The sequence below is a fragment of the Perca fluviatilis genome, chromosome 9, assembly GCF_010015445.1.
Source record: "Perca fluviatilis chromosome 9, GENO_Pfluv_1.0, whole genome shotgun sequence".
NCBI lineage: Eukaryota > Metazoa > Chordata > Actinopteri > Perciformes > Percidae > Perca > Perca fluviatilis.
In genome coordinates this window covers 9,045,182-9,116,044 of record NC_053120.1, presented here as the reverse complement: position 1 = coordinate 9,116,044, position 70,863 = coordinate 9,045,182, and the positions used below count along the sequence as shown (strand labels likewise).

The 70,863-nt window shown below is 40.0% G+C and overlaps 5 protein-coding genes across 9 annotated transcripts; 2 read left to right on the top strand and 3 right to left on the bottom strand.

Moving 5' to 3' along the window:
* Nucleotides 1–11,733: 11,733 nt before the first annotated feature.
* Nucleotides 11,734–18,459, top strand: glrx2 (glutaredoxin 2). 3 transcript variants are annotated; one of them, XM_039811747.1, is made up of 4 exons: nt 11,734–11,813; nt 13,014–13,074; nt 13,913–14,089; nt 17,525–18,459. In XM_039811747.1, exons 1-4 carry the CDS (start codon nt 11,749–11,751, stop codon nt 17,684–17,686), a joined length of 465 nt encoding a protein of 154 aa, XP_039667681.1. In that variant the 5' UTR covers nt 11,734–11,748; the 3' UTR covers nt 17,687–18,459. The 3 variants fall into 3 exon arrangements, with proteins under 3 accessions (XP_039667681.1, XP_039667679.1, XP_039667680.1); XM_039811745.1 differs by lacking the exon at nt 11,734–11,813 and adding an exon at nt 11,820–12,005; XM_039811746.1 differs by lacking the exon at nt 11,734–11,813 and adding an exon at nt 12,017–12,900.
* Nucleotides 18,460–18,738: 279 nt separating this feature from the next.
* On the top strand, nt 18,739–26,233 carry uchl5 (ubiquitin carboxyl-terminal hydrolase L5). Of its 2 annotated transcripts, XM_039811743.1 has the most exons (11): nt 18,740–18,947; nt 19,398–19,461; nt 19,555–19,660; nt 20,392–20,517; nt 21,634–21,695; nt 21,977–22,107; nt 22,343–22,406; nt 23,391–23,493; nt 24,969–25,082; nt 25,358–25,456; nt 25,859–26,233. In XM_039811743.1, exons 1-11 carry the CDS (start codon nt 18,872–18,874, stop codon nt 25,901–25,903), a joined length of 990 nt encoding a protein of 329 aa, XP_039667677.1. In that variant the 5' UTR covers nt 18,740–18,871; the 3' UTR covers nt 25,904–26,233. The 2 variants fall into 2 exon arrangements, with proteins under 2 accessions (XP_039667678.1, XP_039667677.1); XM_039811744.1 differs by lacking the exon at nt 20,392–20,517 and having other exon boundaries at nt 18,739–18,947.
* A 5,954-nt stretch (nt 26,234–32,187) lies between these two features.
* LOC120564889 (regulator of G-protein signaling 21-like) lies at nt 32,188–35,186 on the bottom strand. Its single transcript, XM_039810147.1, has 5 exons — nt 35,043–35,186; nt 34,849–34,938; nt 34,232–34,293; nt 33,860–34,026; nt 32,188–33,136 (listed from the first exon to the last, which is right to left on the bottom strand). Exons 1-5 carry the CDS (start codon nt 35,135–35,137, stop codon nt 32,948–32,950), a joined length of 603 nt encoding a protein of 200 aa, XP_039666081.1. The 5' UTR covers nt 35,138–35,186; the 3' UTR covers nt 32,188–32,947.
* Nucleotides 35,187–45,368: 10,182 nt separating this feature from the next.
* On the bottom strand, nt 45,369–48,867 carry LOC120566074 (regulator of G-protein signaling 21-like). Of its 2 annotated transcripts, none has more exons than XM_039812316.1 (5): nt 48,269–48,867; nt 47,874–47,933; nt 47,490–47,551; nt 47,170–47,336; nt 45,369–46,976 (listed from the first exon to the last, which is right to left on the bottom strand). In XM_039812316.1, exons 1-5 carry the CDS (start codon nt 48,346–48,348, stop codon nt 46,788–46,790), a joined length of 558 nt encoding a protein of 185 aa, XP_039668250.1. In that variant the 5' UTR covers nt 48,349–48,867; the 3' UTR covers nt 45,369–46,787. The 2 variants fall into 2 exon arrangements, with proteins under 2 accessions (XP_039668250.1, XP_039668249.1); XM_039812315.1 differs by having other exon boundaries at nt 47,490–47,554; nt 48,269–48,863.
* A 5,141-nt stretch (nt 48,868–54,008) lies between these two features.
* LOC120564878 (regulator of G-protein signaling 21-like) lies at nt 54,009–58,704 on the bottom strand. The gene is made up of 5 exons (XM_039810130.1): nt 58,064–58,704; nt 57,844–57,939; nt 57,698–57,753; nt 57,397–57,563; nt 54,009–55,372 (listed from the first exon to the last, which is right to left on the bottom strand). Exons 1-5 carry the CDS (start codon nt 58,138–58,140, stop codon nt 55,187–55,189), a joined length of 582 nt encoding a protein of 193 aa, XP_039666064.1. The 5' UTR covers nt 58,141–58,704; the 3' UTR covers nt 54,009–55,186.
* Nucleotides 58,705–70,863: the final 12,159 nt, after the last annotated feature.

The window sequence follows — 70,863 nt, the reverse complement described above, 5'->3', positions numbered from 1 at the left end:
AACCAGAACTACACAAAACATTGACTCAGATTTGACAGGGTACAGGTAGAAGGTAGAAAATGGTCCGCCCCGGGTGAAATGAAAGCCAGTTCTCACATTTTCCAATGTTGAATTCAAGTGTGTGTGACATTTCAAAAGAATGAATTAATTTGGCAAACAGTTATCCAGTCCATTTGCATTTGTATAATACATTCCTACCTTGTTCTGTACATTTTAAAATCAAGTGTTAGAAAGATGAAAAAAATGAAGTGCTCGGATACATTTCAATGGCTCGACTCACCTTAAAACTATTGTATGTATTTCAGACTTTGAAATGAAAATAATGAATGTAGTGTTTTTGATACCCAGCGCTGCCTCTGATTTAAATGTCAATCAAATTCAAACGCAACAAAGTGGGAGATTTTGCACAAGATGTGCAGCACATTAAGCCCCTTTTGAACATTTAAAGCGCTCATATTATGCTCATTTTCCGGGTTCATAATTGTATTTTGAGGTTGTACCAGAATGGTGGTACATGGTTTAATTTTCAAAAAACACCATATTTTTGTTGTACTGCACATTGCTGCAGCTCCTCTTTTCACCCTGTGTGTTCAGGTCTCTGTTTTAGCTACAGAGTGAGACATCTCACTGTCTTACCATCTTTGTTGGCATGCGCAGTAGCTAGGTAAGGATCATATCAGCTAGCTAGCTTTTTAAACAACTTCGGTCAGTTACAAGGCAGGATTAGCAGGGAGACTTCTTCTAAATGAGGGCACACTTCCAACTTTGTGTGGAATACCTGCAGAACAGGGACATGTAAGTAGTTCTTTTGTAGATTATGGTGAACTAGTATGTGTTGTAGCAGTGTTTTGCCATTGAGAACGAGCTAGCATGCTACAGTTAGCCCCTGCGTTTCGGCTAGTGACGTAGAAAGCCCTGCAGATTTTGAACAGCTCACAAAGAGGCTGAAGGCAGGATGCATTCAGAAACCCGTATCTCACTCAAAACATCATGGATGTTTTTTCTTCCAAGTTTGTATGCGTGTGGAAGCACCAGAGACACAAATTAACTGAGAAAAAAGTGTTTTTTTCATAATATGGGCACTTTAATTAACATATGAATGAATAAACATTTCAATGTGCAGCTTGAATGAGTGTGTGATCAACCAAATTAGTACATGTAATCACTTCAGAGGAAATAACACCATACAGCAAGGTGTTGTTGACCTTATTTGGAGGGGACAGGAGCCCTTCACATTGTGGAGAGATACAGATCAGTGGAAGTGGGGTTCAGTAAGTGATTCAGCATCGTCCAGGGGGCCGTTTTATTTGCCATCTTGTTTCAAGAGCTCCAGGATTACTGTGCTCAAGGAGCTGTGAAATCTCTTCTGACACCTCGAGCCACTGAAACAACTGGTGTTCTCTCCTATCACTGAAACACACACTGGCCGGCGTCCATCCAGAATAACAAGGAGAGAACACACACACACACACACAATCTCTCTCTCACACACACACACTGCCAAAAGAATTGTGAACGTGTCCTTTTTAGACTTCTAAACACTAACCTGACATGCCACCAATCCAATTTGTGTCAACAGCAGTCCCTCCACCTGTCCCCTCGACAACAGCAACAAAAACAGCAATGCGTGTTGACAGCAGTCAAGAGAATACTTACTGGACACGTTGTCGTAACCTTCCCTGAGACAAATGTCTCCGTCAATGCACGGCCCATCTTAGCTGACACAAGCCATGTCCAATCTTTCAACAGAACATTTAAAAACCAAAGATGACACATGAGCAGGAGAGGGAGCACAGAATTCATTTAAACCCTACAAATAGAATAGCGGATGCATGTTTCTCATTTTCTTCTCTGTAACTCTTCATCTAGATTCTAGATGACAACTTGGTGGCTTTTTTTTTTGTTCTTGTTGAACTTTGTGCTGTTATCTTGCAGTGTTGTAGTCAAGATAGTCTATATCCGCGACGTTCCACCTCCGGGATTGGTCCGTTGCTGACAGAAATTGATGTCACTCTTTACGGCTGGATGTCCGTTGCATTACGCTTTCTTTGTGTTGGCGTTAACCTCTGGTGGATTTCTGAGGACTATGGTGAACTGCTCCTCAGATCTCTGCAGGGTAAATCCAGACAGCTAGCTAGACTATCTGTCCAATCTGAGTTTTCTGTTGCACGACTAAAACAACTTTTGAACGTACACGTGTTCCACCAAAACAAGTTCCTTCCCGGGGCTATATTGCAGAGGCACCGGGGCTCCGTCCGGCGTTTTGTGCCGCCCAAGACGATTGCGATTGGTTTAAAGAAATGCCAATAAACCAGAGCACGTTTTTCTCCCATCCTGGAGTGCTGTGTGGACTAGCCAGACCCTCCTCCGCAGCGCCGTGGAGGAAGGTCTGGCAATGTAAGACTTACAGTCAAGAGACCAAGTCATCACCAAGATAGAGAGTATATCGAGGCCAGGACAAGACCAAGACTTTGAGGGGTTGAGACCAAGTCAAGACCAAGACCAAGACCAAGAGAGGGGGTTAACACTTACACGTTCCAAATTAGAAATGAGTCAAGTTATTGGTGGGCATTTGAAGCAGGGAGTTTTACATCCAATCACAGTAATGATGTTTGCACATGAATCAGACAATGACCTCTTATTATTAGAGTAAAAATGCGGCCGACTCGAGACGAGACCGAGACCTTCAAAAAGTGGTCTTGAGACCAAGACCTATCTTGAGTACTACAACACTGCAAATTTGACATTAAAATGTTAGTTACTGCATGGCCTTAATGTAACATTCCCACTAAACAGACTGTCGGCAGGTGTTATGTTTTGCTTTAGGGAGTAACACAGCTTGTGTGACTGGCTGAAGATACAGTCGGTAATCCCTAAAGCCTTTACACACCCTTCGTCCACCCACACAGGTGTTTTCACTTACTGTGCCTGATTGCACCTCTCCTCAGATTGATACCTCCCCCACTCTCCTGTAATTCCCAGCGTATCTCCACCCGACGTCAAGCAGACGTCTCATCAGGCACACTGATCGAAAACACCTGCGCAGGATTTTTGTTGTTTTATTTTTTTATTTTTTTCAATTCTTAATTGTACAAAAGTTAAAATACAAAGGTACACACAGATACATGGAATAGACATTACAAAGCACAAAAGAAAAGACAATACAAAAGAAAAATACCAGAGCATGTGTCATATCATTTTGATATTACATTCATCTAATGACTTAAAGGTCTTAATGGCTGTTTGGTTTTTAATATTAAATAAAAGGGTGCTATATTGCTGACATTCATTAATAAAGTGCAGGAAACATGGCTTGGTTCCTGACAATGTTTTCTTATGGACATGGAATTTTCCAAAAAAGAATTAGTTGTATAATATACATCATGTTATTTTCAATCTTATTTTTGACAAAAAATATGGCATCACATCAAACTTTTCGTTTCTTTTTTAGAAATGTGTACCTCCATCCAGAACATATATATATATATATTATATATATATATATATATATATATATACACAGTGAACCTCTATGCAGGATTTTTACCATGGTTAAAGTGCTCATATTATGCTTTTTGGCTTTTTCCCTTTCCTTTATTGTGTTATATATCTTTCTTGTGCATGTTATAGGTTTACAAACAGCTCTGTTGTAGTCGAGGCTTTACTTCAGAGACGAATGTGCGTCACTTTGTAACACACGTTATAATGCTCGCCTAGCTGCTAGCGTGGCACGCCCTCATACTCGTACGCTTCTTAATGGCTAGCAGTCCTTACCTAGCTACTGCGCGTGCGCCTCCCAACAAAGATGGAACAGAAGTGAGATGCCTCACTCTGTAGCTAATACAGAGAGCTCAACACACAGGGTGAAAAGAGGAGCTGCAGCAATGTGCAGTACAACACAAATATGGTGTTGTTTGAAAATTAAACCATGTAAACATATTCTGGTACAGCCCCTAAATACAATTATGAACCTAAAAATGAGCATAATATGAGCACTTTAAGGTTGCCACAAGTTTGTCACAGGCGCTGTCCATGGTGCTGATCCCATGGTAGTCTCGCAGGTATTCCCACATGCAGGTAAACCAGGTATTACTACCACCAATCATTCACTAGATTAAAACCATCAGCTTCGTGGCTGGGATAGCTCAGTCGGTAGAGCAGGCGCACATATAAAGGTTTACTCCTCAACGCAGTGACTGCGGGTTCGACTCCGACCCTCGGGCCCTTTGCTGCATGTCATTCCCCCTTTCTCTCCCCTTTCATGTCTTATCTGTCCTGTGAAAATAAAGGCTGAAAAATGCCCCCCAATAAAAGCTCTCTCCCTACAGGCTGCTAAGTCTGGAGATACTCTGTTCAGAGATTCTAATAATTTTTTTAATCTTTTTTCATTTAAGGCCAAAAAAAACCGTTAATTTTCATCATCAATTAATATGGCAAAAATAATTAACTTTCTCAAGTACCGTAAACTTTTTTGGCAATAAATGTCTGAAGATTTAGAAAAATGTCCATCACAATGTTCCAGAGCTCAAGATGACATCTTCATGTGTTGTCTGACCAAAGTTGACTCAAACTAATCAGTTATCAAAATAGCTGCCAATTAGTTTTCTCTCAATGGATTTATCAACTAATCATTTGAGCTCCAGTTCTTTTTCTGACTCTGGGCTCTGTGTTGAAGCCTACATGCACGCTATTTAAAGACATCAAGCCACTCTGAGTGCCTGTGACTCTCTCCTCATCTTTAATAGTTCAGTTTTGAAACTACTCCCTTTATCCAATGGTTTGTCCTCCTTCTTAATATGTTTCTACATGGAATAATGAAAGAAGAATTCAGTATTTTTCCTCTTTATGTGCATGGAACATGTATTTTGCATTTCAAAACATCACCCTTAATCATTTTGACAAAATTTACGAAGACAATTCTCCTCCGAAGAAAACCATGAAGACCAAAGAAAAGAAAGAAAACAAAATGTTTATGCGTGATTGCACCCTGACAGCCGATCGGCAACCTGAGTCATGAGTGTAATCAGGAATGGCTGCTGGATCTGCCATGTCCTGCTGGTGAGCTGGTGATTGTCCACTGGAGGAGGAGGAGAGGGGGGTTAACAGTACAGCCGACGAGATTCATGACAGCCTCTCGCCGAACCTTGTGGACTGATTACATGTCCAAGAAAATGCATGCGGCAAACGGATATTAAATCAACAGCTTATTGCCATGCCAGTGTAGGACAGAGCCCGAGCGTGGGAAAACTGCATCTGCAGCTCAGCCCTATAAGCACTTTAGGCAGTCGGAGAATTACATTTCTATGGGGGCTCCGGATGAGTTAGGCAATCTTCCCTTTCCGTGGCAATGATTAATAGTGATAGTCCCATAAATTGTTCTGTCTGAGAAATATATTGCTGCCATAGTATCTGTTGTTTTGCACTGGGAGGCCACTCTGCCTTTGAGGGCAGTGGCTGGATAAGCAGTCAACAAGAGAGAAAAAGCACTCGTCCTACAGCAAAGCAAGGCATGATGCATCAAAAGTGACACTGTCACTTACCATGCATTGTTTTTTTTTAATGACGTCCTTTGATGCATAATTAATCCCAGGGACCAAACTAATCAGAATGAATCTGGCAGCATTATCTCATTTTATCTGGCTGACCGCGTGTGCTCGCTGTCATCTGAACAAAGGAGTCTTTATTTTTTAGCTGACTGGAGGGCTAAACTTGTACTCAAGTCTGGTCCCCCTCAGACCATTTTCTAACATCTTTCACTTTGTCACACACTTGTCTGAAGCATGATTCAAAGTTTAGTCGAATAGCCCAGGGGTCTTCAACGTTTTTTAAACCAAGGACCCCTTAACTGAAAGAGAGACCGAGCAGGGACCCCCTATATATATTGTATAAAATGAAGTTGCATATTAAACTGGGCCTACAATAAAGTGGAGGGTGGCCTTTATACATACCATTTTTAGTGCATAGCATACTAAGCTATTAAAATAATAACTGTGGGCATGAGTTTATGAATCATCTTTAAATGTTAAACATACATGTGGCACAGTGAATCTTAGGATGAACTGTATCTGTGGGTGGCTACTTTAGTGACTACCTTACCTATAGGCCAGCAAGCTTATCATCAGTGGGGATTTATATTAGCTAATAATATGTTGGATTCATGTTAAGACATTTTAATTTGAAAAAAACGTTCAAAAATTAACTATAATTTGGTGGCCCCCCTGCAGTAACTCTGAGGACCCCCTAAGGGTCCCCGACCAACTGTTGAAGACCTCTGGAATAGCCTATATGTTTTTCTTGACCTGGGCTTTTCTTGCAGTACACCCTAACATCTACTTTATTTGCTAATCAAGGGGTTTTCAAATTAAGGTATTTTTAAGGGGTTTAGATTTTGCCTTTTAAGAACCCCTTTGTATACCTTAAATGAATAATTAAAGATAAACAAACATTTCAAATGAATATGTAACCTCTTCATTAAAGCTATAGTGCGTAGTATCTGTCTCACCCATGAGGAATTCTAAGTAATGACAATTCTGTCGGTGCATCTACACGATACAAGCCTTCCGTGATCGCGCACCACCCCCAACCCTCCTCCACTAGTAGCCAAGGAGGACACGGAGGATTAAAAAAACATGACGAACTCTTCAGAAGAGGTTTCAGTTTCTGCGCGCGAAAGTCGCCGGACGACACCCATTTCTAAACATAGCCATACCGAGAAAGAGAGTTTTGTGGAGCTGATTAGCTTTGTATCAACTCATTTGGCAATGTAAAAAAAATTATGCACTAAAGCTTCAAATAAAGTTCCTTTTTTTAAATCAACGGACAAACTACGCAATCTTTGAATTACTCCTCAAATGAACCTCTGGTATGTTCTCAGGGGTCGATTATGGACTAGTTTGTGATATTTGAAGGGATCGCTCTATCTGATTATAGTACATGTAAAAAGGTCTTCAAATTTCTGCAGCATCATCTTAACTTCTGATGAATCGATTTTTTGGCCACTAGTGGGGCAGAAAAACCGCCAGCTGACAAACAAACAACCTGCAACATTTGTTATTGCTACAGTTGCCTACTTCCATATCTAGGAAGCATTGCAATAATTAACTTATGTTCAAGTTGAAAAAGCTCTGTGGAGTTATTAGATTGAAGGCATTTTTTTTTAAATGAAAAATGAAGGCAGAGCTGAATAGTATTCTTACTTTTGGACAGACCCTACAGTACAGCTTTATTACCAATCTTGGCCTTAAATACATCCTGATTTTCTCTGGCCAGGGTGTTAGCTCAGTCTTCACCCCTTTGGACCTGGTCTTAAGCAGACTTGGAATCAGCCCAGGCCGTCCTGACTGCAGCCAGCCCTGACCGTTTTCCCAACACATAAAAAATGTCGAGTCTAACTGTAGCTCAGCTCCATTCCTGACTGAAACTCACATGGATAAAAACACACTTTTACTTATCCGCATGATAAGAGCTATAGATTTTAGTGTTAGCTTATTGATGAACTGACTAAAAATGATTTATTACGCACTTTGCCAATTGCCTGTTAAGCAGAAACTCTACAGCACTCAATCAAGCTATATGGCCGAAAGCTATGATTTGATCAATGGAGACTGCAATTGAGATTTTTCTTTTGTATCAGGCTGCTTGGCCTAAAGAAAGTGTTAACTGTGGAGAAAATGTCATACACAGAAGAAACTGAGAAAGCAAAGACTTAAGACTCACCATTTTCTGTCTCAAATGTTGATATGACAGAAAAAGAAATGATTCGGGAGTTAAAAATATAACTGAGGACTGTTTATTTTCACTCCATTTTTCAAAGCATGCAAAAAATCAAACAAAACATTACTGTATTTCATTAGGCCTAATCGCCGGTTTAATTATATATCAAAATGCTTAACATATACACATTATATTCACTTAGAAAAAGGCCTTCTTATTTTAATACAAAAGTTGCCACACCGATTTAAAATAGGTTACTTTCCACAAAAGTAAATCCTAATCGGCCAGTCAATCAAAGGCAAATCTGTAAATGCTTATAAGACCTTCAAGTGATTTTAGAACAAACCAGAACCAAACATGTATCATTAGATTTGTTCCTGTGGCTTTTGATTTATTACTAATTATCATTTTTTCTCCACAGGAATGAAGAGGAGGAGCAGACTGTGTCAGACAGTGAGGGAAAGTCTGACTCATCATTCTCACTTTTCACACATAAAAAAAGGTGTGATTGCAAATTCCTTAAAGCTGCCAGTATGCTGCTTCAGAGGTGCTCGTCAAATGGTCGATTCTGAACCCCCCTCACCCTAACCTTACTGACGTCAGACTGAGGGGGAGCTCATATATATCTGTGATTTGGCGGAGGTCGTATATCATTTTTGTTTCTAGTGCCCTCTTGCGAAGACAGAAATGGGATCACGGGGGTGGGGGTGTGGACGCCGCCTTTCGTGACCAATCCCCGAGTTGACGCACTCCCTGCGGCTTTTTCCGAGGGCTGACGGTGATGCTGTGTGGGTGCCGCCGCGGTGTGGATGATAGGGTACGAGCCTCTGGTAGCCTCTACCAGGCCTGGCCCAAAAAGATACCAAACCCCGACCCAAGTGCGGAGCGGAAGCCTTGCCCTGACCGTCGTCTGCACGCCTCCGGGTATCCAACTCTCGGGGTACAGTTATGTCAGTAAATTTGAGTAAAAGCGGGCTTTGCTTATCCCGTGCGAATGCCCCACATGAAACTCAGATGTGTGTTGGGGGGGGGGGGAATTTCTAAATCGCACAAGGTCCCCAGATGATACTCATCCCGTGCGAATAGGGCTTAAAACAACCTTTGAACGTACACATGTTCCACCAAAACAAGTTCCTTCCAGAGGCGATTTTGCAGCGGCACCCTGGCTCCGTCCGGGGCTTAGCACCGCCCAATACGATTGTGATTGGTTTAAAGAAATGCCAATAAACCAGAGCATATGTTTTTCTCCCATCCCGGAATGCTGTGTGGACTAGCCAGACCCTCCTTTGCAGTGATGTGGAGGAAGGTCTGGCAATGCGAGACTACTTTTCATGTGAACAACCTAGTACCAATGCCTTCCAGGAGAGACTGTCTGAAGATGTGCACTGTTACCCCCATATTTAAAGCCAAATCATCCACAGCAAACAACACTGAGTCCATTTTCTGAGTCCTGACTTTATCTTCTAATCTATATTGTTAATGTATGGCTATCTATTATAGAAAATTGTGTTGTCTAACCAATAACACATTATGATATTTTGCATATACAGTAGGTAGGCAGCCTACCTACTGTTTATGTAAAATATTATGATGTAGGCATATTAAATGTGTTTTGGTCATTTTGAATATGTGGGTGCACAAATCTATATCAGGAGATGTTTTATATGCTATAGTGGCATCACAAATCAGATGGCTCTGTGGCACCCAGTAGTGCGAATACGTCTACCAACAATTTGTCAACAAAATATCAGTTCCATATGTCAGAATTTCAATGCAGCTTGAAATGTTTTTCCATGCCTCATTACCAACGTGTTTTACATGAGGGAAAGCGAACATTTCCCTGACTGTGCCTGAAATGGTACATGAAATATGCTTTATTAAAATTCTTGTCACTTTTAAGAGTTTTAGCCTGTTATCATACTGTATTATCTGGCCAGTCGAGACTATTCGGTATTTGTGCCTTAGGTTAATACCGTACTACTATAGGAGAAAACTACTACAGGGCAGTTATGTATAAACCAGAATGAGCTAAATGTGCCTCCACAATGACCATTAATGGAGTAGGCGTATTTGTCTCATTTTCTATTAAGGAAATTTAAGTTTGACATGACTCCATTTAGTGGTTACCTGTCAGTGAGGTGTGATCATTGCCATGGCAACCCTCTGGCCAGCCAGTGGGAATCAGTTTTTCCCTCGCCCCATGACCCAGCTTTGGTGAAGGTATGATAACCCCAGTACAGATTATGTTGGTTTGATCTACTTAGCAGAGATGATTCTAAGATGTTACATGGGAAGAAGTGTAATCCAAACACACACACAAACACACACACACACACACACACACACACACACACAAAGCACTTTCCTTTTACGTGGAGGAAAAAGTTTTACACGTATACATAAACTGGATAGAAGGGACATTGAGCTGTTTGCCGTGGTCATTTCATTAGCACAAATATTTGCTTTATTTCTATGGTTTTACATCTTGAAATCTAGCCAGGGAGGTGAAGACTCCAGCTTGATGATGAAGATCCATCCAGCCTGACCAAAATAACTGATCAGTTGAACCAACCCTCCCTGTCTTTTATCACGTGTATCGATGCTGTGAGCAGGTATTTGAACCCTAACGCTATATATTCGCTACTGCCTTTCATAACATCAGGACATCAACGTCAGGATTTGTGTCAGGTATTACAGTACCCACTCCGGGGCAAGACTGTGTATCTCTTTGATGGTGTGAATCCATTCTGAAATCATACAATTCTCGCATGGCTTTGAAAAAAAAAAAAGGTATTTGAAGTAAAGCACTTCTGTGCTGCCTCATCAGATATCTTTTGTGATTCATTCATCATTTGTGATTGATCCCCTAGCCTGTGAGCCTATTCTGGGTTAACATGGTAAATGGGAAACAGTTAATTCTGAGCTAGTGCATTTTCTCCTGCATTTGAAGAGGGAGGGGAAACGAAACACCTTTGAGGATAAAAGAAGACATTTTCTGCATTTGTAACAGCTTTGATGCCTGTGCTGTAGCCTACAGACAGACATGACAGAGTGTGTTATGCTAGTTCCACTCTTCCGCTTGAATTCCACTGGTCTCTTTGACCTCATCACACTCAGCACAGGGGATGTTTTACTTGAGGTGTCCCTGGCATTGGAATGCCACCTACAAATAGGCTACTATTATTAATAATGTTACTATAACCTATTACTTAATCCTGTCACAATCTGGTAGTAATCCTGACTGAATACATATACACAAATTTGTTTTGGTGCACTCTCTTCCTCCAGCCACATGGAGGCTACTTTGGCAGTTTGACCTAATAATATACAGTCTATGGCAGGGGTCACCAACACGGTGCCCGCGGGCACAAGGTAGCCCCCAAGGACCACATGAGTAGCCCTCAGGCCTGTTCTAAAAATGAAAATTGAATATTGATATTGTCTGTTTCCCACCTTGTTAAGTCATTGTTGATAATTATTGTGAGAAATCATTAACATGATCAGTGTCTTCACATAGATAAGTATCATTAATCATTAATAATCATATATAACTAAAGGCAAACTGAGCACATTTGTTATTTCAGAAGAGTGTATCAAACTGGTAGCCCTTCGTATGACTCAATACCCATGAAGTAGCTCTCAGTTTCAAAAAGGTTGGTGACCCCTGGTCTATGGTTTGACCGCCCTAAAAGGACATACATGGACCACCCAAATACAGAAGCCAGTCTCTACTGCCAGTTGGAGGAGAAAGAGGATTCCGAATGAGACAAAATAGAAAAATAAATAAAAGAAATTCATTAGGTGAGTCATGGCTGTTTTTACATGTTTCACTTGGTCAATATGGCTAGGCCTATCTATATACTCAAAAGTTCAAATGAAATAAATTAATCGAATATGCAGAGTCCCATAAAAATCTTGCACACGTAGATCTGATAACCCAATAAAATGACCGCCTATACCTTTAACATACCATGCATGATACCACTCTGTGTAATCACATGAGTCTCCGTCTCCTCCACATTTGGCGTTGACGTTATGGACGTTACGTTCAAACTGCGGCTTGCGTCTGCGTCAGAAACTACTTCCGGTGGTCACGTAAGGTAGGTAAATAGGGGCAAAAGCAAGCGTACGGTTACCGCCAGATGTGGTGTGTGATTTCAGAAGTGTTTGCACACTTACCGCATGTTTAATCCAGGCCAACAGCGCGATTATTTTTTGGCCGTATTTTCTTTTTTATCCATGTTTGCTCGAGCAGGATGTCTTCCCAGGGTGGCATGGACCGGCTGCCGAAGGTCATTCTTGCTATCTTGACTAAAATAATAGCTGGCTAGTTTAATAAACCAAACACAGACTGTTGTTTAAAAAAGTACTTACACCCAAGAACTAACGTTAACGTTAGCTAGTAAATAGCGCAACAGGTACACCATTTTCGGCCACATGATTAGCTACGTTACGTACCTTTACCATGCCGAACAGATGTTTCGTAATAACTTAACAATATTCTAAATGTAGCTAATCAATTTGAAAGTGCCACACACATTTTTTTTGTAATTTATACGATTCAATATTCCTCTGACAAATTCGGCATGCATATGATCCATTAACAATCCATATTTTCATGAAAAAGTCAACCTTTATCATTTGCATGACTGCGTTGGCGTTAGCTAACGTTATGCCGCCGTCTTCTGTTCTTCCACCTGAGGTCGGCGGTAGTTCAGCAATTACAAACATTTAGATTTAACTGAATTAAGTACTCAGAGGCGAATCAAATTAATACCGAATTTACAATTAGGTGGTCACGTTTCATGACACATTTACAGCAACGTTCTAGGAAGTGTTTTTCTTTTTTACTGTAGCTTGCCGTCTTGATATGGCTAGATTTGTAATGGACTTTGGCATGGCTCATGCCCACATCAAATCTGACCTGATTTCGAGTGTCTGAAGAGCGTGTGTACTCCTAATCCTCCTGGATTAACTAGTAGGCTACATAAAACCTTACTGCAGGCGTTCAACGGAGTTAGACACTGATATTTAAGACGTGGTAAAATCAGTAATTTCCTGCTTTACAACTTTAACAATGTTCAAGTGTATTTTCAGACCAGCAGTGATTCTCCAGTTAGCTATTATTTTAATGCTAATTATGAACGTTCAGATCGTCTCTTCCTGTGATATCTTCACGTTCCTGAGGTTATTGCACGAACCTATTTATAATCCTTGTAACGTTAGTGTGTGTCAGTAAGATAACAGAAGACCCATGCCTTAAAATACTGTATGCTCTTTGATTTGTTTGTTTTTTTCAGAATGGGGAATTTTACATCCTCCACAGCTCTGTCCAGCACATCCTGTGTACAGTATGTTCGGGTAAGTAAATGCTTACAGATCTGTTACCTGCAGTCAACTTGTTAAACCTTTTGGGACAGTAGTACGCTGTGGATCTCACTACAACCTATTTTGAATGATCTGTCTGTGATAATTTTGCATTAAAGCAATACGTTTCAGTTATTTCTACAGACATGTCGCAACAGTTTATTTTCTGGAGATTCCTTCAGTCCACCAGCATTACTTAGCTTCATACTCCGTTTTGTTTCTTGGCCTCTTTTGTCAGTTTATCAGAGTAAAAAAAAAAAGAAAACGTTATGAAATGGACCCACAGTTAACTCACTGACTAAATATTAGCCATGGGAATACTTCGCCTAATGGAAATGCAGAGTAATGGTTGCTTCACCTTGGGCCAGCAATTCAACTTGAGGCCTGGTATGTGCAGTCTATATCTGTGTTCAACTGATATTTACTTAAATCTAGGGCTGGGCAATATATCAATATCAATATTATATCGATATCGTGATATGAGACTAGATATCGTCTTAGATTTTGGATATCGTAATATTGTGATATGACATAAGTGTTGTCTTTTCCTGTTTTTAAAGGCTGCATTACAGCAAAGTGATTTTCTGAACTTACCAGACTGTTCTAGCTGTTCTATTATCTGCCTTTACCCACTTAGACATTATGTCCACATTACTGATGATTATTTATCTAAAATCTAAGTGTGGAGATATTTTGTCAAAGCATCAATTGTCAACCCTAGAATATCGCCGCAATATCGATATCGAGGTATTTGGTCAAGAATATCGTGATATCTGATTTTCTCCATATCGCCCAGCCCTACTTAAATCCTTTTTTTTGCATGACCTTTCAGGAGATGGTGTCCCAGAACTGTGTTGTGATATTTTCCAAGACCACCTGTCCTTATTGCAAAATGGCCAAGAATGTGTTCAATGAAATTGGTGCGACCTACAAAGTGATTGAACTGGACGAGCACAATGACGGGAGGAGACTGCAAGAGGCCTTAGCTCAGATGACCGGCGCCAGAACGGTAAGAGCCTCCATGCTGTATTTTGGGATAGGAATCTTTAGTAATTTTGCAGACTGTTATTTCAGCAAAGAGTCAAAACATGCATATTTGACAGCTTGTTTGTTCTGGCAGTTCTGCATTTAAATTAAATTTAGGTTGCCTTGACTAGTGTTGTTTGGGCTGCAGCCAAGACTCAGGACTTCATCTTGACTCAAAACAGCTGAAACCGAGTCAAGATAAAGACCATGGGCCTCGTGTATAAAAAACTGCGCAGCTTTCATACCAGAAGATGGCGTACGGCCAAAACTTGAAAAGTACCTACGCACAGAAATATTCACATGTATAAAACTGGGCGTACGCCAGGTCCTGCGCACCTTTCATTGAACCCACTAACTGTGTTTCCCACAGATTAGAAAGCAATTTGTTATTTCGCCAGCCGTCTTTCTCTCGTTTTGATGGAGACAGACTGTGTGTGTGTGTGTGTGTGTGTGTGTGTGTGTGTGTGTGTGTGTGTGTGTGTGTGATGTGTGAGAGAGAGACACGGAGGAGAGCAGGCAAAGGAAATGCAGCTGAACGAATACGCTGTGTGTTTTAAATAGCGTTTAAAAAAAAAATATATAACAAAACGCAATATGTGGCGGCCGTTGTTGATTGTATGGCGCACCACCACAAATTAGTCTATATGTGGGAAACACTGCCACTGATGTAATGCCATTTAGTAGTAAGTGTTAGTATGCTCAGTGAAACTGAGTCCAGCGCGAGGGAGACCCGACTCAGTGAGGCCAGCGTCTCCGCGGCAGGTGACCGTACGCACGGATCCGCTGCGCCACGCATGGATAAAATAATGAAATAATAAATAGGACTACAGTACCGGAAATATGTGCAGAATCAAGACTGTCAAGACGGCCCAGTGTTTGGTGGGCCGGGTTCATTTCCTACACCTTGTTCACTTACATAGCCTACAAATCCATTCATCCACGGGATCAATTATGCATCCCATGAGTTCGCCCACCCGACCCAGCGTTTGTTCCTGGGGAGATGGATCCGTGCGTCCCACCTTCTGTACGCCATGGGTGTCTGAGCCTCAGCAACTACAGACTCACAGACACTATTGCATTTTTCCGTGCCAATGTTTTTGTTGCACAGTGAGTAGATATGTCGTCTATGGGAAATGCAGAGGATGACTGAAAGTATTTTCTAAGTGGATTTCTCATTCATTTCCCGTCCTCCTGTTTAACGGAGGTTAAGTAGCCTGTAGAATGAAACGGTTAATAGTGTGAAAGATGTGAAACATTATCCACATAAATGACCAAACCAAACCTCTATGGAGTGCCAGCGGATATAATAATGTCTTTTCATAGACAACGTCACAGACGTATGCCAGTAAGTGAAGTGGAAACTTTATTTTGTAATGTTTGGTGAGTTTCGGCACTTAGAATTCGCCACGTTACAGAGCCAGAAAACACGTTGCGAACGGCCCGCACTTTCTCACGTCTGCTCAATAGTTGGCGTGACGGCCCGCACTTTCTCACGTCAAGTACATTTTTATAAATCACACTGTGAGCGGGAAAACCAGCGAACGCAAGCTTTTCGTGCATACGCAACGTTTATACACGAGGCCCCAGAGCAAGTTGCATCCTTGTCAGGCTATAGTCTTTGATGATAGCAAATATAAACAGTTTAGAGAAAGGTCACCTTCTACAGTGGTGTCACAAGTCAGATCGGAGGTTCTTCACTCACAAATGATCTTTGGCCGGGTACAGACATTGGCTGGCAGAGAGCATTTTAACTAGACAAGTTTAATTTTGGCCTGCCATCAAGTTATTTATGGAATTAACATTGCTTAGCATCATGTGATATGACCCACCTAGCTGGATGCCTTGTACACGGCTTTTTGCTAATAAGACAAAAAGACTAGAGTTGGTGTGTACTAGGGCTGCAGCTATCGATTTATTTTAGTAATCGAGTATTCTACCGATTATTCCATCAATTAATCGGATAAGAAATACTTGGTAAGAAATATATATACAAAAAGCAACATTTTTTATTGCCAAATTCCAAGACCCTTAAAAAAAAAAAAAAAAGGCCCAAATGTTAATATTTTTCACCCCCTTCCCCTTCTTGCCTCTGGCTCTTTGCACTGGATATGCAAAAGAGCTGTTCACTAACCAGAGGGTAAATGTGACGGTACAAAGCTTACAGCAGGGCTATTCCACTACACTGTTCTGGGGGACACATTTTCAGAAGCCTAATACACAGTGAGGAGCATAGATATATCTACGGTGAGGAGAAAGAATAAAGAATGCAGACATCACCGGAATGATGACGTCATTCACGTGCATATTAAGTGGCCATGCTGGGGGGAGGAGCCGGTTTGTCTCCGGCAGCTAAGTTTCCAAAGATTTAGTAGCAAACTAATAAACAGTTAGACTACAAACCGACAGCTTTCGTTTTAGCTTGTTGGTAAAACATGGCTATTAGCAGAGTAGCAGGCTGTAGACTAGTTGTGTAAAACAGCGCGGTGGACGAGAGCAGCAGACGTTAGCTACCTTGTGTCGGGTTGGCTCCGTGGAATGGATGAGTACACTGGAGGTTTGTTACAGAGATGATGTAGCAGCATGTTTGCAGCTTAAAATGATCCCAAACTTTCTGCCATTTCCTCTCGCCTGTTTCTTCTCTTAGACCCTCGCTATTTTCGTCTTCCTCCATTTGTAATCTGGGCCGTCAGTCTTGTCCAAAGAAGCGCCAACCTCTTGTGCGCTAGTAATAATCCTCCATACGGAAACACAGTGAGCCGTACATCCTTAATTACATTGATTTAACGACGCTTCGAGGCAAAGAATTTTGCTTCGAGGATTTTTTTGTAATCAAATTATTCGAGTTATTCGACGAATCGTTTCAGCGCTAGTGTGTACTGAATCTGGGAAACATCACTTTGTAGATCCCCGTTGTCAGAATTCAGAGTCCCTAACATTCACACGCTCTAATTTTCACTGGAGCAAAATGCTGCACTGTAGAGCCTGGCACAGTAGAGCCTGGCTTTCATTAAGCAGACACTGGCAGGCCGCGGTTTACAAAACACAGGGTTCGGTAAAGAAAATGATCCGATTTTAATCGGCTTTATTTTAGTTGTTACTGATCCGTTAAAATATGCCCAAATCGGCCCCGATACAGATCCTTAGGATCAGCTTGGGACATCTCTATTGGAAACGCGTTGATGAAAGTTAATACGAGTCACACAAAAACAAAAAACAAAGTAATTTCCCAAAACTCTTACCTTTTTTTAAAAGGAAGGTTTTAAATGCTAAGCTCCTGAGACAGGCTGTAGTGTTGTGGCTTGATGTAGTGGGAGATAAAGGGCTGCTGCTTGAGGATGTCAGGTGCCTCATGAAGCTTGACCTGTGTTTTTGTTTGTTTTTTAAAGAGCTAATGTCATGGCATGATTTGTGTGTTCAGGTCCCGAGAGTCTTCATTAATGGAAACTGCATCGGAGGTGGCTCTGATACCAAACAACTCCATCAACAGGGGAGGTTGCTGCCCCTGATCCAACAGTGTGCTCCCTGCTGCGCGACCAGCTCCGACGGCTCGGGCAGCGGACAGTTCGAGTCCGCTAAATGACTAACCGTTCTTGTAGTTTTTGTCAATCCTGTATTCATCAAGTGTTTGCTTGATCTCGTGCTACAAGTTGAACATTGCTTGAGCGTGTCTATGTTATTTATTTATCAAAGTGCATTGGATACTTGATGTTGGGCTACGTACATTTCCATCCAAGGATGTAAAGTATTATTATTATTGTTATTATTATTAAAGCTGCCACCTTTTTAAACAAAACCTGTGAATAGTGGAACTACTGTTCATCTGCACGGTTGTATTATTGAACAATATTACAGTCATAAAAAGCATGATCTCTCTCGGAATCAAGCATCATCAAACTGTGAATGACATAGGATTGTGATGTATTGACAGTTTAATTGTATATCTTCTCTGAGTGTATCTCAGGTCATTGTTTATATGATTTAGGATTAAAAGAACTACAGCTGTTTGTATGATCGGCACATTTTATTATGCACATTTATTTAAACATTACACATTGTTTAGAAATGTTTATTTGCATAGGATGATGTGAAAAATAGAATCATTTTGTATTTTCTTTTTTACTTTGTCGTCCAAGCATTTTCTATGTCAATGTATCTGATATCTTGGCAGAAGCTGTGTTTGTCTGAATTTTTTTGATATTAGGTAAATGGTTGGTTTTATCAATGTATGAATAGCATAATGAATCATGATACTGGTCAGTGCCATAATTATAAGATTAATGAGCGTAGGTATGTTTTCTTAATGCCTATGCCTAGAATGTGTTTTTATGATTATTAAATATGAATGAAACTCCACCATCAGCCTCCCATGTCTGGCTTTGCGTTTTTAGGTTTTTACCGAAGAGTGCTTCATTTGTTACCCACGTCGTTGTAAGCGGGCGGGGATTGAACGTAGTTCACAAGGGGGACATTTTTGGGTCATCGTTTTTAGTTTTCTCTTTGCAAATGTTGATTACATGTATATTCATAAAACGATGCTTGTCGCCAATATTTTGAAATAATTTTTGTATCAAATATGTGTTCATATCCGACGGAATACGCTGTGAAGTTAAACGCACGCACCCAGATTGCCCACATTGCACCGCATCACGGTGAGGTCACTGCAGTGCTTCAGTGAAATTAGCTCGACTAGCGGGTGTATTGCTAAGCTAGGATATTAGCATCTTGTATATGTGCACAGTAGGTTGAATAAGCAGCATCGCAAAGAATGGCTGGAAGCGCAGGAGAGTGGTGTCTGATGGAGAGTGACCCTGGCGTGTTCACAGAACTGATAAAAGGATTCGGTGAGTGACTAGTTAAACGCGAGCTGCTCATTCAGTGCAACGTTAACGTGGCTATCCGACAGCGCTAGCTAGCTAGCTAAGGGTAACTTCTTAATTAGCTACTATTGGTTTCCTGTGCAAAAATAATGCCACGAGGATGAAACCAAACATGTTATAGACTATGTATTTTAAACAGCCACCCAAACGCTGCATTCATTAACAAGTTGCATATTGCATTGGGCAGCCGTAGCCGTTACTTAATTAGGCAAGCTAACTGGCTAGCATTACTCAGCGTTCAAAACAACGGCGCGTGAAACAAGCCCTCGCTCCTGAATGCCATTTGTTGTGCCTTGCTCTGCTGTCAGCCCGTCGCTTGGAAAAGCTCCTCACTTAGTACACGTTTGTCAACAACACTTACTACTACAAGTGTACATCACATTAATATGTGATGCTTTTACTTGTCCTTGCCAGGTTGCAAAGGCGCCCAGGTTGAAGAGATATGGAGTATGGAGCCAGAGAACTTTGACAACTTGAAGTATGTTCATATCTGCAGCTTCATTATATTGCATGCTCCCTCCTTAATAATTTTTTTTTTAATTGACGTTATGTGTCATGTGTTCTGTTCCAGACCAGTTCACGGGTTGATTTTCCTGTTCAAGTGGCAGCCAGGCGAGGAGCCAGCAGGATCTATCGTTCAGGATTCAAGGCTTGACCACATCTTCTTTGCAAAACAGGTATATTTAGCTTAGTCATTAATCTCTTTTTTTTTTTTTTTTTTTTTATAAACACATCAGTCTTTTTTAATATTAGGTAAATAATAATAAGACATTGTTACTTTGCCGCTGTAGTATAAATACCAACAAATATGTTCATAGCCAAGAAAAGGTCAGCCTCTATCTGCATTTGTACAACCTTATTTTAAACTAATCAGTTCATGCAATGGTGTCCTTCCAGATGCATTTGACTCAATAGCTAACTAATATATCTCCAACAAAGGATCATAATAAAGAATAAAAACGTATGCTCCATATTTGCTACCTATTTACTAAGGGTGCATCAGATGGTAACTGCACTGACCAGTACAAAAGACAAGTGTCATTGTAAGAAATGATTAGCCTAACTATATAACTAAGTCGTGAGCCTGTTATATTAGGCACACAACCTAAAACAAAATATTAGGGAACTTCTCCTTACTTTATTCTCCCTTGCACGATATAGGAAGCTCTCGCTTTATATGGATCTAAGTTTTAACATACCATTCTCAGATTTGAAACTTTTTTCCTTTGGTAACACAGATATGCAGAAAATTAACAATTCATAAAATTGGTATCTATTGCACTTTTTTAAGGTTTGATGATTTAAATTGCAGTGGGTGTAATGTGGTCGTTTTTAAATACATATGCATCAATAAGGGGTTCTTTCATCTGTCCAATTTAATGATTGTGAATTTTATCTGTGTTTTCAGGTCATTAACAACGCCTGTGCCACGCAGGCAATAGTCAGCGTTCTGCTCAACTGCTCCCATTCTGACATGTTGCTTGGGGACACACTGACAGAGTTCAGAGAGTTTTCACAGAGTTTTGATGCTGCTGTACGTTAATGGAATTTTTCTCTTGAATCTAAAAAAACTTTTTTTTAATTCTATTTTAAATTGCATGCATTAGTTTAGGAATGTACTTGTCTACAAAATATAGTTTTTTGTTGGATTATGTTTTTTAAATGATGAACCTTCCCTTTTAACTTAGTGACACAAAGCATTTGGCCTGTAATGCAAATAATAAGCAATACATTAGAGCTGGGCAATATATCGATATCATGATATGAGACTAGATATCATCTTAGATTTTGGATATCGTAATATGACAGAAGTGGTGTCTTTTACTGGTTTTAAAGGCTGCATTACAGTAGAGTCATTTTCTGAACTTACCAGACTGTTCTAGCTGCTCTATTATTTGCCTTTTTTCCTACTTAGACATTATGTCCACATTACTGATGATGATTTATCTAAAATCTAAGTGTGAAGATATTTTGTTAAAGCACCAATTGTCAACCCTAGAATATCGTCGCAATATCGTTATCGAGGTATTTGGTCAAGAATATCGTGATATCTTATTTTCTCCCTATCGCCCAGCCCTACAATACATTATTTCAATCATTTAAAACAAATGTTGAAACGGTTTTCCTTCTGGGAGCAATCATTTATTGCACAACTTGCTATTGCTATAGTAACTTGCCCTTTCATCTCTTAACACTGACAGTTTTATCCTCTTACCTTCAAAACCATGCTGACTCAGTGGTCTGTCCCACAAATGTTCAGAAGAACCCGGCTGCACTCACTTTTGATGCTCAACTTCCCCGTTTTATTTGGAAAAGCTCAAAGTAGAGACTTCTTATGCCTACACAAAGATACTTTGTGTTGTTTTTTATTTATTATGAGGGAAAACAAGCAGGTCTGGAATCGCTACATAAAATAATCTTTTCTAGGCATGATATAGAAGCAACAAATAAGTCATTTATTTGAATTAGTACCTTTTTTTTATTTTTTAATTTTACTTGCATTGAAAAAACTAATTGGATGCATGACTTGATACTAGAAAAAAGGAATGTATAATGTGTCCCATACAGCCTTTCACAATGCTGCTGTATCTTTAAGGCAAGGGTTATAAAGTCCGTATTCTAATCCTGCACCTCCTCCCGCTCCCCTCAGATGAAAGGTTTGGCTCTTAGCAACTCTGAAGTGATCCGACAAGTTCACAACAGCTTTGCCAGGTAAGCTCCTGCTCCTATCATAGCCAGCTGCTGGAGAAAGTCTGTTTGATTGGCTTCATGTTATTTTTAGCTCCTCATTCCAACTCTGTGAAAAGTCATTGGCCCATTTGTTTCTAATTCACCTGTCTGCTTTTGTGAAACGGGCAGATGTGAGGCCGGGTGATTTGTAGGTCACCCCAAAACTTTCTCAGCATCTACATTTGTTTGTGCAATGCATGATAATTATCTTCTGCTTTGATTGATTTTATAATTGTGTTTTTTTGTTGTTGTTGTATTTGCAGACAGCAAATGTTTGAATTTGATGCAAAGTCCACAGCAAAGGACGAGGACGCCTTTCACTTTGTGAGCTATGTTCCTGTAAACGGCAGACTATACGAGCTGGATGGACTTCGAGAGGGACCAATTGACCTGGGTAAGCAGAAAAAGTCATTTGTCATTATTCTTATTTCTTTATGGTTTCAGCGCCAAAATTGGCAGTTTAATGTTTAAAGTCCCTCGGAGTGAGGTCCTGCTGTGCACAGCTGAATTTAATCTTGTAGGCCGTGGCCCATTTCCTCTAAAAGTGTCTGTTTTATGATGATGTACAGGGCCGTTACTGTATATACGGAGACCTGCAGTATTATGTGTTCCTGTCTGTTTTTCACCAGGTGCATGCAACCAGGATGACTGGATCAGCGCAGTTCGCCCAGTGATCGAGAAAAGAATACAGAAGTGAATATCTTTGTCCATTTATTTTAGATGGCTCTTAAGTTAAAGGACAATTCCGGCGCAAATTGGACCTAGGGGTTAATAACGCATGTTTACCGAGTCGAACGTTCTCTGGGATATGTTTTCATGCTACCGAATACTGATACTGAAGCATTGAGAACTTTGTAAGTGTACAGGCAGTTTATTAGAAAGATTATAAAGAAAGTAGCGTTTACATGCGGCCGCCATCTTGAATAACAGTCATGACCAGTCGAAAGGCGAACGCCGTGCAACCAGTAACATGGCTCAAACACAGCGTTCGTGATTCGACTGCTCATGACTGTTATCCAAGATGGCGGCCGCATGTAAACATTAACGCTACTGTCTTCATAATCTATCTTTCTAATAAACTGTCTGTACACTTACAAAGTTCTCAATGCTTCAGCTTGCATGTAAGGACCCTCATTATGCTACTGTTTAAGTGTGGTGCTATTTCGAGCCTTGTTAGTGGTGTCAAATAGTGATTTACCATCTGCCCCGAAAGCTAGCATTAGCAGCTAACCCCCGGTTTGCGGTAGCTTGTTTCAAGCTAGAGACACATTCGATTAGCATGAAAACAGATCCCAGAGAACGTTCGACTTGGTACACATGTGTTATTAACCCCTAGGTCCAATTTGCGCCGGAATTGTCCTTTAACCAAATGCTTTCTATCACAGTTAAAGTGGAATTTTAATGCTTTTAGTGATTCTCTTTCACTTTTTTTTTCTTTTTTAAGACGAGTAGTGAGACACCAACAGAGAATAAATGTAAAGCAGTACAGAGATGATTTAGCAGACAACCTTTTTTATCAATCTCATTTAGCATTTTTCATAGTTTATAATCTTATAAAGCAAAGATAGTATTCTCTCTGTGTATGCAAACCTGTTCTGCCAAATACTGTGCTACCTTACATTTGTTGACAATGTATCATTCTATACTTTGTAAAATTGTATTGTTTATCCCGTTCAGGTATAGTGAAGGAGAGATCCGATTCAACCTAATGGCCATTGTGTCAGACAGGAAGATGATATACGAGAGAAAAATCGCAGAGCTCCAGACCCAGCTTACTGAGGTGAGTGGCAGAAAAAGAGCTGAACCCAAGTGCACACATGACAACTTTCTCCCTGCTTCGGGGAAAAGTGAAATGCATCAGATTTCAAAAGATAACCTTGTTGTGCTCAAGTAAAAAAAAAAAAAGAAATGCCGTTTCTTTGTTTTCTTTGGGACTTCATCCAGAAGTCTGATTGTCATGTTCGTCACATCATATTTGTCAAGCACACATAACGTGAGCCACAACTGCTCCAGGTTTGATGAAAAATCTACCACTGAGTTGCAACATTTAGTCCTACTATGGATCATGGAGATCTTAGAATATTATGAAAAGAAGAGACTTAAGGAAGTCAGGAATATGGTGGATCTCAAATAAGCAGTCATGGAATATTGGTAGTTTTCAGCCCATGTTTGGTGGACATCGCAACTGTTTATCCCTTAAGAGAGGGGCCTTTGGCGTGTGTTTTTTAGAAGGAACATTCACACAAACTAGGCCGACGGTCGGTCACCGTTGGCCCAACTAGGACTGACGGTCAGCTTGGTGTGTCGGGGCCTTTAGAGTAACTTCACCCCAAGCTATAAATCCTTGTTCTGCTGACCTGCTTTTGGTTGAAAGGCGTAGGCTGTGTCACCTGATGCCACGCCCAGCATCATTATTGGGTGTTGTTGGACATGTGCTCTGTTGCACCTGTGACCAACCACACCTAACGGTGACGTCGAGGTACACTGATCACACCCCGATTACACATCCGCATCACTGCAGCGAGGTGATGCATTCAACCACTGGAGGTCAGCAAACACAAGGTTTAAGGTCTAACTTCAACAGTGAAAACAAACCTATTTAAGGAGTGGGAGTTTTCTGCTGCATTAGATTCACGATTGCCTTATTTAGTTATTACCAATGAAACTACACATATACTACATTTTACATTTTTTTTATTTAACCTTTATTTATACAGGTAATCTCATTGAGACACAGGGTCTCATTCTCAAGAGAGACCTGTTTGGGACAATTAAGCCGGCCAAAGAGTAGTAGGCTAACGTTACGTTTTGAGTGGATGGCGAGCGCCAGACGCTGAAATGGATGCCAATAAGATTCTGAATGGAAAGTTTACTTTGACAAAGTTGCCAAATGGTTCCATTGACAAGACCAAAGTGATCTGTGTGTTTTGTCGTTGTGAACTGAGCTATCATCGCAGCACGTCCAGTCTGAAATACCACTTGATGGCCAAGCACACAGCTGATGCCAATTCTCCGCCCCCCCTCGTCAAAGCCAGGCGACAAAAGCACAAAGCAAGCCGATCCACTTTTCCATGTTGAAAAGAGCATTAAAATGAGAAAAAATAATGGGACAAAAAGAAATCAAGGGACATTTAGAATAGATAAAAATGTGCGATTAATTGCGAGTTAGCTATGACTTTAATCACGATTTTAAATAATGAAATCGTTTGACAGCACTAATAGATAGAAACGTTGCTTTCTCCCTTCTGTTCTCAGGATGAACCAATGGACACAGACCAGAGCAGCACGTTTCTTAGCTCCATCCAGTCAGAGATTGCCAAGTACCAGCTCCTTATTGAAGAGGAAAATCAGAAACTTAAAAGATATAAGGTGGGTTTCTCCTCGACACTACATTCCCTCCTATTACGTGCTGTAGTTCACGTGACGCTGACTCTGATAGGAATGCAAGGAAATGGTCCGTATGGCTACAGTGTATTTTTCATGTGGAAAAATGCCTTTTGAATAACCATGAGCACATTTTAAATGTAAAGGCTGTGTTTACTGCCGCCACCTCCAGAATGCAAGAGGTCCTTTTTAATTTCCTCCGTAGACATCGGTCATGCCCAGTTTTCCCTCACTTGTTGGATTTATGCGTTTTCTCACAGATTGAAAACATTCGGCGAAAGCACAACTACCTTCCTTTCATCATGGAGCTACTGAAGACACTGGCAGAGTACCAACAGTTAATACCTTTGGTGGAAAAGGTATTTTCTTTACTTTCTGTGGCTTTCTTCAACACTACATGCTTTATATGTACACTGTACGTTCCTTGGAAGACTAAAGTACCTTGAGATTTTAAAGCATTTTTTTAGGGACTCTTACTAATAAATAATACAAGACTTTTGTCAACGTTAAGAGCCTCGGGAAGTAAAAATAATCAACAAACGAATTGCCAAGGCATTTCATCTTCACTGTTTGTTCTGTCCAATAGAGGGCAGACCTAATGTCTAGTTCATGAATAAGACTTTGAAGAACTACAGTAATTCAAATTAAATATCTGCAGGGGGTGTGCCCAGAATTGGCGATTAGTCATAAATACACTATTCTTTACTAATTCCTGTTTAAATTCTGGACTTTAATGAAAATTTTTTTTTTTTTCTCGCCAGGCGAAGGAGAAACAAAGCGCCAAAAAAGCCCAGGAGGCCAAGTAAACAACAAACGCTTCAACAGAGAAGCTTCTAATCACACACATGCATCCAGAACCCTACAGTCACCCTTTATTCACTGAGCCACATACAGATACTGTTCATAATCTGTCATATTCATATTAATGACCAAGGGTGGTCTGCAGCACTTCCTCACTGTGGCATCCTGTGAACCATCCAGACATTAAGAACTGCACTGCAGGTGTAGCAGAGAGACTGTCCGGCAAAATGCTCTCTCCATGTGTGTACATCAGCTCTACTGCATGATAGAAGGAAAGATGTGCTCAAATTTTGTTCTGTCTTATTTTCATAATAAAATGTCTAGATGTTTGTGAATTGGTGTTTTCATGGATAGATTTCCAAAATGTATTATTTTTAAACATATCAGTCAATGATAGACTTGTCTGCTGATATCTTTTATCTAAATGCTCCTCACAGACTTAGTAATAGATCTTTGCCACCACCTACTGGTAAAGGAGAGGAAAACAAGGGTTGTATTTGTATTTATATTACATTACAGAAAGCCATCTGCTAAACCCTCTTTTTTTTTTTTTTTTTTTTTGTCCAGTGTAAATTAATGTATTTATATTTAAGATGTATGTCAAACCTTTTAAAAACAATATGGCATTCAAATCTGCGTTGTTCAACCATTTGACCTGATGAGAGCACACTGAACGAGCTGCCAAGTCCTTATAAGTGCATCATTAAGAAACGACCGCTACAAGTTCAGCGGTGTGTTTTTTGGATGGCTTTGCGTAGCAGCGTGTTGATGTTTTCAACATGGGAGTAGCGGCCTCTGTGACTTGTCCTGTAAATCAGCCGTACTACACAAAGAAAACCATACTTAGCTGACTTACGGGTCGTGCTTGAACACAGCGTTATGTCTAAAGGCTTGCGTAGTCTGACGTATCTACAGTCTGATGACCGAAGTAGAACACAGCCCTTATTCTATTTTCGGCTTCAGTGTTTACATACACACCTTAAGTACTCCTTGGATCTGATCCAAGTAGTCTGTTGCCAAGATCCTCCATGGGAACAAATGGAAACCTGCAGGTTTTATTACCAGTTCAGAGACAGAGAACAGTGTTTGATTAGCCTATCTGAGGTCAGGCCACATGGATGAGCAAACAAAAGTTTTTTTTTTATGGTCACATGGATGAGCAAACAAAAGTTTTTTTTGTTTTTTTTTATGGTCACATGGATGAGCAAACAAAAGTTTTTTTTTTATGGTCACATGGATGAGCAAACGAAAGTTTTTTTCATGGTTCCAGTGTTCCAGTTCATGAATAGCTTCAGTATTACTTCCTCATTAAGCCTTCCTCACACTATCTTTTCATCACTGTTTTATCCTTTATATCTGGCTGAGGTCACACGTGTGCGTACGGTGAGGCACGCAGACATAGATGCAAATGCTATACAAGTCTTAAAAATAGCCGTTTGCCAAAGACGATGCGTAACGGAACGTTTGCTGTGTAGGCCTACTTTGATGATCAAGGGAAGTTTATTTGTACAGCTCATTATCACATACAGTGTCTCAAATGGCAAAAGGCCCATCAACGCAGCGGTTCCATAACGGACTTGGAAAAATAACATGAATGCTGCAAATAATTGTTTTCGCTGTTTTCTGATAACTCCTTTAGTCTGTCAAAATGTCAAGAGAATAACCAAAGATGGAAGTGCTTGGTTTTTGTTTGACCAACAGCCCAATCCCAAAAGAATTCAATTTTACGATGATATAAAACAGAAAAACAAGCAGAGTTGAAAAGCTGGAGCCAGTGAATGTTTGGCATTTTTCTGTTGATAAAAATGATTAATAGGTTTTCATAATTAACATTTATAGAAAAAAAGGAAGAAGAAAGAAAACCGGTTATATAAAATTAGCCCATGAGAGGATTATAATACAAACAAAACCCAGCGTCTATAGCCGTGCTAACAGCTCGGCGAGGCTGTACTGAAGCACAGCGGTGCTTTAAACTAAATGCTAATGTCATCATGCTAACATGCTCACTGAAGGCATTAGTTTTGCAGGTATTTGGGCATAAACTAATGTATTGTACAAAGTGACATGCTGATGTGATAATGGAACTATATGAAAAGTTAAAGGGTCACAAACGTTATTACAGTTCATCCTGAAGCAACCCGTTCTCACCCCGAACTCGTAAAATACAGACGCTTGGGCAGTGGCTGTCGGCGTCAGATACGACGCGAAAAGCACCCTTCATCGTGTGTGTAGAACGCACCGGGCAGAGCAGCAGCTACGCGCTGCTTGAAGATGACGTAGCATTAGGAGCCATAACGGTAGCGAGTAGCATGAAAGCCCAAAATTCCGCGATGTTGGGGGGGTGGATGGGTCAAACAACACAGGACTTTCACCCCGGAGACGGCGGTTCGTGTCTTGCGTGTCACTTTTCTTAATCCCAACTGTCGCTTTCATCTTTTCCTATGCCCAACTGTCCCGTTCTTCTTTTCCTAAATCCAACTGTCCCGTTCTTGTCCCGCGTTTCACGGAAATGTACCTATTATAAGCCCACCCACAACCTTTTCCTTAACCTAACCGCGTCAAAAGTGACACAATAGTCCCTCCCAAGCGCGTTTAGATAAAGCGTGTTTAGATATGACGCTAAAGGAGACTTGTAGCGTCAATAACAACGCCAAAGGCATCTTCCCAAGCGTCGGTATTTTACGCGATGGGAGTGAGAATGTGTTGCCTGAAGAGAACGTGGATGCGTGTAATACATTATATGGCAATCCATCCAATCGCTGTCCAGACATTTCACTTAAAAGCCCAAATGTCAACCTCATGGCGGTGCTAGAAGAAATGGCAACGGATCACCACGCTCAGTAGTTTCAGTTCTTTTGGAGATGATGACTCATCTCGTCTCTACAACATTTAAGGGCAGTTCATTTAATAGTTATGTCAGCCTGGACCAATAAGGATAGAGCCATGCCGCTGCCGTTTCTTAAAGCTATAGTGCGTAGTTTCTGTCGCCACCATGAGGAATTCTAAGCAATCGCCTTCGGTGATCGCGCACTATCCCCACCCCTCCTCCACGCAGTTGCTAGTAGCCAAGGAGGACACGGAGGATTCAAAATAATGATGGACTTCACTTGAACTTCTACTTTACACCATTTTGTAGACATACCCATACAGCATTTACATCAGATCCGTTTTCGAATCAGCAGATTCGCGCAGCGGTCACACTCGGTATGCAGATCTGCACCAACTTTGCGCCAGACTTGTCTGTAGCTTCTGAGTATGACAGTCCGTCCGGCGGGTGCGGCGCAGATTAGGGGGCAGCTGCGCAGACCAGACGCGCCACAACTGAATTGAGTCCGCTGGGCGGGTCTGGACCGTCTGCACCGTCTTTGTGATTATTGGTAAGTGTATTATACAAGTTACAAATTGTAAAAGTAAACTGCTGTTGATCTCATGTTAATCTGTTATATAGCTTATGTATAGGTTAAACATAAAAATTTACAAACTTAGTTTACACTGACATTCTGACAAACTTGAGACGTGTCAGACAAGCTGGGTAGGCTAGTAGACCTATAGCCTAGGCTATGCTTGTAGTATAGGTTCTTTTAAACATCCACAACTAATGTGAACATAGGCTTTAAGGCTGAATCGGTGATCTTTGCTTATTATTCACCAAAATTACTTAATATCGTGTCCATTGTGTGTTAGCTGCAAAATCGTTAGTTAGCGCTACCCACTAGGCTAACCAGTCTTTTGTCTGTAGCTACCCTAACAATAAAAACTAATTCAGTGAGATGGCAACCAAGGCCATTATGGCTCGTAAGTATAGCCTATAAAGATGTCTATCACTCAGTCTTTACTTAATCACCACTCTCTCACTCATTCACTCACTACACACCACTTAAGTCACATTTAGCCTATTAATATTTATTTGTGCAAGCATTTTACTATAATGTCTTGTAATAAATAATCTTTGAATATTTAATCTAATATTTACTGTTTGTTTCTTTGCTTTGTGTGCTTTTTGTAGGCTACGTCTTACAGGAGCAGTGAGGAAGAATCGCAAGTCTGACAAAGCCACGGACACGGAGATAAATCAGTAGCCATCAGATGGTTTAATCTGACTTGCGACTGCGGGGGTGGCCGCCGTGCCCGGTCTCACCCAACTAATGAGCAGTAAATATACAGTAGGCGCAGTGTTCACATTAGGTTTTACTTGGTTTTGTATTTTTTTTTGTAATTTGAATAATTAACATTGATCTTTAATCATATGATTTTTGTCCTTTTTCTTGTCTTTGATTTTTGATTGTATTGGTTTGTATTGTCTTTTTGTGCATCTGGATTCACGTCAGATGGTTGTTCATGCTGTAGTTTTCTCTTTTGCCTTTTTAAAATAAAAAAAATAAAACTATTTTGAAAATTACCAATTGTGTGGGTATTTGTTTTGGCCTTAATTGTCTGATAGCCTAAATATGAATCACAGATCTGGGCCAGATGAGCCCCAGATGTAAAATATGAGTCTGGACCAGATCCGCACCACATGTCATGGCATTAATAACTGTACTGTACCAGAACTGTCTCTGATCCATAATTCCAACCTGTTCCGGTATTGGGCCGTTGGAAAGGATGAGCCCGGCCCAGGTCCGTTTAGCGGATCTGCGCCAAATGCGAAGACCTGGTCCAAATCTGGCCCAAATACATTTTGCTGTCTGGGTAGGCATACTGACAAATACAGAGCCAGTTCTCAGGAGCTGATATGCTTAATTAGCTTTGTATAGACTCATTTGGCAATGGCTTGAATGTAACAGACGTCCATTAAAATAAAATAGCTGCGCTTTAAAGTGGAATTATTATCATTCCAATACTAAAGAAAATAACCCCTTTGTTACAGTTACACACACACACATACTTTTCTAGCCAGTCGGGGTTTCAGATAACAAATGTACTCCTCTAACCTGAAGGGCAGCAGAGCATACGGTTCTGCAGAGCTGCCGGTGTAAAAGATGACCTCATTACACCACGACAGCAGGCCACAGGTCTGAGGACAGAGCAGGAGCTGTCAGCCTGTCAGGACCAACGTCTGGGTGTCTGGCCACTGACAGCATCTGTTACGAGTTCACGGCTCTCTGTATCAGAGAGCACACACACACACACACACACACACAGCAGGCAGGGGAGGACGCTCTCTGCTGTCAGTCAAGGTGTTCTTTACCAGTGGTGGAGGAAGAATTCAGATCCTTTACCTAAAGATACAATATGTAACATTTCTGCATTAAAATGTCTAAAAACGACCATACCTATGTTATATATTTTTATGAGTTGTGTTCTTACACTGTGCCAAATGTTTCCACCAAATGTCAAACTCAGAGAAAACTGTTATTTTATTTTCAGACACGGAGCGTTTCCTTTAGTCGCCCGTCAGTGGCGTCATATAACCTCTCACCCTCTAGTTACTCGTAACTTCCATCAAAACACGGCACCCAGATGATACGTTCAGGAGTAATTGTAAATCATACAATGTCACAGAAAAAAACAAACATAACTCATAACCGTAATACTGCTTTTTTTTTTGCCATGCAGCATCATTTTGTGATTGATTACATGCCACTTAGCAACACAGTAATACAACAGAGATGTTATTTATTGATACATATCAATATCGATCCACCTTAACGTTACTACAATTTGCTGGTTGACAAGTAGCTAACGTTAATGCTAAAGCTTGGTGGATAACAGTATAGGGTTACAACATAGTTCAACAAGTTATTTTTAGTATGATTGTTTTTACCATGGTTAACAGCACTGGTCTAACCCACGAATGAGTTCACCAGTAACGTTAACGTTAGCTGTATAGATAGACGATTAATCTAATGCTAATTTAGCCAGCTAGCTAGCACACCCTGGTCTGTCTGCCTCACTCCCCCGGCGCAGAGAGACTCAGTCGGGATGAGAGCTGACAACTGTCCCGGGACATATAACTAGCTAATTACCGTTAGCCCCCAGTCAGCTCTCCAGGATGGGAGAAAAACGTGCTCTGGTTTATTGGCATTTCTTTAAACCAATCACAATTGTCTTGGACGGTGCTAAGTGCCGAGTGGAGCCACGGTGCCGCTGCAAAATAGCCTCGGGAAGGAACTTGTTTTGGTGGAACGTGGATGTTCAAAAATTGGCACATGGATATAGACTAATACATAGGTATATAGACTAAACTCACTATGAATCTTTACATAGGAAAAAGTAATAGGCTCTTCCGGTATAAGTGCTGTAAATTGTCATTTTTGCATTGAATTAAGAAATAAATGCATCAGAGACATTTCAGAATTGAAAAAACACGTTTTATTTCTTGAGCAGTCCAGCTGCCTGCAAACTTAAATTCACCGTCAACAAATGCAATAATTACAATAAATAACATTGTCAATAATTTCAATCCAAAACAGTCTTGGATGGAAATTGTGAATAGTAACACAAAAAGTTAAAATTGCGCTTTTTGTGTAAACAGATCCAAGCACATCCGTGAAAATGAAAACCCGAGAAACAGAGAGAGAAAGTCATCATGTGTATATGACAACTGTGCAAAGTCTTCAAGTGGATATCAGCACAGAAACGCATTCTAACAGGATTGTCGGTAAGAGATGGGAGTTAAGTGTAAAGTGTTTTGACAGTCATCTCAGCTTTGAATGCAGTTGCACTTAAACAGCATTTTCTTGAAACCGCATCATTGCCCAAAATACCAAGTTCTAATAGCGTAGTGAAGAAAAAGCAGGTAATGGCCCAGTGAAGTAAATGTAACCCTAATCCCATCCGGTAGAAGTGCTCTGTGCTCTGCCTCCTGCAGCATATAACATCCTGCCTAATCATCTTGACGTCATTGTTGCGAGCTCTCAGCAGGACGAGCTAAAAATGGCTTCGCTTTTGCATTTTCTGCACTCGCCGTTATTGTTTATGCTCAGGATTTGCATTCAAGGTCTGTTATCCCGAGGCAGTGCACGGAATGAAGGCCATCAACGGTCTATTCACACAGTTACAACGGTAAACAAATGACTTCAGAAGTGAGAGTCTGGTTTGACTAGGACTTAATGTGCTTGCCCTCTCCCCCTGGCAGCTGCACACAGTTCTTTGTAGAGGTCGGAGTAGATAAATCTGGGGTAGGAGTTGTTCTCCATCAGGCTGTAGACTTTCCTCTGAGCTACCAGGAAGCTATCCGTAGTGGGCTCATGGAGGCTCTGGGCGATGGCATTCTTTGTAGGGAAATCCAGGTTTATCTGTGACCAAAGAAACAGCAGTTATGAGCCTTTGACATCCATTTTTTTTTTAACAAAGAATATATTGTGTATTTATAAAACTTGAAGGCAGAGCCAGATTAAATGGAAAGATTACTCTAGGCATACTGCATTTTTTGGCCCCTCTCCAAATGGATACTTTATTTGATGAATAAACAAAATTACTTTTTACTGCCACATGATTATTATGCTAATTTAATTAATGCATCTAATTTAGGCTTATTTGAAGGGCCTGAGAGAAACTTGTGTAAAGCATCTCTCTTTGTATTTTTTTTTTTTTTGCGCTTTGCTGCACCTAAATCATCCCAGAAAAGTCGTAGCGTAACCTTTATGGCTAGCTAACTTACGGAACCGAAAACATTTACCCACAATTGGAGTGAACATTTTTTACTTTACTGTACTTTCTTTTAAAAACAATATAGTAATTTATAAACATATACAAGTTTAGATGAAGTGTTAGATTTGAAATTTACAATTTAAAATTATTTTTCAAAATAATACTGTAAAATATATTCTATTTTTTGTGGCTTTTCCCTCTTACTGGGCCCCCTAGTGGCAAATAGGCCCTATTGTGCCTAGAATGTCATGCTTAGATCCGGGCCTGCTTGAAGGTACATACATTCTGATTAAAATCAGTTAAGTGAAACTTATCAAATACCTCAATGATTTGCAATTAACAGCAAATGCTATAATGTCAGCTGTTACCTCTTTGGGTGCTTCATTTTTAATGAACTCCTCGTAAATACTGGTGGCCTTGGACGCCAGCTCTTTGTGCGAAGTGAGGGTCCTGAAATCCTCACAGGCTGTCCAAAACTCAATGTTCTCTTCACAGAACTCAGACTTCAGGAAGATACAAAACGCAGCTTTCCCATCTGTGGAGGGGGAAGAGAGTGAAGAACTGTGAAAAACAAGGCCAGAGACATAAGCCGAGGGACACATCCACTCGCTGTTTGCCCATTCATGTGAGATACAGGGAATAAAGAAGCCATGCAGCCTTTGTTTTACTGAGGCCAATAAAGTGACCTTTGAGACTCTTTTATGCGACCATGCACCAATAGTGCTGTGAGTGATACTTACATTTATGACTCAGTAGTTTGTCAAGTGACTGCGCCCACTGGTGCGTGTCATCAGCAGTCGGCCTGAAGGGAAAGGACATGGATCGTGTTATAATTACAGAAAAGTACTACTTTTTACAACTACTACTTTTAAATGCAACACTGCAAAATCCCTAAATTGATTAAAACAATGCTATATTGCAAACACTCCTAAAGTAGCTAACTATCATTGAATCAATTGCATCACTTATTAGTCTTAATTGTGTTACTTCTTCTTCACTATACGGCATGTCCAGGCTGCTATGGGCATTTCATTTTAGAATCAAACACTTGATTTGAGACATAAAGTCATAGTGATCTGGCTCGGTTTCATTTAGTCATAAAACAATAAATACATAACATATGTGCAAAAATACAAAACGTACTAAATAGATAAATAAATTCAATAGAGTGTGGATCATGGGTATGCAAAGACACACAATAGGTAAAGTGGAATTAAATAAGTTAAATTAGAATAAGTGTAAACCTAATTTAAAAAGTAAAAGACAATGTAATTCAATATTTAAAACTAAATAACCTATAACTAGCATGAAGCACATTATGCATAATTATGACATCCTCAACATTGAAAGGTCTCACCTGTAAGATCTGATTTTCATCCCATGTACTATCGACTGGGAGGAGTTTGACTTCAAGAGAAATCCTATTTTGTTCCTCCAGTTTTTCCTCCTGGAAACAAAAGAGAAAATTCACTCAGTGTTTTATAGCTGTGCAATACTTTTACAAGGTCATCATTACTCTAATCATTCCTATTAAACACCACATCCACTTACTTTATCCCCTTCTTGTCTGTGGAGAGCTCAGTGGGTTTCATACAGTCAGTGAACGCCATGTTTTGGGATGACACAAAAGCAAGGTTCTCTCTCATGGCTCAATCTCTTCTCCTTCTCCCTCTTGACTTGTCAGGAAACTTTATAGTTTCTCTGTCCATCCACGATCCAGAGTGTCATGGGCAGGAGGCGGGCCTGACATTGTCTTTAATGTGATTGGCTCTTGTTGTGTAAACAGTGACTTGGCCCTGTATGACTCTCAGGCACTAAGGCAATGATAGGCTGTCACTGGATAAGCTTCTGTGTATCCTGTGCACTTCCATTTTTAAGTAATAAGGTCAAGATTTGACGTACATGGCAGACTCACTGCCTTTATTCCCAAAATAAAGTTATGCTGGAGAGGGGGGGTAATGGAACTTTTCACTCCTTTCTGCTGTGTTTTTCGTTTTTTTTCCCCATTTTGCAAAATTGCTGCTGCTTTGATTCGTACATTCACAAAGCATCCTAGGCACTGATACTTTTACTTACCTTACTTACTACCTATTTAGCTAATTGAATATTCTTAAATGAAGGACTACAAAAACACAGCACCCCACCACACACACAGGGTTCGGCCATAAAAGTACCTTTCCGGTTTCCAGGAGCGGTTGTCCTTCACGTGTCACTGTCTCAGATGTACAATTGCTTCATTGTTTTGCAACACTACCTGCAGTGTTCACATTGAACGAATTACTCACACAGGGTGTGGGTCAGTGAAGCATGACTTCTGTCATGTTGGCATGTCGAAATATGACAGGTTGGTACAAAGATGAAGCAATATCCTCTTACGGTTTATGGGTGTTCATAAAAAGGAAATGTTGGCAATGCTGAACGCATAGTTCACGCATATTCACATTCCTCTCATATCAACTTCAGTTTATAAATAAACGTTGATAGAATAATTGGTTGTCATTAAGTCCACTGATGATTGTTAGCACAAAAGATGTCTACGTTCTTGGGTAAAACTGGATCAAGTTGTTTGAAAGGTTAAAGTCGTCTTTTTAGACAGCACCTCCATGACTATATTTTGAGTGTAGCTAAAACCGGAATCCTTGAAATATAGTCCAGTCAGTCAGCAACGCCTCAGCCAAGGAATTGACCATTTATAGCAAAGAGTTATACCGTTAGATTTGGTGGAAAATGCTTTGGTGTTTGAGGAAGCTCAAGTAATCCGTTGCTGCTAGGACAACTGATCCCAAATCAACAAACACATGCATGAACATGAGCTCTTATTAGAGTCAACACTACAGAAACCTTCAGCACCATAGGAGGAGGTTAGAGGTAGCTGCGTTGGCATCAGGGTATCAGCAGTCATCGTGAGAAGTGTCAGGTTGTGAAGGTGCACCTGTATCAATATGACTGAGATCGTAAGCATGAATGACGCTAGAATTCCTCAGGCTGCTGGGGGAGTAGTTTAATGTAACCTGTCAAGTTCTGACTCAGTCTCAACCTTGACACGTAAAACTCGTCTGTGGGCTGTATAGTTGAAGCACCATGTTTTCTGCCACTTGCAGGCTGAAGAACGCCAATAGCAAGCTGAAGCATTAAAGCCCTTTCAGCTAACAAAGACACAAAGCAATACTAGCATTTTTAGCATTAAAGCTATAGAGAATCATGGGTAAAAATGTTCTTTCTTGTGGATTCTCTTTAATGCCATCAGGGCGGCTCTATCATTCCTTCTGCCATTAGGGTCTTAAATGCTGCTCATGGCAGCAACCTGTACCATCCAGAGCTTATAATCCCATAAAAAGCATAATGCTTTGATTTATGTATCTATTTACTTTATACTTTGGCTTTATTGTTGTATATTTATTTTTAACTGGCTTATTTTCGGCAACCTGTAGGCTATGTGCTTCACTGCTATTGCCTGATTTACCCATTTGTTGATCTGCTGCTACTGACATGCTGGTTGACTGAATGACCGTGATGGTGTTATTCTTGTCTGCTTTAATGTAGTCTATATCGACGTTCAACGTTTCATTTCCGGGTGCCTCCGGATTTTCCGCTGGATGTCCATCACCTTCCACCTTTCTTTGTGTTGGCATTGTTTTTGTTTTACAACAAAACAGTCTACATCCGCGTCATTCCACTTCTAGGATTGCTCCGATGGCGCAGGAAATTCCGCAGGATGTCACTCTTTTCGGCCGGATTTCCGATACCTTTCGCTTTCTTTGTGTTTTAAACTCCGGTGGATTCATGAGGACTATAGTTAACTGCTCCTCAGATCTCTGCAGGGTAAATCCAGACAGCTAGCTAGACTATCTGTCCAATCTGAGTTTTCTGTTGCACGACTAAAACAACTTTTGAACGTACACATGTTCCATCAAAACAAGTTCCTTCCCGAGGCTATTTTGCAGAGGCACCGTGGCTCTGTCTGGCACTTAGCACCGCCCAAGATGACTGTGATTGGTTTGAAGAAATGCCAATGTTTTTCTCCCATCCCGGAATGCTGTGTGGACTAGCCAGACCCTCCTCTGTGGCGCTGTGGAGAAAGGTCTGGCAATGCGGGACTAGCTTTTATGTGACTGGTTGACGGCAAAATTTAATTGCCCATTTGGGATAAATAAAGTTATTTGAATTGAATTAGTTTAAATTCATTTGAGTTTGCTTTTTTTGTCCAAGTGTCCACTTGGTTTATCCGAGCTCCTTTTCTTTTGTTGCTAAAACCAGCTGCCCAATGCTGCTGGAAATTGAATTAATGAGAACTCAATTTGCGAGCCAGAAAACTCAAACATTGAATCAGAAGATGCTCACAAGCTTCATAGAGCTGCAGAATTGGGTGATTCTCTATGGGTTCATGTGATTCCTCTCACTTTACATGGGATCTATTTCTAGTATAAGAATACTGATGAATGGACTTTAGCTTCACCTTTTAGCTAATATCACAAAAATAAAATCAATCTTTGGCTGCAAACGTCAGCTGTCTAGTATATATTGTCATGATCATTGACCAGTTCGCATTGATTAACGCCCAGGTGATCAGTTTATTTACCTAAACATGCCAGATGTTATGTACAGTCCTGCACATCCTTGTATACACAATACGTAACTTTTGCTTTCCATTTGTTACACATGTAGCAGGATGTCAAATTAATCAGATGTGTAATGGTTGTTAAGTTTAGACCCTGCAGGTCCAGTTTTTGTGCCCAGTAGATAAGTTATCCACACCATCTTCACATTGCACAATCCCTGCCATGATTCCCTTCAGTCATTGTTTGCGACAAACAAAGCTGTGTACATGCTGGTAAAGGTAAAGGTATTTGTCTGTGGAAAAGTAAACACAAATCTAAAAAAAAAACCCTAATGATTAAAACTACATAACTATGTTATCTATGTTGTGATGTGTAATTTAGCAGCAATTTAGTAACATAAGTTTTGCAATTGCAACACATGATGAATGAATGCTCTGGTTAGTTCAACGATCTGCACATCATCTGAAAACTGTAAACATTGAAACGGTTTTTGAAAGTAATTTCCTTTCAGTCTTTGCTTGGGGAAACTTACCATTTAAGCACTGTGAACTTCTTGTTCCAGTAACAATGTAGTTTGACACCGATATCATATCCCAGAAACAATGTAAGAAAGGCACTTCTGCTGAGGAACAGGACAAACATATGTACAGAATAATCACAACTTGTTCTTGATTATCTGTGCCATAATGCATATGCGTCACCTGCTGTGTTGTGGTTATCGATGGCTCAGAGCTTTGCAGGGTGAAAACGCGGTGTTCACCTCGTGTGTTTATTATGATGTGCAGACTGTGTGTAAGCAGCCGTCTGTTTAGAAGTGGATGAAGAGCAGAGCCAAGTTTCCACTAAAGCACGAGGTCTGTCCAGAGGGCCTTACGCAGAAGGTGATTCCCAGCACTGGCTTGCAAAATTTGTCCTCTTTATGGGAGTTATGGTATTCAGAAAGCCCGGCTGCACTCTTAACCTGTTTTTAGGCTTTTGATTTTTGCTTAGCGGCTATAAGCACCAAACCCACGTGCCTAAACCTAGCATGGTGCTTCAAGTGCTTAAAGAAAGATATGCACAACAACATCATGGGTCAAAACAAACAAAACTGGTGTGTGTGTGTGTGTGTGTGTGTGTGTGTGTGTTGTGTGTGTTGTGTGTGTGCGTGTGTGTGTGTGTGCTAACTGTAGAAAATACCTATATGAACCACTCTGGAGCTGCTGCACATGCACTCAGCCCTAAACAATTAGGAGGTGAGAAGAAATGAAAGAAAAGCAATGGATGGTAAGTACTCTGAAATTGACTCTCCGATTGGCTGCAAAGTCTATAACTCATGAATAAAGTTCAACTAATAACGAGATTAGTGGGATTAAACCCCATCAGGACAGCTGCGCCTGATCTCTGCACCTTGTTAAACGTCACTGATTTATTAGGATTGACTGAAAGGACAGTTGAAATTTTAACTGAATTGTTATGAAATGTTTTTCACAAATAAGCCTGATATTGGATTATTGATAATAAATAAATACAGTATATATTTTTTTAGCAAATATGTTTTTTTTTACTAGAAAAAGATAGTGAATGAAAGAGTGGTAGAAGAAGTATTTTTGTTTTTACTTTTTAAGGCTTAATGCGCTTACAGGTACGCACACAGTCTTGTTGACACCTATGCTCCTTGAACTTCCCATGTCCCTCATTTACATACAGAGATCACTGTATTAGAGAAGGAACTGAGTGACCGTACCATGGGTGCCCCAATTCTATAGTACAATTCTATCAGGTTTTAAGTATGTAGCGACAAATTTAACAACTGCTTAAAAGGTCATATGTCATTATGCGCACAAAATCAGCTTGAGTTTGTTTTGGATTGACCCTGTTGTCCCATGCTGCAAGGCAAAAAGACATACAATGAAAACTAATTACAACTAATTATAGAGGGTGGAGAGACAGTTCCAGGAAGAGCACATAAAATAAACAAGGGAACTATTCTAATATCTGCTGTCAAAAGTTTTGCACCATTTCCTGTAAGCACAAAATGTTAGCATTATTAGTAGCCTCTATCAAAACTAGTATGGATACATTCTGCAAACTGTAATTGGGACACAGCAACTATCTTTTATTTTAAAGATTGTTTTCTGGGGCTTTTCCCTTTATTACATAGAGACAGTGAATAGGCATGAAAGGGGGAGATAGATGGGGGATGACACACAGCAAAGGGCAGCGGGTTGGACTCAAACCTGCGCCACTGCAGGACTCAGCCAACATGGGGCGAACGCTCTTACTGGGTGAGCTAGAGGCCGCCCCACACAGCAACTATCTTGCATCCTTCAGCTACACTAAAGGGTTAGGTTGGCGTTAAAACGGTTAGGGTTAGTGTTGATTGAAAGATCAATAGAGCATTCGGCCAGCACCTGCGACCAGGTTAGCATGACAGGTGGAGTTTGTTACCTACTGAGCAGTCTGTGATGACCTATTCCATGCCTCCTCCTGTTTACATAGTGTATATACTGAGACCAGCAGTGGGGAAAGGTTGTGTGTTGGAACTTGACTGTGACCTCCCTTTCCTGGATTTTACAATGTCGGGCAGGTTAAGACAGGAGCAGTAGATAATATCGCCCAACCCTATGCTAGGTGCTGGGATGGCAAGACATCTCCATAGTGACTGGTACGTGTTCTGTTATGTTGGGTTGTTTTGGTGTTGCAGCAGAAAGTAGGCCTACACCATAATGGCTGACTTTGTGGATGCAGAATCAGGTCATGGCATGTCTTACATGAAAGTTTCACTGCAGGGATAATTTTTTCTGGCTGGCTGAGAATATATGCAAGCTTTCTCTCTGGAAGGTTATCCTGTGGACACAGTACATAAACTCTGTACACATCAGTATTTATTGATTTATTAAATAATATTTTATCGTCTTACAATGCTAAAAATCTTAGTGCTACTGACAGTGGTAAAACATAAACTTCATTGATCCACAGGGGGACATTTGGTCAGTCAACGGCACATAAAGGACAGATCCCGTATGTCCATAAAAAACATACAGGAAAAGAAATATAAGAGGATATTGTATTGCTCTGAGGCCAGCCAAAGCCAGTAAAAATCACTATGTGACAAAAATGAAACATAATACCAATAAACACAGAAACATTACCCAAGTTAATACAACACAAGCCAGTACAAAGCCACTCCAGAATTATAAAAAACACCCAACCACTCCTAAATACAAACACAAGGCATACAGTACAGTAAATATCCACACACACACACACACACACACACACACACACACACACACACACACACACACACACACACACACACACACACACACACACACACACACACACACACACACACACACACACACACACACACACACACACATGGTGAAGTCAGCTAATGGCAAAACAAGACTTACTGTTCTGAGATGCATCTTTAATTGTGCAATCAATTTATCATTACTTGTAACATAGTCTATATCCACGACGTTCCACTTCCGGGATTGCTCTGGTGCCGCCAGAAATTCTGCCGGATGTCCCTCTTTTCGGCCGGATGTCCGTTACCTTCCGCTTTCTTTGTGTTGGAATTTTAAATCCGGTGGGTTTCTGAGGACTATGGTTAACTGCTCCTCAGATCTCTGCAGGGTAAATCCAGACAGCTAGCTAGACTATCTGTCCGTGAGTTTTCAGTTGCACGACTAAAACAACTTTTGAAGGTACCCATGTTCCACCAAAACAAGTTCCTTCCCGAGGCTATTTTGCAGAGCCACCGCGGCTCCGCTCGGCACTTAGCACCGCCTGAAACTATTGAGATTGGTTTAAAGAAATGCCAATGAACGAGAGCACTGTATTTCTCCCATTGCTGTGGACTAGCCAGACCTTCCTGAGCAGCACTGTGGAGGAAGGGGTGGCAATGCGAAACTACTAGTTACATGGTTAAAGGGATAGCTCAACATTTTGGGAAATCCACTTATTCAGAGCTAGAGCCAGAAGATGTTGTTAAGATTATCTGAGCATTAAGTCCCAAAACAGAAACAGCTGACAGTTGTCATTACCATGACTTATCATTTTTACATTTCAGTTTGTGTGGGAATTAGGCAAGCTATAATGTGTTCATTTGTGAGCTTTAGGAGTGCTTGAAGGTGGATTCTTTTTAAACTCACACGGATATGCAAATGTTGCTTGCCAAGATTCTTTTTTTTTTTTTTTAAGAAAAAAGAGAACAAAAGAGGGCACAGAAAGTACCCAAACCACTGAGCAACCAGCCTTTTATCAGAAGCTGACATTAAAGAATCCACAACGCCCGTAAAAGATAGAACTTACAGTACTTGGACCGGTTTATCTGTTATGGAGATGCAGGCTACACCCCCGCAGTAGTGTAAATTACAGCAATTATAAGAATACATTGCATAGCAAAGATGAACGGTTGCCAACAGTGCCCGGTAAACTGAATACTTATGAAAACAGCACATAATTAAGCTGACACCATGCTAATCAATCAAATTAAATGACATACCACTCTCTGTACTCGTGCTGAGTATACCTGCATGTTTACCTGCTGTTGAAAAGTCTCCCAAACATTTGCAGTCAGTAAGACTTTATGGGTTATTTGCAAAAGAAATGACCTCAATTCATGAGGGGCGCATTACAAGTACAAAGTTGCACAAGCCTTTTACACATGCGTGGAGACTGGCTCCCACCGAAAATAGCCCCCAAAGTCGTTTGTTCAAGCAGAAATTGCGACTCATATTTATGTTCATAGTGGTGGCGCCCTGTAGTGGCTGTAGTAACTATGACGGTAGCAAAGCAGGAAGTAAGGTGACAAGTATAAGAGCGCCAAATTATGCGTAAGGAGGCAAGTTGGATGGGTCAAACAAACACAGGGCTTTCACACAGTAAGCCCGTTTGAAAATAACAGTAAACGGAGCATAACCAGAAGTGAAGTAGCAGATTTTGATGATTTCAACCCAAACCCCAAACTTTTTTTTAAACTTGACTAAGTAGTTTCTAAACATAACCAAACTTTGACTATTTCATCCTAACGCTGGTTTAAAACCACGAGCTCTGGCTTAGAAATGAGGACGGGAAACGCTCCTGTGGGTCGTATTAGAGGGTAGGAATGAACAACCTATATTGTCGTATGGTTTTGAGGACATATTGTCGCTCCTATCTAGTAACAATATTTGAACAATTAAAGGTGGAGGTTATATGCAGATTTTGAAAATACTGAAAATATTTTTCCACTTGTAGTGCTTTTTGATTGATTCAACTGACTGTTGGCGAGTGAACTGAAAGTGAGAATGTCCAGGCTTTATTATTATTCAATTCTTATTATTATTCATGATTTTACCATAACAACACATTGAAAGAATAGAAGACAGAGGAGCAACCTTCTGAAGTGTCCTTTAGCGTTTCATTACTTCTTCATGCATAATTTTGACATGGGGAGAGAGCATGAGGCAATATTAGTTAAATGAAGAAAGAAAGGGGGAGAGAAGAGAGAAAAAATATATAGCTGCACAGCTTTTGGAGGGTATCTCTGGTTGGGCCTCAAAGACAGATGATAGAGAAGAATTGGGGTGGGAGATTTCGGGACAGCTTGGTCATACATATACGTATATATATATATATATATATATATACATTCCTACTCTTAATTTTTAATTTTTCCCTCTTTATCCTTGATCCTTTAGGTCAACAGCAGACCCAGGAGGTCCGATCCCTTTACTTCACCATCACTCTCACTAAACACCTTAATATATCGGAGCCATCGTTAGTGTTATAAGAAATGTGCTTTTCCTACTATCAAAATTTAAAATGTCTGCCGTTAGAAAGGCCTATTGGCTGACATGGGAGAGTCATCAGCTGATTAAGCTCACCTGGGCCCTTGTGCTATAAAAGCTGCCACGTGTATTCATTCCCTTCGTACAGTTGGCATCTAGCCTGCAATACATTCTTTTGGTTTGCACCTTCAACACCTCCATAGCCAATACACCCACACACCCATGATGTCATTGCTGACATGACTTTTAAAAATAGGCCTTACCCTGCGTTGACTTCTTCCTTGTCACATTCCCTGAGCCAGCTTGTGACAAAAAAATTGTAACTTCTCTCCACCATACCCGAGTTTCTACTTAGTGGTATGGATAAGTAAAATATAGAAACTGTGCAACCTGTAGTTACCAGGTGGTACACTTTAAATTTGTAAAAAAAAAAAAAAACTTTCTTATAGAAGATATGTTGAGGGTTCTATATTTTACCTTTACTTACTCACCTTACTGAGCCCCTGAAAGTTACATGGCATTCAAATGAAAGTCAGACACAATTTGTATACAATTTCAATGTCTTTGAGTGTTTTGGCCCAAAGACAGACTTACTCACACTTTGAAGGCTTTGAAGGCAACGATTAATGTGAATATCTGCCCTAAACTAATGAATAACATTTTTTTTTCTTAACATTTGAATGACTGTAAGCGAAATAAACAAACAGATAAAAAAAAATCTTAACTTCTGTTGAATAGTAGTGTTTCACATGTGGCTACATTTCAGAAAAATCTCATTTCTCACAATGACTGATTTTATAAGAAACTGCAAGTGCAAGCCTTCCTGTTTCTATAACAGCGCATATCACATATGCACTTCATTTTCAAGTCAACAGATGCTTTTCAGTGATAATAAAAAGGTTAACAGGACATTGCAAGCACTCATTTCCTTTGCGCAATATCATAAGGAGCATTTTTACGTAGATGTAATTTCTCATAAAGTTGGAAAACAGAAGTTGAAATGCAAAGCAAGTTCATGTTGGATTATCTTTTGAATAATATGATCTTCTTAATTACTGTATATCTGTTCTCACTTTTTCATTTTTTTTTTACTTTTTACCTTCTTCTAAATTTAAATGCTGAAAATGTTTAAATATGAAGGAACAGGTGCATTTTTTTTATAAAACGATACAGTGTGTATATATTTTGTCACTCAGTAGAATGGAGTGTTAAGACAACTGCACTGTAGTTGCTTCTCCACAAAAGTGAAGTGTTCGGCCCACCAGATCTTGGCACAGCCTTTATGTTTCCATGCTTATGCGGTGGAGTATTGCTTTAAACATATAACAGACAATCATTATGCAAACATCCCATTAATTTTCTAATGCACTGTTTTAAGATCCATTTCACTGGAAGTGTGTTGCTGTCTCCTTTAAACAGACCACGAGACTAAATTTCAGAGGACAAAGCATTAAAAGCTGTAATGTGAAAAATGTGGGAGTAGAAACTAAACACCCCATTTTGTGTGTGTGTGGTGTGTGTGTTACTAAAAAATGTCACATTGTTCCAAGAAGGCAATTATTAATACAATAATTTAATGTCATTCAAATCACTAACATTTTAACAAGCACTTCAACACTGCAACAAATGTTGTACTCAAATGGTGACAAATAACAATAAATAATACACTGTCTAACTTTTAAGTTAACTTAACTATAAACCCCAAAGAATACATTCAAACAACATTTCTTTGGAAAGCAGTAATAAGGCATATTCTCAAGCTATACAAGGAGTTTTACCATCCTATCATGCAACGTGAAACATCCTATCTCTATAATAATTCCACTCATATAGTTAAATACATTAAATCACAACTCTTGACACTTCAGTGCTGTAAGAATTTGGTTTTGACTAAGTTAACGGCCAGTAGTCTTGTGCTGAGGAATTCAATTAGAATCCACTGGCCGTAAACAGGGAACTTCTGGTTCAGATTCCACGCAAAAAAATGTGCAAGATTATGTTTTTAGTTAAAAAAAAAGAAAGAAATGTAATCCATATTTCTATTGAAATAAAATAAACTGCTACTATTTTTTTCTTTGAGAAGGATAAAGATATTGAATAGTGGCACAAAATGTCACCCATAGAAGTTTAAATCTACATCAGTTTAAAACCAAAAAAAACAAAAGAAAAAAACAACAACGGTCCAATCATAAAAAAGGAGAAAAATCTCCTTTTAAAGTGTCCCAGAATGCCTCTTGCAGAACCAAGCGGCCTTCTGCAACCCTTTACTAAGGATGACATATCGCTATTAAGTCCTCTGTCCACTATGGATTTGTTGTCTGCCTTAGTGCTGTCATTAGATAATTGTCCAACTCTTTTTGGGACAGCCTACCCTGTCTCAATGGCAGTTAAAAGCTACAACTAAATACTCACTTGCACTCTCTCAGACACACACACACACACATGCGCGAACCCAGACACACGCAACTAATCGAGTGTGACCGTTGTATCTTACATCCTCTATCTCAATCTGCACAGGAAACAGGAAACACTTCTGCAAAGAAGGCCAAAGGAGGTCTGCTGCATAGTTTGCTTACGCAGCTCCACAGTCAGAGCGGGCGTCAGTCACCTCACTGATTCATTCATTGTCAAAAAGTGGCTCATTCTCCCGCGTATATAGACTTATCCAGTGCAAACACACACTAAAGGGTCGTGTTTATTTTGTCTTCTTCTCACACAGTCCTTAAGGTGTGACATGCTCAGTGTTGGGATCCTCCCATGACGGGACTAAGGCACAATTAGCTTCTGGAGTGACAACGGCGGAGGTGCGAGGCCTCTGTATGTGTCCGTGTAGCGCGCTGGGTCGACCCTCCTTCCTTCTTTGTTGTCGGTCCTTCCTCCTGAAGGAGCTCAAACATTCCAGTTAAGGGTTTTATGTTCTTTTTCTCTCTCTCTCTCTCTCTCTCTCTCTCTCTCTCTCCCTGAGCGTGCTTTCATCCCTTCGTGGCTTCGGCGGCAAGGTTTTCCAGGAGAGTTCTATAAATGTCCGAGCGGAGGAACCGCGGGTACGAGTCTCTTTCCATCAGCCCGTAAACTATCTTCTGAGCGTCGTCAAAGCAGTGTATGGTGGGAGTCTTGACGTTCCTTTTGATCTGCTCTCGGGTGTGATAGTCGATGTTGATCTGGAGTGAGGAAGATAGATAGGAATGAGGGGGATTTGAGCCAAGAGAGAGAGATTTCAGACTCAACGTGTGAGCAGGCACTTCTCATATTTAATACTCTTGTCAGTGCTCTATATTATCTTCATTTTCCAGGCTGATATACTTACATCTTTATATACTGTTATATGTAGGAGAGCCAGAGTGCTGGATTTACCTCTTTAGGAGATTCTGCTTTGATGAACTGCTCATAAATCTTCTTGGCTCTTGAAGACATTCTGAATGAAGACTTGATCTTCTTGTAGTCCTCACAGGTGAGCCAGAACTCAATATTCTCATCGCTGTATTCGGATTTGAGAAAGTTGCGAAAAGTGGCCATTCCATCTGTGGGAAAGCACAGAAAACCCAGCAGGCATGAAGCACAAATAAAACATCCTTCCAGCTAAAACACCAAAATATTCTCTTCAAACTCCCATTCTCACAAATACCATTTACTGTTCTAGCAGTATTCTCGTCCTCAGGGGAAAAGCAACCTACATTTAGACTCGAGAAGCCTTTCCAGTGACTGTGACCATTGTTGGGTATCTTCTAAACTTAGCCTGCTGGGAGAGAATGCAAGTTAGATTACTCAACCAGAATCAAATTTGGGTAAAATAGGCATATTAAATATTGAAGCCTGGGTGAAGTACAAGGGCTGCAAGGACACAGAAGCAGTGTAATCAAGAAAGCATAGCAGATGTGCTTATCAAATTCATACAAAAATGTCAAACCATGGGATATGTTGGTGTGTGCTGTGCCAAAGCAAACATGGTGTCTCTAGTTCATTTGAATCCTTTCATGATGCCATAGATGGAAATGATAGGAGCAGGCTGGCTATTTTAAAACCGAAATGTATGCAAAACACTCCATAAGTCTCCTTACCTCTCAGAGCTCGACGAGTGTGAGAACATGCACTGGAGACGGCACATGAAGTTCTTTCCACTGTGTAGAGATAAGAAATACATGAAAATATCCCTGTTGGATTTACTGCTGTTAAATTAGCTTTCAGCGAATCTGTCAAAGCATGTTGGGCATGTTAGTAATTCGAAAAGAGAGCATGTGGTGTGCTAAAGTTGGATGAGATTCCAGGAGATACCATGAAACATCCCTAATATTCCTGAGCGTGCTATTGTGTCTGAAAGGTTTGTCGTGCAGAACTGAAGAAGCAAAACATCACTTTGCAAATACATCCAGTATTAAATAAATGACATAAATCATTTTTTTAGAAGTCAGAACGTTTACTGGAAACCCCAGCTCAGCGATAAAGTTTCACTCACATGTTCTTGTTTCTCTTCCTGTCATCTTGGTCCATGATGAAGTGCTGTGTGTTGAGTGGTTCGACGATTAGGCTGGGCATTGTCTTATTAAGTCCACACTCTCAGGCTCTCGGTCCTGGTCATGCTGCGGCTGAGAGATACTTAGGAGGGTTCCCCCCACGACGCGGAGTTTTATACTAAGGTTTCCTGTTGCTATTGACCAGGGCTGCTGGGATACATCAGCAGCTCAGCTCAGCCTGAAGAGGAAGCACCCCTTCCTCCTCCTTCTCCTGTTCCTCCTCTCCACCTACCTCGCTGTTAGAAACAACACATACTCACACTGTACTGCATGTATGCCTCCCCCCTTTTGATGCCTTACTCCCTATTATGTCTCTCTGCTTTTTTTTCCCCCTTCTGCTATTGCAGATCCTTGCCTCCTCCTGACTGGATAAGCCAAACAGACAGGCTGAAAGCATGCTGTGTTCACATTATTTTTAGTGTGGCAGCACAGATGCAAATGACAGTAACAGTTTACTGTGATAGGCAAATTGTGACCTTTGCACACTGTGTGTTTTGATAGCCCCTGAAACTGAAAATGGAAGCCTGTTGAAGACATATGGAAGGATTGCTCCTCTGTCTCGTACAGCTTTTGACTTCTGTCTTTGTTCAGAAAACATCAACTTCAACATTTATTGATCCCGCCAAAGGAATTTCACAAATGTGGCGTAAATTCATGCGACAATTAGGCCACAGCCATATGTGAGAAAGAGGAAACGACAAAGTGTTGCAACAGAGGGACTCGGCAAGGCGACAGGAAGTCCGAACATTTATCAGAACGTCATATCATGACCATGCTCAGCCACAAAGTTATTACTTTACTGTCAAAAACTTCCTACATGGTTCAAACTGTAGACTGACATCCTTATATGGAGGGCAGAAATTGAAGTCCTGCTGCTGTATTTTTTATATAATATATAAATATCCTCACAAGAATAGAAAGGCTTGGAAAACACTCAAAAGGGAGGACATGTTGCCAACCCTAACATCCTCTAAGAGTAAGGTTTTTAAATTGACTATGGAGTTATTAATATGTAAGAAAATGAAGAAGACAGAGAATTTCCAGAAAAGCACCTGTAGACACACACTGACATTCAGACTCATTTCTATTACCCTCAAATTGAAGAAATTGTGACATAAGGGACAGCCGGCCAACTACTACAATAATAAACATGGATCCCAATGCCAATGTCAACACTGACTCATACACATTTGATGGACCACAGCCTTTTGCATCTTGAGCATGTCAGTGTTTCAAGGGACCGGGAACAGACAGGGTTGAAGAGAAATAACCGGCCTTGGCCAGAAATCAAGTTGTGGTGTGAGAACTTGTTGTGAGCTGGACAGTTTCTTGGCGAGTGGCTAGCGTTAGCTGAACTATACGTACAGTAAGTAGCTCTTATCCTCGACATATTATTTTTCCTTGAAATCCGTGCTGCTCTATGACATATTTTGTCCGTCGAAGCGGCTGCAGATGTTTGGAACTGAAGAACGAGATGCAGGAATGAATATGCTTCAGCGTCCGATCCTGAACTTATAACTTATCTTAAAGCCGAGGGCTTGCTTGAACCAAACTAGTTTGTACAAAGTGTCGCCCAGCCACGTCTACATAGCAGTTCTGAATGGCCACACTCACACTCCTGTCATGGAGAGAGACGAGACGTGATAATCGTCCACATTTGCTAAACGCATGCACTTTGTGAAACTCTTTCCATGAAGGCATTCATGGTGTTGCACTTGACTTTACACATGAAACGTGACGGAGGTAGATGTGTGAAGAATAAAAATAAAAAAAAGCTTGAGAGACAAGTTCACACCCAGCTAATTTTCACACCTCGACACATCTTGTGTGCACTACAGTCACTGCATTAAGTGGGCGTGATTTAAATAGTCACAATCAGAAAGTTAAAAGAATAGTTTGAAGCAGTCCCCCTAATTCTGATTTCGATTGCAGCTTACCGGTTTCCTAAGCTGGAAACACATATCTTTTGCCATATAGACATGATTTCATGTTGAGGATTAGGGTTAAGGTTTGGGGTTAGATGATAAATATAGGCAGCCAAGGTCCTAACAAGTGTAGTAATACAATAACTATTGAGCCAATATGGAGCCCACCCACATTTTAGTCCAAAACTAGTCATGTCAGAACTGGTCGCAAAACATCAGTGTTTTCAAGAAATATTGAAAGTTTTGGCCTGACCAACTAGAGGCCTGAGAATCCAGAGCTGTGCTGTTGGCTTCCTTGTACTCAGGAGCACCACATCATACTTCTCTAACAGAGGTACCGTCACTTGGTGTAAAAAATCCGGTATAAAGCTGCTACAATTAGAAGGAAAGATTTGCAAATGTAACCACGTCTCCTCGCTACACTCAAACCTTTGGCTAGAAGTGTGCCAGGACAGAGTCACACCATCTGCCTCTAACTTCACATTGGTCAGACGGACATTTCCATTTGATGTTTTATTATTCTGCTCATTCTTGGCCATGTTAACACAGGAATTTATATAGATTTTTCCAAAATAAACATCAGTCATTACAAGCAGCTTTAGAATGACAAGGTAATTACGGTGTGATAAGTACTGTTTGGCTTCCGTGGGTAATTTTTGACATTATGAATATGTATTATGGTGTGCAGGTCCAATGCACATGTAATTCACTCCCAGCCAGTTTCCAGCTAAATGCTCACAAGATAGTCAAGAAGATCTACTTTTTAGTAGATGTGGTTTAAATTGTTTTATGATGAAATACTTCAGTGTCTACTTCAGTAAAGATAAAATAAAATAGCTCTTTCATATAGTCAAAGAGCTACATAACTTGACGAACCAAGAAGAGTAAATGTGACCGAGTGCTACCAGCCTCGGTTCTGTTGTTTAATTTCCCTGCCGATGCAAGTTATAATACGCTGACAGAAGAGGAAGGAGATTCTGAAAGGAAAAGAAAAGAAAGGGGATTCTGAAGGTAATTAAAAATACATCACAGGAGTTCTGTGATATCTGAAACATGACTGAATGTATCTGTTTTTCTTGGCCTATTGCCAGTTGCTCCAGCTCACCGTCTGATGCCCCGGGCTATTCTGTTACAATCTGCCCTTTGGCTTGACTTCACTGATGCTGCTCTCCCTCTTTTGCCCAAACACGGTTCTAAGTACTGAGGCGTTACAAAGAATCACCAAACACTGTGAACAGAAAGCTGTCCCCGTTATGTTTTATTGCGTGTCTACATGGAGGAACACGGCACTATAGAACATACCACGAAATGCATTATTAGGCTGTAGAGCATCCAGATCTGGTAGTGAAGTTCCCCAAGTGTGACTGTCTTGACTAACACCGTGCCATTGACAGTTCTCACTTCCTTTTTCGCTACCATGGCAACTGTGCTGGGCTACGAGAAAACAGTGACGGATTAGTGTGTAATACCATGTGATGCAGGAGATGTGAGACCTTTGATATTTATCAGGAAAAAACCCTGACATCTCAGTGTACTCAGTTACTGACGTTGAACATTGAAAAAACTCATAAAACTGTTTATTCTGCAAATTGTTAAAAAACTGTTACTTTTGTACACAACTAATAAACAACAGCGAATACATTTTGTGAGAAAAAAAACTGATCTGCCACGTCACAAAATGCTGAAACTGAATTGATCAGCAACATTTTCACTGACAACATAGCTTTGTTTATTCCACTCTCGTAATACAATATCAGCTCGTAGCAATTTAGCAACTACAGCGTCATTGCACTTTTTCATGTTTAAGTGATTGTGATAGTGGTTTGTAGTTGGTTAAATATTAAAAGATTCTGCGACTGGAAGCACAAGACAGCACTTGTTTAACCCTTGTGTGGTGTTCATATTTTTGTTACACAGCCAATGTTCCCGGGTCTGGTGGACCCACCACATTATTAGGCTTTTAAGTCAATATAGCCATAACAATTTATGTAAAAATACTTAATAGATGTTTACTTTAGCTCAATTACCAATGATATATACATCATTTATGGTTCATATTTGCCATTTACCCCTGTGAGATCACATTTATGATCATATGATCTTTTTCGTTTTTGTGTGAGAAAATAAGGAAATTCAATTATAAAAAAGGTAAAAAAATAGAAACAAGATTTTTGATTATTATTGGTGCTTATTTCTTAGAACGTAATCTGAACAGGTGAAAGTGCTTGAAATTTAACAATTTTGTAACTTTGTGTGGAAATAGTAGGTGTAGAAAGACAACATAGTTTCATAGCACCTACATTTAAATACACTCTGGTCCAGTAGACCCGAACAACTCATATGTAATAGTTATGTGTAGGGGGGGTGGGGGGGGGGGGGTGTACCGTGTGCAGTCATTGGAAATAAGTTATTTTTTATGTTTTTCACAGAAAATGAGCCAAGGCCAATGAGTTTCAGTTAGAAGAAATTATAAATAGCATAATTTTTCTTTTAGCAAACATTAAAAACAGGTCCCACCTACTAACCCGAACACCACACAAGGGTTAAACTTTCACTGAAACCATGATCTTTCCCAGAAGTCTTTTTGTTGCTTTAATCTACCATACGTATGATTCAGGACGCAAACCAATGTCCATACAGTACATGTTCTCTCAAAACTTAGTTGGCAAAACAACTTAGTAGCAAAAAGATGAATAATTTCTAGAGAGACGGGGTTATGTGCTGAGTCTTACATTTAGTACAGTGTGTACATGCACATGGAATCAAATGTGTTTATCATGTTGAACTTACTGAGATAAAAACTAGGCAACACATGTAAAAATATGATGTCAGATTTAAGTGTAGAAGGTCATGCTGGATATTGATGGTATATCCCCCATACAGTATATACCATCAGGAAACGTCACATTATGCATACACTGATGAAGACCATTATACATGGTTGAAAATGATGAAGCTAGTTAGTGGACCTTGGTGTTGAGATTCACAAAAGATGTTTTTTTATTGCTAGGAATTACTGAATAAAACTCTTTATAACTGTATAAAGCAGGGATTTTCAACAGGGGGTCCGGGACCCCTAAGGGCTCCTCAGAGTAATGAAGGGGGTCTCCAAATTAGTCTTAATTTTTTATTTTTTCAAAAATTAAAAAGTCTTAACATGAATCCAACATATTATTAGCAAATATAAATCCCCACTGATGATAGGCTTACTGGCCTATAGGTAAGGTAGTCACTAAGGTAGCCACCCACAGATACAGGATTCAATAAGGATTCACTGTGCCACATGTATGTTTTAACATTAAAACATGATTTATAAAATCATGTCAACAACTATTAGGTTATTTTAATAGCTTAGTATTCTATGCAATAAAGGTATGTATCAAGATGTTCGGCTGCCCTACACTTTATTGTAGGCCCAGTTCAACATGCAACTTCATTTTATACAATATATGTAGGGGGTCCCTGCTCCGTACAGCGTGTGCACTTTGGGTTCTAGTTTGAAGTGAAAAGGGAGGAGAGATGTTAAAGTTATAGAGCAAAAAATATCGAGCAGTAACACAAATGTCACAGACAAGGATTTCCACTTCTTCCACATCCATTTGCTTTCATCCCTCCTCCGGGATAGGTTCAAATAAACCTTTGAATAACGGTATGCAGTGCTTACTTATGTTAAAAATATCACTTATATTCCTATTTTACCTAAGTGTGGAGTGATGCAGCGTGTGTTTTATGGGCACAAAATGAGAATGACAACAACGGAAGCTCACTTCGTCTTTAATATTTTCTTTTTTGCTTCCTGCCATTTCCTACGTACGACTGGATAGACTGAAACAAAACAAGCTTCGTAAAGTTTCACCCATAACACATAAACCTTTGTTTACGTGGATTATGAAAAGCTTATCCTCGGGTTTTATTCTCCACTTTTTAATACTTTAATTTGAACAATATGATCTTTTCCCAAAGTGCTACTACATCTTTCAAGTTATTTCTCTCAGCAAAGCACTTGTGTATCTCTGCCATCATTGTCTGTGGGTGATGAGATTATTCCCCTAACAAGGCAGCACATCCAGCCTGATCTGTTAAGCATGAGGTTGTCTGATGACTCCAGTGTTGTCGTTTAAGCCCTCCGAGTTATTATTAGCTGCCTCAGTACTCCTTTTTAAGGCACAATTTTTAGGAATAAGGCCATTTACAGAAGAGTGTGAGATCAAGGGTTACTTTTTTCCAGTTTAAGTAAACCCTATTGCTGGTGTGTGGAGTCATCTATGCACCTAATTAGAGGATATATAGGACACGTGACCAAAGACCGAATCTCCTTGCTGGGTGAGCTGTGGAAACTGTTCTCTTTTTTAAGGTTTTGACTCATGCCCATCCCCACACCTCCAGTTAGACTGTCAGTCAGATAAATATAAATCTTTGTCTCAAAATGATGACTATATGGAAAATAGTCAGAATATTAAGAATAGTTACAGACGATGGGTGACAACTACGCATCTCACGAAATGTATCCAAAGATGGTCAAGAAGTCACGATTATGTAAAACTTTGAATTAAATTCCCATTTATGAAACTTTTAATGAAAACTATTGATGATGATTCAACTCCATACTCTGCACAATCGTCGTGTACTACCAACAGCATTCTTTCTCTCCTACGTGCATATACTTTTCCCCACTCACGTTACTTTTCTCTCTTCCTACTTTGCCCTTTTCTACAACATTTCATCATCTTTCCCTCATATAAAACAGGTTGATGTTGCACATGGTTGAAAACATTGTTTCAGTCTAGGTTAAGAGCAATAGAGAGATGCTCTGCCCTTAAAATAACTGTTTTCATCCAGGCTTCACATCTCATACAGTGTTAAATAACTTTTCAATTCAGCCAAATAGAAAAAAAAGTGAGGATTAGAAAATCACTTTTGATACAGTTTTTTGAGCTAAATATACCACAGACTCTTGGATTTGTGCTTTAGACTCAGGTATGCATCTGACTGCAGGAATCTGGGGCAGGAGTCTCTTTCCATCAGCAGATAAACATGTTTCTGGGCCTCATCGAAGCAGGAGTGGCTCGGCTTCTCCAAAGACTTCTTGATCCTCTCTCTAATGTGGTGGTCAACGTTGATCTGAGGAGAAACAAAGAGAAAACACACATTGCATTGTGTTGAATACAGTGGCATTTATACCAAATGTATCTCCAAGAAAACTGTGCTGTGCTTCAAGAGTGTGATTCAAACAACTTGAAAACACCCTCTAACACCAGAGTTGATGGTTGTAAGGGGAAATTTGGGCATTTATTTCTTTTCGTAAACTTTCTTTACTTTCACTTTCTAACTTTCATGTTCATGTTTTTTTTTCTTCCTGGTGTTTTGTTAAAATTGCATCTTGACTGTTTGGGGTCCCACAGACCCTTATGCGGTAAAATAACTAGAATTGCTTTTTTTCTTTTCTTCTGACCTCATGAAAACCCAATATCAGAACGTATGGAAGTGTACGTACAATTTCCTTAGCCAACACTCAACACTAAAGAAACAAAATAAAGGTGTGATCACATTATGAAAGGCTTGTCTGAGCTTCATATGTTATTTTTTAGTCGGAGGATAAACAAACACATACTGTATGCGCATGAAACATATTATTTTGCAAAGCTACCAACAGGACATTCATTGTAAAAATGCTATATGGTGACTTTATTCATGGGTTTTATTCCAAGTGTTTTAGCCATAAACAGTCAATGTGCCATTTGCAGCCAGCTAAATAAAGTGTGTGTGTGTGTGTGTGTGTGCGCAAAATAAAATGTACAAAATATTGGGAAAAATACAGCTCAAAATCAACCTAGGGGTTAATAACATGTGTACCGAGTTTGACCGTTCTCTGGGATATGTTTTCATGCTAATCGAATGTGACCAGTTTTATCGCAAACCGCTAATTAGCTTATAACGCTAGTTGTCGGGGCAGAGAAATCGCTATTTCTATACCACTAACAAGGCTCAAAATACCACCACACTTCCACAGTAGCATAATGAGGGTCCCTACATGGAAACTGAAGCATTGAGAACTTTGTAAGTGTACAGACAGTTTATTAAAAAGATAGTTTATAAAGACTGTACCATTAACGTATACAGGGCGCCATCTTGGGAAAACAGTTATGACCAGTCGAATGACGAACACATTTTAATGACCAGATATAATTCATTCATTTCCATGTAATTACATTTCACAAACGTAATTCCTATCGACCCATTGGGAAACCACGGACCATGGGAGATTTCAAGTAACAGTTCAGCTCACATTGCACGGCGTTTGTCATTCGACTGGTCGTGACTGTTTTCCCAAGATGGCGCCCTCTGTTCTCAATGCTTCAGTTTCCATGTAGGGACCCTCATTATACTACCGTGGAAGTGTGGTGGTATTTTGAGCCTTGTTAGTGGTATAGAAATAGCAATTTCCTTTTACTTTAGCCGTGCCCCGACAACTAGCGTTATAAGCTAATTAGCGGTTTGCGATAAAACTGGTCACATTCGATTAGCATGAAAACAAATCCCAGAGAACGGTCAAACTCGGTACACGTGTTATTAACCCCTAGGTTCATTTTCCACCAGATTTGTCCTTTAAGATTTAGCTAAGCCTACAGTATATAACAAATACTGACCTGAAAAAAAACATGACGAGAAAAAAATAATATGTTAAGTGCTTGAATGCCAGTCTTCGAGTTTAAGCTCTTAAAAATGGTGTTACTTAAAGTCTTAATTGCTCAAAGATGTTGAAACCAAAATGGATTGGATTGCAGGAGTTCATATCTTATAAGCAGATTCACTACTGGATTCAGAAGTGATAAAACGCCACTGAACCCCACCCTGGACAACACCAGAAGCACTGAAAAATTGTGACATTTAGTAGTCATCCATATTGCTTCATCCACTTAGTGAATCTTTTTCGGATTTTTCTCGTTGGTATAAGTGGTGCCATTTCCTGTGCTATTGCAATACTACTTTTTCCTGTTCTGTAATATTAATGTTGGGATATCAAGTGTACATTTGTGTTGATGTTTAGGGAAATAAATATTAGAGTTTATTTCTACTCTCTCCTGGCTATTCACCCAGCTCTGTCTCTTTTCACCATAACACCCTAGTATTACTGACAAACTGACCTCTCTGCAGGCTGAAGGCTGGATGAACTCCTGGTAGAGCCCCTCTGCTTTCCAGCGGAGATCCTCCTGTGAGGTGGTCCATCTAAAGTCTTCACATGCGAGCCAAAAATCGATGTTTTCTTCACTGAACTCAGACTGCAAGAAGCTGCGGAATGCTGCTAAATATTCTGTAAAGAGGGAAATATTTATCATTAAAAAGATCACAAGGGTAAATTCTGTGCACACAAATTGGAACATATGATTTCTAACAGATATTATTGTTTATCATTTATTTTGTGGTATTATAAGTAACATTTCTTACTTTTATCGTGTAGCAATGTTTCCATAGTCGGGTGGAGTTTATCATCAGTCTGCCAACTGTAATAAAGAGAGAGATTTGAGTATTCAGTTTCACTGTAATGTTCAGCCAGAACATTGAGATATCTATAATAATGCCACGTACACTACCTGACTTTTGAAGGATATGTCTCATCATTTATGTTTTCTACTGTGCGAGGCTGGATGTCCTTCTTCTGCCTCCTTCCATTAAGAACAATATCAATTCTGCAAAACAAATGAAGTTAAACTCTGTGTTAGTAAATGTAAAGTTTCACATTTTAACTTAAAAACAATAAAGTAAGCCTGTCCACCTTACTCAAACTATCACTCAGTATCATGTCTGTCTTACCTTCTGGGCCGCTTCACATTTTGAATCAGATCCTTAATTTCATTAAACCGGATCTTTGAAAACAAAAGTTTTGGCATGTTACATCCCTGGAAATGTCCTGTAAGGAGGTACAATATAGTCGTGGTTGTGGTTTCTGTGAACAGTAACTTTCCTCCTGCACACGCCTTTAACCTGGCAGGGAAGGTGGAACGCCTTTGACGCTGAGGGCCTGCTGGTACAGGTATCTAAATGCCTGGCTGTTGCTTAGACTCAGTTACTGTGGTCACTGACTCACAGCTGTAAAATTCCAGTGGGATAGGATTTGCGTAGAGATACAAAATGAAGAGGAAAACTGAAAAACTGAATGAAGGTGTCCAGAGGTGTCCAGGGGCCTGAAAACATGCTGTTAATTACAGATATACAGTACAGTGAGACATGTCTGCTGAGGTAGCTATTTCTTCAACATCTCAGCTTATAGTAGGTCAGAATACAGATTGTTGCATCAAATTAAAGAGGTAACTTGATTTTTCAGCGAGGCCATTTAATTCCCTGAATTACTCAATAACAGGACTACTAATTGACTGGATTGTGAGTGGTTTTGTGTGTGTATGAGTGTGGGGTTGAGGGACTTCACATTGGTGTGAGCTAACACAGCGAGCTCTCATCCTTCTGTGTTTCTCTGTGCAGGCCGCGATATTGTTTTTCCCACTATGGCCACGCCAAGACCCGCCCTTCAATAGCATTCGCACACTACTATTGGCCAGGCGTCCATGCTTACATGTACAGGTCCTATCCCCTGACCAATCCCCTAACCCTAACCTTAACTACTCGAGGTGAAATGCCTAACCCAAACCAATCGAGCTGCTTTGTAGGGCGGGTCTTGGCGTGGCCATAGTGGGATTCGTAATTTTGCGTGCAGGCCAGGGTGCTCCAGGTGCTCAGGTCCTATATGGGCATCCTTAAAGGGGAACTATGCAGTTTTTTTTAGCTTAATTTACCTTAACTGAACCGCTATAGAGTCATTGGAATGGTTATATGACTTTTTTCGAGTTGAATGGTGGTCGTCTCACATCCCCCTAGCGCCTGTGAGCGCAAAAACCACCGTTGCAACTTTTGGCCGGCGAGCCGCCGGCCTCAGCGTCAGGAAGTTTCGCGTGATATCAGGTCTTGCGATGTAACAAATTGCTTCACGATACTGCACACATACGCCTATGGAGGAACCGGCTAACAAGGTAGCGATGGAGTTTTTCACACTATCGTCATGTCTGAACTGGCTAAAAAGAAACAGAAAGCTAGGAAAGCATTGTTGGAGGAACAGAGAAGGAGGAAACGGCAGACGGCGAGCAAAAAGCGAGAAAACAGCGAAGAAATGGCCAAAACTGCATAGCGCCCCTTTAAGGCTGAAGTGTATTGCCAGTCGGGTTCATGGTAATGGCTCAAATCGGACTGCCATCAAGTGACATTTGTCAGTGAGGAATCAAACAACCTGCAGCGACAAATTTCGCCACAATCCCAGATGTTTTTTTCTTCCGATTTTTAGCATATTTATAAGAAATAATAAACTAAGCTTTTAAAACTTTAGCCTTTTTTGGAAAATGAAAGTACATATCTGTTTTCAAAGATTTATGTGGAAACAAATGGGCTTGTGGCTAAGATTTACAGCGTAGGGAAGTCGGAAATTACTGAGAGACTGACAAATGCATTGCTGGTTTCTGTCTTTCTGTGGAATTTTCGTGACAATAACAAAATTATAGATTATGGCCAGTGTTTCCCACAGATTAGAAAGGAATTTGTGGCATGGGGGGGGGGAGGGGTTTGTGGAAAATACTTATTTTTGTAACAATCATTAACAGTTGGATGCTGTCCTCCTTTCCTACTCTTTCTTCTAACAAATCTATCTCTTTCTCTCCCAGTGGCCCTGTCTTTCTGTTTGAGTAGTAGCCTACTGGTTGAAGCCTGAAAATATTGTAAACAAATTAATAACATAACTAATTACACTGGTCGGACTGTTCAGCTCTGCTTCAGGCCACGTCCACACGTACCAAAACAATCTTTTTTTCCCCCGTCTTCCCTGGCATCGTTCCAAGAAAAATAGCAAACTGATCAATTTCTAAATGACTCAACATGCTACTTCATACTTCATATGCCAGGCCTATAGGTGGCGCTGTTTCTGCTACAGAAATTCACCAAAAACGGAAAAAGAAGAGGTGGAGCATGCTTGCGCACTGTATACAAACAGACAGTAGAAGAAGAACCCAAACACAAGCTAGCTAGCTACATGCTACCTTCGATGCTACAGTGCCGTGTGGTTGTGGGCATTAGGATGGATGCATGTTTATGTAGATGTTGTTGTTGTTATGAGACGTCATCGCGGGGTAACAGGTCGAAGGCTAGAGGTTGAGGGGTGTGGCGATGACATCATCGATACGCAAGTATGCTGCTTCGCGTTCCAAACGAAGCCGCGAGGGCGGCGTTTTCGAATTTTTTCACCCTGGGACCAGGTCTGAAAAAAGTGCGTCTTCAGGCAGTGCGTCGGACAAAATGATGCAAAACATGTGCGTTTATACTAAAATGCATTTCTGTGTGGATGGCCCCTCAGACTGATACCTCCGGTTCAGCCTGGTCCTTTTTCAGTCGCAGAAAATACTTTTCAATACTCATCTGGATTAAAGCAGCAAACATTCAGTGTAAGAGTAAAAAAATGACATAACATTATTTATAATACGTTTATTTGATTCACAGCTGCTACATATAGTGTTTTGACCTCGACAACCCAACTGCATTTTACCGCAAACTTGCGACCAGTTAACTTTCTAAAGCGGGCGCAATCGCTTGTTTGCTAAGGGTCGGTTCGGGACTCCAACATTAACACACTGACAACATTGTATTCAGAATATAAAATATTTTTTATAGGACTTTTTAATGTGTGATTGTGTAAAGGTGTTCACGAGTTACCGTGTGTGCACGGAGGGGAGGGGCTGTTTGTGTATCTGTCTATGTGATAGAGACGTGTGAGCGGCAGAGAGACGGAGGAGAGCAGGGAAAGGAAATGCAGCTGAACGAATGTTGCATGAAATGCATGTTTTAAATAGCGTTGAAAAAAGAAGAAATTAATGAAACACAATATGTGGCGGCCGGTGTTGATTGCATGGCGCACCGCCACAAATTAGTCTACGTGTGGGAAACACTGATGACCTTCTTTTTTTTTTAAAGGATGTGCCATATTCAGCAGGAAAGGGAGTGGTGAGATTATATCTCCTAGTTTGTTTGTAAAAATGTTAGCAGTAGCATTTTGGATGAGCTGAAGGCCAACAATTGATTTATGAATTAGACCAGATTAAAGAGAATTACAGTGGTCAGAGTGAAAGAAAATAAAGGCATACTTTCTCAAGGTCTGAGACAGTTTGGATTTAAATTAACTGTCCTCAACTGAAGGAAGCACGATTGTACCACCTTGGATAGTTGGTGGTCAAACTATAGGTCACTTGTAACCCTCAGATTGCGAGCAGTCCCCTTTATACTGAATTATAGACAAGCGGAGTAGAGAACTGTTGAGGAATAGGGGCCAAATAAACCAGGTTTACAGAAAAAAACCCTGAACATCGAATTGAAACATGGTCTGACTAATATGAAGACAGTGCATAGGAAAACATTTAAGAAGACAGGAAGTTAGCTGGGAAGTTTTTATATGTCCCGAAACCAAGCAAGTGATCCAGCCAGTTCTCAGAACAACTTAACTTTTATGTCATACATTTAGGATGATGCTCATAAATACACTGATACATACACACACTTTCTGTCAATCTTAACTGTTTATGTTAATCAGCATGACATACTTCCTCCTGAAACAGACTGAAATAGTAATGGGAATTTTACAAAACACAAAGCCAGTGCTTGTGTGTATGTGTGGCTGGGGGGTGAAAGTGGGTGTGTTTGGTGCTTTTTAGGATTCCCTCGCGGATCTCACCATCGTGCATAGTGGTTTGTTTGTGGTTTAGAGAATGCTGCAGTTTTTTAGTTTTTTTTGTCAAACTTTCCACACAAGAAGTACAGCAGCGTCAGTAGATGCACGTGCGAGGTTAGGGAGTTGACTTCTCGGCGGACGACGCCCTTAATATTGCATGCTTGGTTGAACGGTACTTTCATCAGGGACGTGAGAAACTTCAGAGAATGCAAAATCACTTTGGGTACAAAGTGTTCACAGGTTCATCATGACCCCTCTATTGAGCTTGTGAAATGGTTTTAAACTACATAATATTACAAAGAGTGTTAATTGTGGATAATTTATGTATCCACAATGTTTCAGTGTTGTAATGGAACAAAATTGTAGGAATTTTTTAGCCTTTCAAAAAACTAAAAACACAATAAGAAAAATATCAAGAAGACATTAAAAGGTATATTCATCCTTCCAACATAAACTGAGTTAGCATGCCTGGCTAACTAGCAACCTATATTAAAATGGTTTTACTTCCAAGGGAGGAGCTTGTGATTAGCTAACTAGCTACATTCAATGGGGCAACAATTGACGTTAAAAAAGCCCCATGCTTGGGCCCCTGGGTGGATCACCCGGTAGAGCGCGCACCCATATATAGAGGTTTACTCCTCAACACAGCGACCGCGGGTTCGGCTCCGTCCTGCAGCCCTTTGCTTCATGTCGTTCTCCCCCTCTCTCTTTCCCCTTTAACGTCTTCAGCTGTCCTATAAAAATAAAGGCCTAAAATGCCCCAAAAAATAATAGCCCCGTTCTCAATAGCCCATTCACTGTGTAGTATTTCTCCATTGTGCGGAATGCCAGGCAAACATTACAACACACCTTTAAAATTCAACCTGAGAATGTTCTTTAAACCAACAGATGAGAATAAAACTTTATCTCGAACTACAAACTTTTTCTTCTAGAAAAAGAAAGTAATGAGAGTTGCGACAATATCCAGCATCCACCACACAGTACAGAAGAACTCAATCAAGCTGGATATCAAAAGAGATGGGCCACTGATCATACTTTGTAGTTGCACCTATGGTTGCAACACTATACAATATATAAAATAATTTACTATACAATACTATAAAATACATTTTTACTATTTATTCTGTTTACTTATATTTATCTAATGTTTGTTTATCTGTGTCTTGCACTTTTCCCCCTATCCCTTGCTGCTGCAGCAGTGTGAATTTCCCCATTGTGGGATTAATACAGGGTTTTTAATCTTGAATCTTGAATCACAGCAAAGATGCTGACTGTGTCACTTACATTGTAGCTCCACATCTTAGCCTTTTTAGCCAGTCAGTATACCTTAACCAAACTGTCACACCACTTGAATCAAAGATGAACGGCTGAGTCATTACCTCAGCATCACAGTGTGGGTTTATTTCCTTTTAAATGGTGGTTGACACAGAAGACATAGCAGACCAACGAGAGCGGAACGAGTATCACTTAACAGAACAAATATAACGTTGTGCCAATTCTACCCTCATATTGTATCATCTGGCACTCAGGTGAACTTAGAGTAACTGTGAATAACAACATTTGAACGGTCACGATTCAATTTGAAAACACGCCTACATTGTATTTATAGTTCACAGTGACATACTTAAAAAAATATTTGTCATTTATTAGCCATCTGTTGGCATGTCAATTAAACTTTTACTCCTAAATTTATTTTTGCACAGATCTGGTGGCATCAAGTATAAATGCTGTAAACATCACCAGTCCAATGATGGCTGAAAATAATAGGTTACACTTTACTTGAAGGTATCTACATAAGAGTGACATGACACTGTCATGAACATGTCATAAACATTATATTATCCATCCTTATTTTAGTAAGTGTCATTCGGTTTTGTCATTACAAGTTAGGGTTAGGGTTAGGGTTCATGTGTCATGACAGTGTCATGTCACTCTTATGTCAATACCTTCAAGTAAAGTGTTACCAAATAATATCATGGAAACTTAACAAAAGTAGTACATACTGTATCTGTTTAGACATGTTAACTAACGATATAATACCTGGTAATTTATCTTTCATACTTTAATTATGTGTATCTTTAGAGGCAGATTGGAAATTAAAAGTCAATAAAGTCAACACTGTGCCTTTAACATCATGCTACTAAATAAATGTATCAAGAAAAAAAAATGCCCCAAATGTAGCCCCCATGAACTATTGCCTCTATATGATATGACTTAAGTGGAAAGCACCGATATCTTTGTCCATTACTCTTTTGAATCAAAAAGTTTCCATTATTCTAAAAGTTAAGAATTTTCCATCCAAGTCCCAAGTTTATTTCAGATGATATGGAAAAAGCGCACTGACGGTATTTTACTAGTTATGCTCCAGTCCAATGAATTTTTATAAGAGATGTAGTTACAGTATGAATAGCAGACTCTGTTCTCTGATGACATGCATGAAGAAGAAACAACCAAATGAGTCATCTGAGAAATAATGGATTACACAATCTACTGGCACACTGTGGTTACAAAAAAATAAAATTACTCATTAGACATGCTCCAGTTCATGCACATATATTAACCAACCCTCTTACAATTATTGTAAGCGTGTGAAGAGGAGTAGCCACATATGTACTGATCATGTTAGGGCTGCACGATTATGGCCAAAATGATAATCACGTTTATTTTGATCAATATTGAGATCACGATTAATTATCACGATTATTTGTTGATTTTAGCCAAAACAAAATTTTATTGTCACATAATTATATAATTATAACTGCTTTTACATCCATATTGTGCTACATTCCTACTAATACATCCATATTGTGCTACATTCCTCCTTTATTGAAGGATACTGTGAAGGAGTATGCCATTTCAGCTGTTGTGCGACCGCTTTCCACACATGCATGTTTGCCGTGAAAGATACAGGCAACGCAATTTTCTGTTCACGTTAACCCGGTGCCCGGTATCTACCAGACGAAATAGCTACACGGATTTCTGTGGCTCTGTGACGGGGCGCATAGCTGCCGTCACGGTAGCGATGCGCTACCGAGTTTAGCTCACAAAGGCTGAGTTTAAATGTTGCCTGTGTATGTTTTGTTAGCATGTCAATATGCTCTGTTACGTATTATATTCCTTCAATTATCTTTAACCACATATTTATTCCATACATAATCCCGTAATTCTTGTGCACATATTTACACTAATACTGCGTATTTCTAGCTATAGCTATATTTATCAATACATCATATTCTGTTTAAAATCATATTGTTTGTCACAAACATCATTTATAATAATCACACAACACTTACTTATGTTAATTTGCTTTATAGTTAAAAGTAACAGATAACTGAGTGGTGGCTACCGCGTCTGCTCTGTTGTTGTTAAAAAAGTCGATCGGCGAGTTTAAATAGTTATACATCGGTAACAGAAATATTTAATTTGAGTAATTATTTTTTTGACTTGGTGCTAGTGGAAGTTTGGTGAGCAGTTATAAATCGTAAATCACTACTAATCTGTTTTTGCTGATTGACTTTATTTCTTCTAGCCACCCTTATTTATTTGGGGTTGGTATCTTCCACAGGATGCGCTACACTATATAACTGAGTAGTTGCTCAAAGAAACATTGAAGCTCTGGTACTAGTCAAAACTCAAACTTTATACACTAACTTTGTATTGTTAATAATTTTGACTCTCAATAATTTTTTTATTTTGTAAGTATATTTTTTTCCTTTTTTTCTTTTTTTTTTAATTTTGGTTTTGTTAATTGATTATTTTGCCTATGGGCCTTAATTTGGGACAAGTATAATAAAATCCCATCCTTTTTGACACCACTTTTGATTCCGTCTGAGTGTCTACATCTGCTCACGACCATTCTGTTGCATCTACCCTCAACAGGCTCATTACACTGCCACTTACATGTCTGCGTTGCGCTCTGATGCTCCGAAACCCACGTTAGAGGCAACATAAACATCGCTGAATGTCACGCTAGTAAACACTAATAACACGTTACACAGCAGGTAACGTTAGCCTACCGTTAGCTACAGTAGTAACTGGATTAAAACACGGCTAAAATGCTGACTGCTAAACAGTGTAGTGTGTCTGTATTTCACTGTAGGATTCCAACAGTGGGACGTCCCAACAGTCTGCTGCTAAAGCTATGAGCTAAAAGACACAAACTAGCACTGGTCACTGCTGTTGTCTGAAAAACAACACAGACGGGACAAAACGTTGCGTTTGCTGGTAAACTGGTAAACATCGTGACCGGCTTATGATGACCGACTGCTACCTGTTTTGGAATTTTCCCGTTACGTTACATGTCCTCTGTGACTGTCTACATCTAGAAACTAAGCTGCGCGGTGCAGGCAGGGAACAGCTCTGATTGGCTCATGGAGACATGTGATCAAACAGTGGTTTATGGAGCGCTAGATTGGCTTTGCAAAAACTGTTCTATGAACAGAATGACGCATTTTAAATATGGCTCGATCACGCAAATTTGATCGTGGGAAGCCAAAATCGTGATCGTGATTAAAATTTGATTAATTGTGCAGCCCTAGATCATGTTGTAGATTTTGTTATTGAACTCCACACCCTCTGCCCTGCTCCTCCGGATTACACTTTAATTGTTTCATATTTATCAGGCGGGGGGGCATTTGTCAGAATACAGCATAGAAAATCTGCTTAGAAATATAGGAAATATTGAATTGGATAGAACAACACAATGAAATTCTGCTAAAACATCACATTCATTCTTAATTTCACTTTTTTCATCAAAACAAAAGTGTATCTGAATATATTACATATTTTCTATAAGCTCAGTCTGCCACTTTAAAATAAAAAAAATAATAAAAACAATTCCAGTGCTGGTTCCATTGTCTCAGAATTTTGGATAGTCATCATGGAAACATTAATTGGCAGAGGTGGAAAAAGTACTAAAATATTGTACTCAAATAAAAGTACCAATACTTTGATGAAATACTACTCAAGTACAAGTGAAATTACCTATCTGAAAAATTACTCAAGTAAAAGTATTAAGTAGTTCATTTAAAATGTTCTTTAAGTAATATGTAAAGTAAAAGTTTCTTAGTTACATTAAAGCAAAAACTGTAAAACGTGGCAGGGGGGGATCTCTGACATGTAGTGAAAATAGGACAAGGGGTCATACATCCAAAACTACTTTGTTTTAAATTAAAGAAAAATCTATACAAATGTATAAACATCTATACAAATGTATACACGTCATAACAACATAACACATGTTACACATGACATTTCATGCTACAATCCTCTCCAAAAAAAACTGAGCTCTCCCACACTGCTGATACATTTGATGTGACTGTAAATTCAAAGGCTCGTTTACATTCAAACCGGTGACAATTTCGGTGGGGCACAGCCTATTTGTTAAACCGAGACTAATGTTCACATCCCAGACTAGCAGCTAGCTTCTACACACCAAAGTAGCCCGTATGAGCTAATTACATGTATGTGAATTAAATTAGCCAGTGTCCTACGGGTTGCTAGTGCTAGACAAAAATTAGCAATGCCACGAAACACTGGCAATTTGCTATTAGTCATGAAAACTTCGTTTGAAGTACCAATGCATAAATACTTACCTAAACATGCTTCCGCAGATTAGGTGTGGAGTTATTGAATGCTGCCAGTTCAGTCACCTTTGGCAGGCACATCTGACATTGCATGATGATACTATTGGCCCTCTTGAATATTTCAGGGGGGGCCCCGCCCCTGCCTACAGTTCCTGTGCTGTACAAGGCCAGGTTTATGTTGCAATCTTATATTTTTCAGGGTTTTATTGCCATTAACAATGCAGCTGATTGTAGGCCTAGCCGTGTGTGATGGGTTCATTCAGTAAATTCTGAAGTGTCCACTATTTAGAATTCCCACACGTTCTCATTTGACTATGAGAAGAAACAATGACAGCAAACTATCCAACAACCTATTTCATGTTCACAATTCAGCCATTGTCTTCTGGCATTATCTGTTCCGTATCATTTGGCAGTGTGTTCACAACACCATAATTCCCCCTGATTGTCAGTAATACTCCCCCTTTCACCAGGCTACCACGTAACGCACGCTGATATCACCAAGTACCACGCACCACCAACTTCTGGATGTTTTCAGAGGCTTCGTTGTGACATTAGCGTTACAAAATAATGGAAAATCATGACATATTTCATCACACTAGGTCTGGCTGATTGACGGGAAGTGTGCTTTGTGAAATATGAATGCTTACAGCAGCAATAGTATACTGCAAGGAGAAGAAAAGTATGGCACTTTCACTTTTCTTTGATTTGTGACCAGTCTACCGCTTGGTTGTCAAATTAAGAATTATTATCTACGTACTGCACATTGCATTCTGCATATACAGTACAGGCCAAAAGTTTGGACACACCTTCTCATTATATGCGCTTCCTTTTTATTTTCATGACTATTTACATTGTAGATTCTCACTGAAGGCATCAAAACTATGAATGAACACATATGGAATTATGTACTTAACAAAAAAGTGTGAAATAACTGAAAATATGTCTTATATTTTAGATTCTTTAAAGTAGCCACCCTTTGCTTTTTTATTAATAAGGGAAAAACTTCCACTAATTAACCCTGACAAAGCACACCTGTGAAGTGAAAACCATTTCAGGTGACTACCTCATGAAGCTCATTGAGAGAACACCAAGGGTTTGCAGAGTTATCAAAAAAAGCAAAGGGTGGTTACTTTGAGTAATCTAAAATATAAGACATGTTTTCAGTTATTTCACCCTTTTTTGTAAAGTACATAATTCCATATGTGTTCATTCATAGTTTTGATGCCTTCAGTGAGAATCTACAATGTAAATAGTCATGAAAATAAAGAAACACATTGAATGAGAAGGTGTGTCCAAACCTTTGGCCTGTACTGTATGTGTTCTGTACTCGTCTGGGCAGTGTAGTTATCTGATGTGACTGACTTATTTTCTTTTCAACCAATTGCAGACTAAACGAAAATTGGCACCGACTATTGTGTGTATGAGTCAGGTAAATGGAAACAAGACTTTCTGCTATCTGAGTCATCATACACAAGCTTATCATTAGGAAGAGGCCTTTTAAAAAGTCATATGATATACTGTAGGGCCTATTCTCTCTGAAGAGATGGTGGAAGGACACTTAACCCATGATCCAGAGTCTGTGTTTACTTATGGAAATTGAAGCCATATGAATGCCGATAACCCAAAACAAATTGGGTCCCGGTAATAATTAAGCACTTGCCATCCCATTGTACTCAGGGTTACGCAGTCCAGTGCTGCAATTGCAGGGAGAGTTGGAGGGAACGCACACAGAGCATATCCTGTCGATCTCGCTGAGTTTTATGAGGCATACTAGCTATAGTAATCAGTCTGTGTCGGTCTGACACTGTGTCGCTCTGATACACACTGGTCATGCCTGAATCCCTCTGGTCCCTGAAATGGGTTTTTACATTACGCTGGGCAAAGTTAGAAATCTCATCTATATTAGTGACAAGTGCAAGTGAGAGGCCAGCTGAAGGGCAGGAAGCGAGGACTTCCAGTACTCTTTTCTACATCAAGGCATCACATTTCGAAAATGAACAGAAAGGAATTCTGTTCTTTTGTTTTATTTTATTGTATTATAGTTCCTTAAAGCTTTCTTACTCCGAAATAATCACTGTTGTGTGAGTGATATAGAGTCCAGAAAACAGGGGTCTGGTAGGAAAATGTCATACCGTCAAATAAATCATACAAAGGAAGTCTTTTCTAGGTTTTTGTTTGTCACGGATGAGATGTCTGATGATGGATGGCTGTATTTTGTTTTGTTAGTTTAGATCCATTGAACCCCTTGCAGCGTGAGGTAAACATAGGAGGTACACTCCGAAGGATTACAGTCGTGATCGGTGTTATTTTTTTTTTTCTGGGTTGACAATTCAGCTACAGAGAATGGTATTTGATAAGCAAAAAAAAACAAACATAAAGCTTTCACATGCTGTCCCACTCTGCTACTATTAACCCGGTTTAGCACCAAATGGTGGATTTCTTGTGTTGATTTCTCCAGTAAAGTTTCAGAATCTTGTAGCTTTAAAGTTTACTAAAACTGTAGTGGTGGCCTAATTCCACACACACATAACAAAACACATAACACGAAGCAACCCATGCAAAACCAGACAAAAAGTGCATCCCAAGCATGTAAGAACTGTGACACGAAAGTGACGTGAAGGCAGAAATGTTTAAAAAAAAGGAAATATTGAACATTATGGACATTATCAGCTGCTACGTATAGAAGCTGTTGCCCTCGAAATAGCACAGTCTTCAATGTAATAATCTGTACTTTTGAACATGTTTTCTTTTCTTTTCCCAGAAGGGATTTACTTGTTCATCTATTGTTGAGGTTGCAGAGAACCATCGCAACCAGAAATCAGTGTCGCAAGTGTCTCACCAGACGACTGTGTGGAAGTGAAACAGCTTTCGGTAGCTGAGGGACATGAGGCAGATTCTGGGGAAGTCAGACTGACAGGTTCCCATTATGCCGTCCACTGTCCCCAGACAGAAGTCCCTGCTTTAAGCCTCACACTTGCAATTCCTGGTCTGCTTGTCAGCAAGAACACACGGCACTGACCACGTTTTCCTGTTTTTTGTACTGTGGTGTAGGCTAATGAAGGCTGGCATTTCTCAAACTGTGTCTAACAATCCTAAATCCATGAATATGGATGAAAAGCCCTGGCAATAATGGAAATCCTGTACCCAGAGATCAACTCAATTCGTGCAGTGTTTTGACTTTTGAATGACCTGTTAATTATTATTTAGCATACATAATTAGCTGACTTAATATGCTATAATTACAGCAATTTCAATGCATGTTAATGTCATGT

What these genes read in the sequence shown, in the direction of transcription:
- LOC120564889 (XM_039810147.1), bottom strand. Translation starts at nt 35,137, where the DNA reads ATGAGAGAGAACCTTGCTTTTGTGTCATCCCAAAACATGGCGTTCACT. An exon ending in ACAGACAAGAAGGGGATAAA is followed by an intron (nt 34,939 to 35,042) that starts GTAAGTGGATGT and finishes TTTTGTTTCCAG; the next exon opens with GAGGAAAAACTGGAGGAACA. An exon ending in ATGAAAATCAGATCTTACAG is followed by an intron (nt 34,294 to 34,848) that starts GTGAGACCTTTC and finishes CTTTCCCTTCAG; the next exon opens with GCCGACTGCTGATGACACGC.
- LOC120564878 (XM_039810130.1), bottom strand. Translation starts at nt 58,140, where the DNA reads ATGCCAAAACTTTTGTTTTCAAAGATCCGGTTTAATGAAATTAAGGAT. An exon ending in AATGTGAAGCGGCCCAGAAG is followed by an intron (nt 57,940 to 58,063) that starts GTAAGACAGACA and finishes TTTGTTTTGCAG; the next exon opens with AATTGATATTGTTCTTAATG. An exon ending in AGCCTTCAGCCTGCAGAGAG is followed by an intron (nt 55,373 to 57,396) that starts GTCAGTTTGTCA and finishes GTTTCTCCTCAG; the next exon opens with ATCAACGTTGACCACCACAT.
- uchl5 (XM_039811743.1), top strand. Translation starts at nt 18,872, where the DNA reads ATGGCTGGAAGCGCAGGAGAGTGGTGTCTGATGGAGAGTGACCCTGGC. An exon ending in CACAGAGTTTTGATGCTGCT is followed by an intron (nt 20,518 to 21,633) that starts GTACGTTAATGG and finishes CGCTCCCCTCAG; the next exon opens with ATGAAAGGTTTGGCTCTTAG. An exon ending in TAATACCTTTGGTGGAAAAG is followed by an intron (nt 25,457 to 25,858) that starts GTATTTTCTTTA and finishes TTTTCTCGCCAG; the next exon opens with GCGAAGGAGAAACAAAGCGC.
- glrx2 (XM_039811745.1), top strand. Translation starts at nt 11,896, where the DNA reads ATGTTTAATCCAGGCCAACAGCGCGATTATTTTTTGGCCGTATTTTCT. An exon ending in GCATGGACCGGCTGCCGAAG is followed by an intron (nt 12,006 to 13,013) that starts GTCATTCTTGCT and finishes TGTTTTTTTCAG; the next exon opens with AATGGGGAATTTTACATCCT. An exon ending in AGATGACCGGCGCCAGAACG is followed by an intron (nt 14,090 to 17,524) that starts GTAAGAGCCTCC and finishes TTGTGTGTTCAG; the next exon opens with GTCCCGAGAGTCTTCATTAA.
- LOC120566074 (XM_039812315.1), bottom strand. Translation starts at nt 48,348, where the DNA reads ATGCCCAGCCTAATCGTCGAACCACTCAACACACAGCACTTCATCATG. An exon ending in AGGAAGAGAAACAAGAACAT is followed by an intron (nt 47,934 to 48,268) that starts GTGAGTGAAACT and finishes ATCTCTACACAG; the next exon opens with TGGAAAGAACTTCATGTGCC. An exon ending in CACTCGTCGAGCTCTGAGAG is followed by an intron (nt 47,555 to 47,873) that starts GTAAGGAGACTT and finishes ATTCTCTCCCAG; the next exon opens with CAGGCTAAGTTTAGAAGATA.